The sequence below is a fragment of the Dasypus novemcinctus genome, chromosome 10 (assembly GCF_030445035.2).
Source record: "Dasypus novemcinctus isolate mDasNov1 chromosome 10, mDasNov1.1.hap2, whole genome shotgun sequence".
In the NCBI taxonomy this organism is placed as follows: domain Eukaryota; kingdom Metazoa; phylum Chordata; class Mammalia; order Cingulata; family Dasypodidae; genus Dasypus; species Dasypus novemcinctus.
In genome coordinates this window covers 42,405,589-42,477,677 of record NC_080682.1, presented here as the reverse complement: position 1 = coordinate 42,477,677, position 72,089 = coordinate 42,405,589, and the positions used below count along the sequence as shown (strand labels likewise).

At 38.2% G+C, this 72,089-nt stretch overlaps 2 protein-coding genes and 2 pseudogenes across 2 annotated transcripts; 1 reads left to right on the top strand and 3 right to left on the bottom strand.

The window, feature by feature from the left end:
• Window positions 1-6,631: 6,631 nt before the first annotated feature.
• Window positions 6,632-7,540, top strand: LOC101420060 (olfactory receptor 4C3). Its single transcript, XM_012524887.3, has one exon. The coding sequence runs from the start codon at window positions 6,632-6,634 to the stop codon at window positions 7,538-7,540; it is 909 nt and encodes a 302-aa protein (XP_012380341.2).
• Window positions 7,541-11,281: 3,741 nt separating this feature from the next.
• LOC101420490 (olfactory receptor 4C45-like) lies at window positions 11,282-12,242 on the bottom strand (annotated as a pseudogene).
• An 18,689-nt stretch (window positions 12,243-30,931) lies between these two features.
• On the bottom strand, window positions 30,932-31,855 carry LOC101446061 (olfactory receptor 4C5-like). Its single transcript, XM_004457985.2, has one exon. The coding sequence runs from the start codon at window positions 31,853-31,855 to the stop codon at window positions 30,932-30,934; it is 924 nt and encodes a 307-aa protein (XP_004458042.2).
• An 18,845-nt stretch (window positions 31,856-50,700) lies between these two features.
• On the bottom strand, window positions 50,701-51,651 carry LOC131280290 (olfactory receptor 4C5-like; annotated as a pseudogene).
• Window positions 51,652-72,089: the final 20,438 nt, after the last annotated feature.

Below are 72,089 nucleotides of genomic sequence, written 5' to 3'. Positions count from 1 at the left end.
TTTGATGTGCCATTAACCTCCTGTGTGACTCACTTGCGCAGGGCACTGACTCACCACGTGGGCACTCTTGTGGGCACTGGCTTGCCATATGGGCATGCTTTCTTTTCTTTTTTCACCAGGAGGCCCCAGGGATTGAACCCAGATCCTCCCATATGGTCGGTGGAAGCTCTAACACTTAGGCCATATTTGCTTCCCTTTAATAAAGATTTTTAAAGTCATATGATTTTTTCTTAAAATAATTTTTAAATTTAATTGCCTTTTAAAAAAAGATACATAGATCACAAAAAATGTTACATTAAAAAATATAAGAGATTCCCATATATCCCACACCCCAGCCCACCCCACTCCTCCCACATCAACAACCTCTTTCATGATTGTGGCACATTCATTCCATTTGGTGAATACATTTTGGAGCACTGCTGCACTGCATGGACTATAGTTTACATTGTAGTTCACACTCTCCCCCAGCACATTCAGTGAGTTATGAAAGGATATATAATGTCCAGCATCTGTCTCTGCAATATCATTTAGGATAACTTCAAGCCCTGAAAATGCCCTCACATCACACCTCTTCTTTCCTTTCCTTGCCCTCAGCAACTACACTTTCTCCACATCAACGCTACCCTTTTTTCCATTGCTAGTCACAATAGTTCTAGAGTAGAATATCAGTGAGTCCACTCTAATCCATATTTTATTCCTCCATCCTGTGGACCCTGAGATGGTGATGTCCATTCCATGTCTAGATTAAGAGGGAGATTAGATCCCACATGGTTGATGGATGAAATTCTCCTGCTTGCAGTTGTAGGCACTCTTGGTTCTCTGGTGTGGTGGTAGACCATCTTCACCTCCCTGTTAGCTGACCTGGGTAAGTTCAATGAACTGATGAGTACGAGTTGGAACTCTGCTGAGGCTCAGGGCCCAGCTGGCACATGGCCAGTCCAGAGATTCAAGTCTCCTGAGTATACACCAACTTCAGCACCAACTACAGGTTCAGTAAAAGTGACAAAAGTGGCATGTGTAGAAAGGCCACATCTGAGTCCAACTCCATCACACTCAGGAACACAAATTCCAAAGTAGGCCCCAATGACAAGGCACTGAACTCCAGAGCCATCTGCCATGACTGTAGAACCTGTGTGTCTCTGTAAGCCCTCAGGATCACCAGTACCTGGGGTTGTATCTACTTAGACTGTGTCTGGAACACTGCTGAGACATGCATAAATGCGACTCCTCTGATGATCTCCTGACTCTTTTTTGAAGACTCTTAGGCATATAAACTCATTTGTCTTTACCATTTCCCCCTTTTATTCAAGGTCTTTTTCTAGTTGCATCACCAGCTAGTGATTGGTAGTAATCCCTTGGCACCAGGGAGACTCATCCGTGGGTGTCATGTCCCACACTGGGGGAAGGTAATGCATTTACATGCTTAGTTTGGTTTAGAGAGTGGCCACATTTGAGCAACATGGAGGCTGTAAGGAGGTAACTCTTAAGTACCCTTCAGCTCTAGGCCTAAATGAAATTTCAGGCATACAGGCTCATAAGCATAGTCATCAGTATCAAGGGCTCATCATTGGACCATCCTTTTTCACTGGTCTTTGCCCTTGCACTTGGGGGATTGTTGATGTTTCATTGGGGAATCCCATCAACAGATGAATGGATAAACAAAATGTGGTTCCTACATGCAATGGAATACTATTCAGCTGTAAGAATGAATACAGTACTAACACATGGGATAACATGGATGACTCTTGAGGACCTTATGTTGAGTGAAGCAGGCCAGGCATTGAAAGACAAATACTACATGACCTCGCTGATATGAAATAAGCAAACCAAGCTGTGTCAGAGAGCTAGAGACTGGATGATAGGCTTACAAGAAATTGGGGGGGGGGGGTGCGGAGAGGAAGGTTGTGAGCTGAAGCCTACATGGGTGAAATCTATGAAAAAGTAGAGGTAAGTGGTTGTAAAGGGAAGGGATAAGACGGGGGCATAGGGACACTATTGGGTGGGGCTTTGCAGGATTGAGGGGGTTAGGGTTGGGGGATGGGTCAGATGGGCCAAGGAATTGGAGGGAGGGTGGAGGAACAGATGAACATAGGAGATTATTGGGTATGTGGTTGAAACTATAATGTCGACAAAACTCTTCAGAAAATATAATAAGGGAGGGTTAATTGTTTAAGGTGCTTCATGGGATCATTTGGCACATGGGAAGGCTTCTTGGGAGTGTGTGAGTGCTCATCTTGTCATAGTGTTATATCATGGGTGGGAAGGTGTACCCCATCCTGGGGAGGCCTCATTTTCTCAAACATAGGTCATATGATCTTGGCATTGTGAATGGAACTGGGTATTACAATTTAATAATACTAAAAGCTACCTATTGTTATCTTGATAATGTGCCAGTCACTGCATTTGCATTCTCCTCTGCAGATTTCCACAAGAGACCTGCAAAGTAGGTTTAGTGAAATCATTCTGTGGCAACCTGCAAGTGGAACAGGACAATTTTTAATCGTGCAACCAGAACCCTGGAACTCTTATTCCCTGAGTAGCACAGGTTTTCCTCATCTGTTTCATTCATTTTAATCATCTGAGTAGTTTGAACTTCACTTATCATTTGAATCAGTTTTTTTCTGTATTATTATCATCATTTTATAGAAGAGATGGTTGAAGCCCAGAGAGGTTAAGTAGCTTACTCAAGTAAACTCTCACTCTTGCTCCACTCCAAGCCATTCTTCTCATAAGAGCTAGTGTGCTCCCTTAAAACATATATTTGAGTGATGGCATGCTTTTCCTTGATGGTTTCCAACTGTACTTAAAATAAAATCCAACTTACTGTGTTCTCCAAGGCCCAGCACAATCTGGTTCCTGTTCTTGATGATCCCTTAACATCACCGTATGTTACTGTCCCACTTTCCCACAGTGCTCCAACCATCATGACCTGGTTTCAGTTCCTACAAGACACTCTTTTCTGCTTTGGGCATTGGCACATGCAGTTCCCACCCCTTTCCATTCTCCATAAGACTCAATCTTTCTCATTCTTTAGGTCTCAGCTCACATGTCACCTTCTCAAAGGTTTCCTTGACTCCCTACCTAAAGAAGGTCTACCCTACAATCTGCTCTATGGTCATCCTTCTCAGCTGGTTGTTTGCTTCTCTAATATCATTTCATATCATATATTTGATGTTGTAATTATTCTATTTATTTATTTTTCCCTCTGCTTAGTTCTGGAAATGGCTATTGCCCCTTTTAGAGAATAAATTCCATACTACCAGGGAATATATCTGACTTATAGACTATCGTGTTCTATGCATTTAGAAAAATGTTGGCTTTTATTAAATATGGCTTGAATAAATACTTACTGAATGATTAAATGGGGGAAATGTCACTGCAATTCTGTTTCTTCTGAATCTAGTTACCTTGGTCTTCGAGCAGTCCACACAGATGAGGTATGGTGAATGGATAGTGATAATTCTCTCTCAGCTTGTAGAGGCCATGAAGGAGATAATACATGTGAATGGGTCCCCTGCCTGGTACATAGAATGTGGTCCAAAAAAGCTGTTGATTTTTCTTGTTGTTAAATTAGTAAATTCCCTATAGGCCCTGACCCTCCAATATCAATTCCTAAAATTCATTAACTAACTCCCTTTTCTTCCTGATAATTTGTAGACTCTCTCTAGATGCTAGAAGGACACTGGACACTTCTGGGATGCAGACTAGAAATTGTTTCCTTGTGAGATCAAAACTGTATTCAAAGGGACTAATTAGATGATGGCAGCAATCTTGTCCTCACCTGTGAACAAGGCAGAAGCTAGTGCTTCAGCAAGTGGTCCTGTGAGGGGAGAATTAGTTTCCTCAGAGAGGCAGAAAACATACAGCACTGATAATCCCCATGCTATCACTCCCACCTTACTAATAACATTTTTCAGGGGAAGGAGAAAGGTTTTCTCTGCGACTGAGTGAATGAGTTTTCTGCTAAGAATTTAGTGAATGCAGAGCCAATAAGCCACAGCCCCTTCCATGAGGCTTCTCTTCCTATTGTTAGCAGTAGTTGCTTTTCTTTGGTGGGCTAACACCAGAGGAAGTAGATAGTGAAAGGTGCTGGTTATACCCAAAAGGCTGGAGCAATGGAGGTTCTAGCTGTGTCTCTGCCATGAATCACCAGGTGACTGGACCAGATGCAGCTAATCTTTTGGAGTCTCAAATTCACCATCTTTAAAATGGGAGCAGTTGGAAAAGATAATTTAAAATTTGATAGGATTCTTCAGCAAAGAAAAGGGAAATGGATCATACAAAAATTTCTCAGTTGCTTGTAAATGAACTGAAATATCTTTCAGCTCATGAATTTCTGTTATCAGTAGCAACTTGCCCAATACATGTTTTTCTTCAATGTAAGAAACAATTAGAATCTCATTCAGTAGTTTAATCATGTGAAACAGTCAAATCTGGGATGGAGGCTTGGAGTTGGTTTAGATGATCCTTTAGGAAGCCTTCCAGTTCCACCATTCTGTAACATTAGGATAGAAAAAACAGAAACAATGTCCTGGTGATCTGTCTGTGTCCTCATATCCTGTCAATGTAAGTTTTCAATATTCAATTTGTTTTTAGTTGAATAAGATTAAAGTACAACTCAAATAAAATGCCATGCAATAGGTTTCCTAAGTTTCTCATATATTTCCACAAAATCATTTTTTTCTTATGGGTAACTCAAACATGAGACTTCCTTTCTTTGCCAATTTTTTACAATCAATTTAATTTTTATTCCCACAAATTTGAATCACAGAGATAAATCAATTTAGCATTTTTATTTTGGAGCATAAAATTCATTGGCTACATTGTAAAACCTTCATGCAGGATTATATTTTCTCCAGCCATTTGTGGTCTGCAAAAGGATAAGTATTACAATATTTTTCTTATTTATAATAAAATTGTATCAATACATACTTCTGAACTCACAAGTAGCTCCTTAAGCCACATGAAGAATTTCTTGCTGTGGTGTTGATGATGATGATGATTAGAGATGGCAATTATTGAATGTTTATCACTGTAAAGCTCTGACCAAACACTTGACATGCAAATTTCATTTACTTCTCTTTGCAACCTCAGAGTGCAGCAGTGCTCTTATATTCATGTTAGAGATAAGGAAATTGAAGATTTGAGAGGTTGTCGATAGTTACACTGTGAATTAGTGGCAGAGAAAAGACTTGGCTCTCTGTAAGTGTAGTGTTGTGTTGTGTAGTGTGTGTCGGTGAAGTGGGGTATAGTGTGATGTAGTGGGGTATAGTAGGGTGTAGTGGGGAAACATACAGGCTCTGAAGCCAGACTGTCTGGATTCAAGCCCCAGCTCTGAAACTTAATAGCTGGGTGATAGGTAAGTGTATGTCTCTTTCTTTTATCATGCAAAATGGGGAAAAACCAGTAATCTACCTCATGGGGATGATGTGAGGATTAAACAAGCTGGTCTACTTAAAGGAGTTAGGACAGCTCTCAGCAAAGATTAAGTGCTACATAGAGGGGTATTTTCGGCGGTTGGAGTTGTCCTGGGTGGTACTGCAGGGACAGTTACCAGACATTGTATGTCCTCCCATGGCTCACTGGGTGGACTGTGGGAGAGTGTGGGCTATGATGTGGACCATTGACCATGAGGTGCAGCGGTGCTCAGAGATGTATTCACCAAATGCAATAAATGTCTCATGATGATGGAAGAGGTTGTTGTTATGGGGGGAGGAGTGGGGTGAGTGGGGTGAGGGATATATGGGGACCTCATATTTTTTTAATGTAATATTAAAAAAATAAAGACAAAAAATTTAAAAAAAGTGCTGCATAGGCATTTACTCTTATTACTGCAGTGTGTGCTTTTGACCATTATGTTATATTCTGAAAAATTGTCATTGCAGAAGCTCTATTTGCCTTCTTGCAGAAAAGCTTGGAGAGAAGACAAGGAGGGAGCTTCCTGATCAACACTGGAGTCTTCTCTCCTGCACTTTTTACATCTGGGTGTCTTTTTTTCTCTTGACATTTAATGGTTCTCCTTTAATTCTTATCACACAGATCTTCAGCAATTTGGAAGATTTAGCTACTTTAAGAAGACCTATGTTTCTAAGAAAAGAGTGACTTTAGGAGTAGGTGACAGGTTTTAGTTTAACCAAAACCAAGAAGATAGGCACAGATGTTTCCTTATTATCTCCTGGAGAATAAAGGGGGAGTAGGACTATTTTGCCAGGTAATATTTTGCCAGATTAGATTAAGAAAGGGGATCTGTTTTCTACCCAACCCCAGAAGTCTCTCTTATGTACAAAATAGGCAGATAGTCATTTAATAGAATCTTTCACTGATGCTATGAACCATTTATTTTCTTTGAATCTTCTCTGTAGACTACAGAGGGACTAGCAGCCTTTCAATAGAAGTGTTTCAGCAAGCCCCAGGAAAAAAGAGAAACGTGGTTAACAGAATAAACTGATGTAAAAATTTTGGAACACAAGATTGAGAAGGACAAGGGTCCAGAAAGGAAAGTAGGTGTTGCCAAACAAAACCGGGCAACGTGCCCCACCCCCAACACACAAACTAGTTCTGTTATTATTATATTTCTTTCTTGGTTTATAGATAAAACTGTATCTTCACATTCCCAGTGTCCTTGAAATCTATGGAACTACCACACAATATCTCAGAATTTTTCATTCTGGGACTCTCACAGAATCCAGAGGTACAGAGGTTTCTCTTTGTGGTCTTTTTGGTCATCTATGTGCTCACAGTTTGTGGCAACATGCTCATTGTGGTCACTATCACTTCCAGCCCCACCCTGGACTCCCCCATGTATTTCTTTTTGGCCAACCTGTCCTTTATTGACACGTGCTATTCTTCCTGTATGGCTCCTAAACTTATTGTTGACTCCTTGTATGAGGGGAGAACCATCTCTTATGAAGGATGCATGACTCAGCTCTTTGGAGCCCATTTTTTGGGAGGCGTTGAAATCATCCTGCTCACGGTGATGGCCTATGACCGCTACGTGGCCATCTGCAGGCCCCTGCACTACACGACCATCATGACCAGGCATCTCTGTGCCCTGCTGGTGGGGGTGGCTTGGCTGGGGGGCTTCTTGCATTCATTGACTCAGCTCCTCCTTGTCCTTCAGTTGCCCTTCTGTGGGCCCAACATGATCAATCACTTTGTCTGTGACTTGTACCCTCTGCTGGAGCTCGCCTGCACCAACACATACGTCATTGGCCTTCTGGTGGTGGCCAACAGTGGTGTGATCTGTCTGTTGAACTTCTTCATGTTGGCTGCCTCCTACATTGTCATCCTGCGCACCTTGAGGTCCCACAGCGCAGAGGGCAGACGCAAAGCCCTCTCCACCTGTGGGGCCCACTTCACTGTTGTTGCCTTGTTCTTTATACCCTGTATATTTATTTACATGCGGCCATCATCTACTTTATCTATAGACAAAAACATGACAGTGTTTTATGGTATTCTAACACCCATGTTGAATCCATTCATTTATACTCTGAGAAATGAAGAGGTGAAAATTGCCATGAGAAACTTCTTCACACAATAAGAAATTTTGGGAAGATAACGAATGATAAAAGTAGAAAATAAATGACATATGTCTACATAGAACAATCCAATGCTTGTTTTTATTACCATAAATCATTTTTCTCCATACATTCATCTCCTTAGACTTTTATTTCATCTTTTCACATGAATTGCATAGTTCGATTATCAAACAACTCTAAACATAGCTATGACATGAGTGATTACTGCTCTTATCTTACAAATGAGGAAGGTGGGCCTCCTGATGTGGTTAATTGATTAAGATTATCTAGCTTCGAAATGCCTAAACAAAACTCAGAATCAGTTATTTTTTGAGCTCTTGCCCTCATCTTTAAAAAGAAATCCATGTTAATATCATTTGCATTTGTATGATAGTTAATTCAATTGTAGAAATGTAAAATAAAAGTCAATGTAAGGCAAATAGCTTCATTCTTAGCCGTATATATGGTAGCCCTGAGTGCCTCCAGGCCTCTATTTCTTCTCATCTTCTTGTATGGCATCAGTGTAGCTGCTACACTGTCGCAGAGAGGCTAAGTGTTCTGGCTTACAGACAAGGCAACCTGAGTTGGAATTTTATTTCCAAATATTTTGTTCCCCAAAATACTAAGATGACATAAATTTAAGCAAGTGTTCAAACCTCTGGAACCCTCCAATGCCTGTGTTTAAAGGAAGGATAAAGATAATACATATTTCAAAGTGTCATAAGAATTACATTAGATATCTATGTAAATTTTTTCTCTAGTTTCTGACACATAGTAAACACCTAGCATATTTTAACTTATTTTATTATATCTTTCCTATCATTCCAAAAAAGAGCTTCTATGACTTCTTTTGCTTTTCTGTCTCTGCTGGATTTGAAATATGTGCTGCCCTTAGAGTAGACCAGTTTATTTTTTTGGCCACTGATGTAAAGTGGTATTTCTTTTCATTTTTCCTAGTTCTTTCTGCTTCAGTTTCCAAAGGATTCTAGTGCTCTGGATTCTGACATATATGTCCATGTTCTTTCTATCCTTTTCATTGTTTTACAAACTCTGACCATATACTTTCCCTGGCTTTTCCTTTCAACAGTATAAGCTTGCATAATTTATAATAATATTATCTTTTGAATAGGAAAAGGATGGGAGACATAGAAAGTGGTTATAACAAGGAAAAACATGTACACCTGATAGGATTTTGGGCTCAGTCTTACAAGAAAATGTGAAGCCATCTGAGGGTTTTAAAATAAAATTAGATTCCTAAAATACTAAGTGCAAAAATTCCTTTTTAAAAATCATTGGGAGATGATATTTGTGAATATATTCATAGCCTAAGCTTTCTGAAATGAGACATAAAGAACAAAATGGATTGACAAATATGACTATTTACTAAATAAAGCACTTTTAAATGACAAGAAGGAAGCATGAACAAACTCAAAGGAACAGTTGCTGCATAGGAGAAGATATTTACAAATATATATAAATCAAATAATCAGAATATACAAAACACTCTTGAAAATAAGAAGAAAGTTAAATAACCAGTAGGTGAATAGACAGATATTTGAACAAGAAACTTACAGTTATATGAGTATTTAAAAAATGCCCGACCACAGTAGTAATCGGGAAAATGCCAATTATAGTAACAATGAGGTGCTATTTTTACACAGTAGCTTGGCAAAGACAAAAACTATTGACAATATCAAGTGTTGCCAAAGATGAGAAATAGTAGGTATGGTTAAAACACTGCTGGAAGCAGCATAGCTATCCTGGAAAGCTACTTGGTCGCATTTATTAACCATAAGAAAAAAACCCATTTCATTTGCTTTAAGGTATCCACTTAGAGAAATCTTCATGCATGTGTACATGGAGTCATGTACAAAGATATTCACTGTACAATTGTTTATGATAAAAATAGGAAGCAATCAGATATATACCGTTGGGCAATGCTGAAATGTATAGTGGCTGACATGATGGATTATGGTATAGCAGTTAAATGACCTGGAGAACTTTATAAATAGAGATGTAGCTTGAAATCAACTGTTGAGTATACAATTAAGCTGCACAATATGCACCTAGTATGACAAAATTAGTAGTAAAATAAACCACAAGAAAAAAAGTGTGTGAGTATGTTTTTCTGTACGGGAAGTCAAGTGATGTTATTTTAATAAAGGATTGGAAGAATACTACTAAATTTGCAATAGGGGTTCCTGGCAGGATACTAAAAGAGGGGAAGAGTCTTTTATTTTTATTTTTGTATTCTAATATATTTATAAGTGATGTTGTATAATTAAAAAGGAAAGATGAACAGAGTAAGAGACAGGAAGCTTATGTGCTAAACCTAAGAATAGTTGCTTATTGGTAGTAAGAACATGGTGCTTGCTTTTTTTCTGCTTTGTATTAAGTATTTTTAAATTTAAAGTGAAACAGTTTTGAAGTCTTCTTTAGAGTTACTCTAAACAAATATTCTAACAATACTCCCTCCTGGCCCCCGAAATTCCCTACACCTTTATGCATTTTGGTTGTAGAGGAAGAAGTGGAAATTATAAGAGAGAGATAATTGATAGCATAAAGAGTTCCTGAAGGCAACGTGATGAGGGGGAGCGGGGGGACAACCGTAGGAAACAATGGAAAACTGCCCTGGAAGAGGAGAGTAAATCAAATGAAGTGTTCTGCCGATGTCTCAGAAGGGTGTACAGAGTTTGAGCAGCTTCCATTATTTTTCAGCTGAGTCCTTTTTCCAACTTAAATCATTTACTTCTCACCATTTAAGGAAGTAAGGAATGTTATTTCTATTTTAGATGAAGAAACAGGTAGAGAGAGAGATACATAAAGCAACTTGCTTACAAGGCTAATTAATGCCAGAGACAAGTTGACATATCAGGTCCATTTGATTCAAAGCTCTTAATTTCTGGCTCAAAGCATCTGACTGTTTCTAAATCTCTTAGTATTTCATTATATTTCTGGTAGGGACGCTTTTATGTGATTCAGATTTGTTGAGTATTGTCTAGTTCCATGACACAAACTAATTCTTACATCACTGGTAATTTCCTATAACAATTTCAACGTACAGATATTTTCTGCCTTAACTCTACAGATCTAACAATTGTATTTCTTTTGCTCTAGCCAATTCTGCTTCCAATACTTTTTGTAGACAATTGTATACTACAGGGAATGTGAGATAAAATTTATAAAAAGTACCTTTGCATGCAAATGCTCTCTTCTTGGGATTCCAATATGTAAAAAGATTTTATTGCTATGGTGGGAGAACACTTAAAACTTCGGAAAATTAGGCAGGTAAAAGGAAAAAAGTATATTTTGATGAAAGTACTTGAATTTCTTTCCCTATTATTCTAAACCTATTTCATATAAAACTATTTCTCTTTTAAAATTAAATTCCACTTCACCTATAGTTTTGGATATGAAAACTGTTCAAAACATTTCTATTGATCTGTTTTATATCACTTCAGGCTGCATTATAGCATTTGTGGACCCTAAGTAATTTTTCTTTATGGGTCTGATTCCTTCATAGAATACATTAAAAATTTTATTTTATTTTAAAATAAATTAAAACATTTCATGGACCCTTGAAAATATTATGGGCTATAGGCACTATGCCTATTGTGTGTAATGGATGTCAGCCCTGTCCACCACATGTGAGTTCCTAAAAAAATTGATCCAGATAGGGTCAAGACGGTCCCATGTTTAATCAGGGAATACATTTCTATAAAATACTACTAAAATTGTTTACCTAACTACTTCAACCACAAGATTTATTGATCACCAGTTTTCATTATTTGATCCCAGAGTTTCTTCATGACATTTTTCATTTCTGCATTTCTGAGGGTGTAGATTAAAGGATTCAACATAAGAGTTATTAGGGTACAAACCACAGTCACAACTTTGTCAGTGGGGAAGGAAGTCATGGGTCTGAGATACAGGAGTGAACAGGGTGCAAAGAATAAGATGACAACAGTGATGTGAGAGGCACAGGTAGAGAGGGCTTTGCGACGCCCTTCTGAGCTATGAGCCCTCAGGGAGTGCAAGATGATGACATAGGACACCATTAGTATACAAAAAAATGAGCAAACAAAGCGGCCCACTATTGGCAACAATCAGGGGCCCCAAAATGTGTGTGTCCATGCAGGCCAGCTCCAGGAGAGGTATCAAATCACACATAAAATGGTAAATGACTTTGGGGCCACAGAAAGATAATTGAATCGAACAAAATCTGGATTTCTCTATGAAGAAACCCCAAACTTCCAACTATTCCCACCAGAAAACTACATACAAGCCGGCTCATGATAGTCATGTAGTGCAAAGGCTTACAGATGGCCACATAGCAGTCATAGGCCATCACAATTAACAAGATGACCTCAGTTCCAGCAAAGAAATGCTCAACAAAGAGCTGGATCATGCAACCACTGTAGGAGATGGTGTTTTTCTAAGAGATCAGGTCAAAGATCATTCTAGGTGCTATGTAAAAGAATATAAACCATCTATAATAGACAAATAGGACTGAAAGAAGTACATGGGAGAACCCAGAGCTGGGGTAATGAAGATAGTGACTGAGATGAGCAGGTTACCTGCCTCTGTGATCAAATAGGTGATTAAAAACAGAGCAAATATGAGTTTCTGCAGTTCTGGCTTCTGGGTCAAGCCTAGCACGATGAATTGTGTCACATTGTTTATTCTTTCTCTTGATTCAGCTTGGATTGTAGGCAAGTGGTCCATCTGATAAGATCACAATATTCCTGAATGATGATATTTTTAATTCAATATCAAAATATCCCATCATCTCTTTTGTCCTGGTCTCTGGGATTGATCGAGCTACACTTTCTCCTTACCTCTGACATTTTGCATGTAGTCTTAAGAATGAGATGAGGTTAAATTTCTCATAATTCTTATTAATTGGCAGTGCTAAGACCTTACAAAAGTAAGGCAATCTGTTGATTTATGGTTGGCTTCCAAACTCTCTCTAAAAGTCTCCAGATTTTAGTCATTGCTTTCTTTCACTTTTTGGTGCAAATTTCATCAATACTAATTATTTTAGTTATACTTTCTATTGGTATGAATATTTATAGGTATATGAACAAGATGTTCTTTTAAAAGTCAACTGTGTATCAGATATTAAAGTGCCAAATCTTACTTTACGTCAGCAGTGCTCTATGATCTAATATTCGGATGGATCTATTTTTCTTCAAAAGGCCAAGAAACTAAATAACATCTCATTTTTTGAGCACCAGCTGCTTAACAACTCTGGAAGTAGTATCTGACTCAACAGTACCCCTTTCTTTCATGCTCACTCTTTCCAGCAATTCATCTATGGACATGGATATATAACTGATGAAAAAAATCCCGAAAAGCTCACAATAATTTTTAAATGAATTTTGTATGTAATTGGTCTTCTTCATATATAGAATAATGCTCCAGGTTAGATATATTTCCTACTCTTTTTCTACAAATGGAATTAAATGAGGCACGAAGCTTCTCTCAATTTCCTCTTTAGAGGACAGATTTTAGGGTCACTTAAAGTAATACCATTTCCCTTTTTATATAACTTTAATCAGTTTAGATGAATTTTAAGTTTCAAATTTCTAACTAGTGGAATTATTGTATATATAAAAAGAATGCATTATTTTTGAATGATCTGTAATTTGGTTTTCCTTTTTTAAATTTTAATGTGTTTTATTTATTTCTCTCCCCCTCACCCCCATTCTCTGCACTCTGTGTCCATTCCCTGTGTGTTCTTCTGCATCTGTGTGCATTCTTGTCATCTGGCACCCAGAAACTGTGTCGAGTTATCTTGCTGCATAAGCTCCATGTGTGTGTGATGCCACTCCTGGGCAGGCTGTGCTTTTTTTCATGCAGGGTGGCTCTCCTTGTGGGGTGCACTCCCTGAGTGTGGGGTGCCCCTATGCAAGGGACACCCCTGAGTGGCATGACATTCCTTGCCTATAGCAGCACTGTGCATTGGCCTGCTCACCACATGGGTCAGGTGGTCCTGGGTATCGAACTCTGGACCCTTCATATGATAGGCAGACACTCTATCAGTTGAGCCACAACCACTTCCCTGTAAATTGATTTTCAAGAGTGAATACATGCTGTTGTTACAAAGAAATAAGATATTTTATTCTTTTTTTTCCTTCCTCAACCTCTGCCAAAAAATTAAATCACATTTTTTTTTTCTCATAAATTTCTGGACATAAAAAGCCAGGCCTCTGAGCTTCAATAAAGGCCAGGAAAAAACTCTTTTGTTTTCAGGAAAGCTCAGTCCCTGAGTTGTTTTCCCTCTACCCAAGTGAATAGTGTAGATATTTGTAAATGGTGATTTACACTTGTAGATGGTGACTATGTGGCTAATCTGAATAGCATTAATTCACAAATTCTAACTTCAATTTGGAAATATGGGAATCATGACAAAGGGAAAGAAAATTCAAACATTATGAACAGAAATTTACAGAATCAGTCTTTTTTGGTGAGACATAAATGCTAACCATAATGTTAAAAGGCGATTGCAGTCATTCTTGACAGTGATTAGACTGTAACCTTGAAGATAGGGTTTATTGACATTTTCATGTTATTCTGTCAGAGAATCTAGCTACAAAGCTGTATCAATGAAAATAAGTTGTCTAAATTAAGTTAACTTGCTTGTAATTTGGTGAACACATAGTTTATTTATCACTGACCTGGGTTTAGTTTATTGTGGATTACTCCATTTTTAGAATGAGTCCAGTTACTGCTTTCTTTTTCACAGGGCACATACAACCGCCACAAATAGATGCCATGAGCTTGAAATAAAAGTATTTCTAGGAAGGAATTCCAAACTAAAAGCTAACAAGTGGGACACTGGAATTATCTCTCTAGATATCTCTCCCAGTGTAGGACATTTTAGTTTAGATTTTGGGTCCCATTGTTAACCTTAATTTACTCAGAAAATAAGTTATTTTAGGTAGGAAACTTTAAAAACAATGCGAACAACATAAAGTTCTTCTTATTAGGAAAATCTAGTATTAGAACTAATTGAAGTGTAAGTTAATCAAATCCACTTAACTGCACATTGCTTTCTCAAATCAACTCCTCCAAGTTTTTTTCTCAAAAAAATCCTATGAACACTGTGGAGAGGTTTCCTTTTTTTCCTGATTCATGCCCTCTTTCCGACTCTGTTTCCCTAGAAATCCTCTGGACTAGGGAGCATCGTCTCCCAAACAAATCCTCAGGTCTTGCCAGTATGTGGCTCTGAAGCAGTCATTTATTCACAGGCTCTTCTTTGCAATTTTTTCTTTATTGACTCTACAGAGAAGCTTAAATAGACTCTGACAAAGAGCAGGGTTTGGTAATGCAATGACCTTTCAAGTCCTCAGAGGATTAGTAATTGACCCTGTTGGAATCTTTACCGAAGTATCAGCCAATATTTGTCACTTGCTTTTACTTGGCATTTGCAAACATCATTAGTGGTCAGTCTGAAAAGTGTAATTGAGCTTGGGTTAAAGATATGTCTTTGGCTCTGGCTTAGAATGAAGCTTGGATGAGATAACGAAAACCTTCATCACAGGGGTTTGTTGCTCATTGCGGCATTGTTAGTTTTAGGCATATGTCAGTGTTCAGAGAAGAGATTTCTCTTTGAACACATGAGTTACCTAAATGATATAGTTGTTCTGAAGATGGAAATGTCAGTCTTTAAGGTTAGATACCTACTACCTTGAGAGACTGAGTCCCTTTTATTAGTAACTGTCTGAGGGGACTTAGATGGCACGATTCCCAGATACAAAGATTGGGTGATTTAAAAGTCATGATTATATTAACTTCCTCCAGGATGAGTGCCTAAATGACAGGCTCTCATGATGTATTTGGGTGAATACAGTCATTTTCTCTACCCCTCAGAGAGAGAATCATGGGGACTATGAGCCCTGTGCCATTCAGCAGCCAGAGAGAAAATCACACTCAGCCAAGCACGCAGGTATAAAGACACCCGGGAAGGAGGGATAGAAACACCATAGAAAGCAGGCTCTTTCTTTCAGTTTCCGAGATAATGAAGAGCTTGCTGCACCCTTGCAGGGTATCACTTTCTTTGTCATACCTTTACACCAAACTAATACATCCTGAAGCCCAGGACCAGAAAAGGGGAACAGCAGTTTCAGCTCTAATCTTTTTTTTTTTTTTAAATTATTTATTTATTATTTTTTAAAAATTACATTAAAAAAAATATGAGGTCCCATTCAACCCCACGGCCCCCGCCCCCCACTTCCCCCACAGCAACACTCTCTCCCATCATCATGACACATCCATTGCACCTGGTAAGTTCATCTCTGAGCATCACTGCACCCCATAGTCAATGGTCCACATCATAGCCCAGACTCTCTCACGTTCCATCCAGTGGGCCCTGGGGGGATCTACAGTGTCCCGTAATTGTCCGTGAAGCACTATCCAGGACAACTCCACGTCCCTGTTGACAATTTTACTCTTTTGTTTACTGCCCACCTCATTGATAGTCTGTCCCTCTCCCTTGTATTTTGAGTCCAGCCTGTGACTTTCTCTAAGTGGATGATTAGAAGTAGGGATGGACACTTACACCTCATCTTCAGAAAATGTGCCATGAAAATAATTACTTTGAACAAGGAATAAGAATCTTTAGTGGTCCATTGAATCATGTCTTCACTTAGGTAGTATAGGCTTTACCAATCTGTATAGTTGGAATTCTGCCCACATAAGAAGTGCTGAAAGGACATCTGCTTACACATGAGAGGGAGGAGTCATCAAAAACTCTGGTAGTTTATCTCAATCAGACAGCAAAGGAACTAGACAAATGAAAGCTCCTTTTACCAAATGAGTAACATTCTCCTTCCTCTTCTTTTCTACTGGAGCCAGCACCTTAGTGAGGCTTCCCAGGATAAGTAGACAGTCTGAGTACAGCTCTGTTACCATCTCAAGATGGTAATTTAGGAAGCAGCTCCAAGCAGCAAACAGACAATGCTGGAAAGGGAAACAATATAATAAAAGGAAGCTTGGGGTAAGAGGTACAGACTGAGTGAGGATGGTAGAAATTGAGTAACAGAGAACAACGCTGAAGGTATTGTTTCCCTTTTCTAGTCCTGGAATTTAGGTCTGTGTCAGTTTGGCTTAAAGGTAAATGTTGATAAGAAAAACAAAAGTGAAAATGATGAAGTAAGGTTTCTGATAATAAGTAAAGGTGTCATAATTAAACAGGAACATTTCTATCTGTTTCAATGGGATGAGTCTGAGAAAGAAATGGAATGGTCTTATAGATAAAATTGTGGGTAGGAGGCAGGAGGTTAAGGGAATGATTTTGAGATTGCTTGTATTTTCCTGTGAGGTAGGTGGCATACCAGAACCTGGAAAGGAGGGAAGATTATGGGATGGGGGGCTTTAGAAAGAAGGGAGAAATTGGAGTATTTCATGAGAAGAACTGGTAGAAAGAGGAGGTAAGTACAGTCAGGCAAGCATTGATGAGTGTAGAAGCATTCATGCCATAGCTCTAATAAGAACCCACAAATTTCTAGGGGCATGTAAATGTATAATTGTATAATGCTTCTCATTTGTGGGAAAAAGAGAAGGTGGATATAACAACCATTATCTGTGCCCTGTCCACATTTCTTCGGCTTTTCTGATTTAGTGAGCACAGACTGACTTCCAGTAGCAGAATTTGTATGAAAGCTTTCTGTAAAGTCCTACCAAGGCAGATGCAAAAGGACAAATACTGTATGATCGTGTTACTCTGAACCAAATATATTAGGTGAAATATTGTATGATTAAAAAAAACTTATATGTATCCAGTACATTTAATTGAAAAAAAAAATCCTTCCAGTCAGCTCTGCTTGCACTTACTGCAGGGCAGAAGTTCTGAAGATTAACACCTTCCTAGCAGCCCTCACCAAAGCTTGACAGGAATTGGTGTAGAACACCATAGCCAGAGGTAGAACAATTCTGATAAGTGTGTCTCAATTTGAGTTTATCCTATTTGGAGTTTGTTGAATTTTCCTGCTGTGTGTATTTGTGTCTTTCATCAAATTTGGGAAGAGTTTGACCATTATACCTACAAATATTTTTTTCTGCCCCATACTCTCTTCTTCTTGGACTCCCATAATACATATGTTCATGCATTATGTTTCATGGTGTCCTACAGGTCCTTATGCTCTGGCCACTTTTTTCTTTTTTCTTTTTCTTCTTTATTTTCTTTTAAATGTTACATTAAAAAAATATGAGGTCCCCATGTACCCCGCCCCCCTCAAACCACTCCTCCCACATCAACCTTCATCATGGCACATTCACTGCACCTGGTGAATACATTTTGGAGCACTGCTGCACTACATGGACAGTGGTCTACATTGTAGTTTATACTCTCCCCCAGTCCACCCAGTGGGCCAAAGCAGGACACATAATGTCCAGCTTCTGTCCCTGCAGCACCACCCAGGACAACCCCAAATCCTGAAAATGCCCCCACATCATATCTCTTCTTCCCTCTCCCTACCATCAGCAGCTACCATGGCCACTTTCTCCACATCAATGCTACAATTCCTTCCATTACTAATCACACTAGTTTCACAGCAGAACACCAGTAAGTCCACTCTAATCCACACTCTATTCCTCCATCCTGTGGACCCTGGGATGGTTATGTCCAGTCCCTCTCTACATCAAGAGGGGTTTAGATTCCACATGGATGATGGATGCAATTCTCCGACTTGCAGTTGTAGGCACTCTTGGCTCCCTGGTGTGGTGGTTGACCTTCTTCACCTCCCTGTTAGCTGGCCAGGGTAAGTCCAATAAACTGGAGGGTAGGAGTTGCAAGTCTGCTGAGGCTCAGGGCCTGGCTGGCACATGGACAGTCCAGAGATTCAGGTCTCCTGAGAATACACCAACCCCAATGCCAACCACAGGTCCAGTAAAAGTAACAGAAGAGGCATGTATAGAAAGGTCATATCTAAGTCCAACTCCATCACACTCAGGAACACAAACTCCAAAGTAGGGCCAACTGACTTGGCATTGAATTTCAGAGTCATCTGCCATGAACATAGACCCTGTGGGTCTCTGTCGCCCTCAGGAGAATCAATACCTGGGTTTCTATCTACTTTGGCTGTCTCTGGTACCCTGGGTACCCTGCTGAGGCATACATAAGCGTGACCCCTCTGATGACCTCCCAACTCTTTTTTTGGAGACTCATAGTCATATAAATTCATTTGTCCTTGCTATTTCCCCCTTTTATCCAAAGTCAAAAAGCAGTTTTTAACAACTGATATTACATGTAGGCTGAGATATTCTGCTGGTCTGAGTTGACCCTTTTATTCAAGGTCTTTTTCTAGTTACATCATCAGCTGGTGCTTGGTAGTAATCCCTTGGCGCCAGGGAGTATCATTCTTGGGAGGAAGGTAATGAATTTACATGCTGAGTTCGGCTTAGAGAGCAACCACATTTGAGCAACATGGAGGCTCTCAGGAGGTAACTCTTAGGCACCCCGCAGCTATAGGTTTAGTTCATATTTCAGGTGCACACGCTCATAATCGTAGCCATCAGTATCAAAGGCTCATCGTGGACCATCCGTCTTTATTGTTCTTTGCCATTGCACTTGAGGGATTGTTGCTGTTCTAATGGGGAATGTGATAGAGCTCCCCTGTCTAGGAACTCAGCACTCCCTCACTTGTCATTTTTAACTGAAACCACTATGAAAATATACAAACATTTTTATGTACCCTGTATACATGCCCTGGAGAACTCCCTCCCAACCATGTGCACCCTATCAAAAACATCCCACACCAGTGTTCCTCCCCTGCCATAGTTGAACCTCTCTGTGGTCCAAAACTTCTTTAAAAATGAAGCTTAATATATTGCCAAGTTCCATTAATAGTAAAATGGAATATAGTGATGGGTTTAAAGGTTAGATATAGAATACATACTAATTTAGAAAAATTAAATAAAGGAAAAATAGATTGGGGTATCAAAAATGAAAAAATGTAAACTCTTTGTTTCTGAAGTTTTGCCTTCATCACTGGTATAGGTGTTGCCCTGTATGTGCAGTGGCAAGGCAATTTCTGTCATTTCTTCCTCAGTGTTTACATCCTTTCTTTTTTCTTTTTTTCTGATTATTAAGTTTGTCTTCACAAAAGTCTTAGATCACAGTAATTCACATATACAATATAGGGAACTCCCACATACCCAACATCAAACACTGTTTTCCTTCCCCAGCAATGATCTTTTTACATGTTCATATTATATTTGCTGCAGCTGATGTACAGATATTGAAACAATAGCTTTCAAACATGGTTCCAGTGGGTTTACATTAGGTTTATATTTTAGATTATACAATTTAGATTATACAATTTTCTAAATTTTTAGTTATCTTATGTTTTACATTATGATTTAGCCTATAGACTTTTATACATTTTTTGTGTAATTTAACAAGTCCTGTATCCATCATTGCATGATCTTGTGGACACTTCCATTGCCCCACATTTACACTGATTCCATCTATTCAATCCCTTCCCCCCTTCCCTCAGGGCCTACCATGACAATCAATCTCCATTACTTTAAGGACCATATTCAGAGATACTTGCAATAACATTGAGGGCTTGACATACTTGACTGCTCTAACCCATTGGGAGCCACCAATTCTCCTGAGAGACACAATTCCCTCTATTTGAGAACATCAGTCCTCCCCAGGATGTGGGGGTACCTTCACTCTCATTGTATGGGTCTCCACCCAATGATATAACCTACTATGAAAAAATGAGCACTCACACACTCCCTAGAAGCTTGCCCTGTGTCAGATGCCTCTCCCACCTTAAGCATCTTAAACAGGTAACCTTCTTTATTATATTTTCTGAAGAGTTTTCTCTACATTATAATTTCAACCACATACCTGACAATCTCTTATGTTCAAATGTTCCCCTCACTCTCCCCCCAATTTCTTGGGCCATATGACCCATCCTCCCATCCCTAGCCCCTCTCAAGCCCACAAAGCCCCCTCAAAGGTATCCACATGCCCCCATTTTATCCCTTTCCAGTATAAAAATACTTACCTCCAGCGTATCATAGATTTCACCCATGTCGGTGTCAGCTCGCAAACTTCCTCTACCCCTAACTTCCTATAAGCCTATCATCCAGTCTCAAGCTCTCTGAGACTGCTTGGTTTACTTATTTCATATCAGAGATGTCATGTAGTATTTGTCCTTCAATGCCTGGGTTGCTTCACTCAACATAAGGTTCTCATTTCATCCATGTTATCACATATGTTTGTTCTGTATTTGTTCTTATAGCTGAGTAGTATTCCATTGTATGAATATGCCACATTTTATTTATCCATTCATCTGTTGATGGACATTTGGGTTGATCCCACCTTTTGGCAATAGTGAATAGTGCTTCTATGAACATTGGTGTGCATATATCATTTTGTGTCATTGTTTTCAGTTCTACTGGGTATATATGCAGCAGTGGAATTGCTGGGTCATATGGCAAGCCTATAGCTAGTTTTTTGAGAAATTGCCAAACCTTCCTCCAGAATGGCTGGATCCTTCTGCATTCCCACCAGCAGTAGATGAGTGTTCCTATTCCTCCACATCGTCTCCAGCACTTGTAGTCTTCTGATTTTTGATAGTTGCCAGTCTTATGGGAGTAAGATGGTATCTCATTGTTGTTTTGATTTACATTTCCCTAATAGCTAGTGATTTTTAGTATTTTTCATGTGTTTTTTAGCCATTTGTATATCTTCTTTGGAGAAGTGCCTGTCAAATATTTTTCCCATTTTTTTAAATGGGCTCTTTTTCTTCTCTCTCTCTCTTTTTTTTTTTTTTGAGATATAGGAGTTGTTTATATATGCAAGATATAAGTCTCCTATCAGATATATGGTTACCAAATATTTTCTCCCATTGTGTGGGCTTTCTTTTCACTTTCTTGACAAACTCCTTTGAGGTGCAGAAGGCTTTAATTCTGAGGCAGTCCCATTTATCTATTTGTCCTTTTGCTGCTCGTGCTTTTGGTGTGACGTTCATGAAGCCATTTCCTATTACAAGGTCCTATAGATGCTTCCCTACCTTGCTTTCCAAGGTCTTTATGGTCTTGGCTCTTATATTTGGGTCTTTGATCCATCTTGAGTTGATTTTTCTGTAAGGTATGAGTTGGTAATCCTCTTTCTTTCTTTTACATATGGATATCCAGTTCTCCAGGCAGCATTTGTTGAAGAGGCTATTCTTTTCCAGTTGAGAGTGTTCTTGGGCTTATTGAATACCACATGACTGGATATATGAGGATCTATATCAGAACTCTCAGTTTGGCTCCATTGGTCAGTGTGTCTATCCTTGTGCCAATACCATGCCATTTTCACTACTGTAGCTTTGTAATATGTTTTGAAGTCAGCTGGTGTGATTCCTCCAATTGCATTTTTCTTTTTCAATATGTCTTTGGCTATTTGGGGCCTTTTCCTTTTCAAATAAATTTCATAGTTAGTTTCTCTAGTTCATTAAAGAATGCTGTGTTGATTTTTATTGGGATTACATTAAATCTGTAGATTGGTTTTGGCAGGATAGACATCTTAATAATATTTAGTCTTCCTATCCATGAACAGGGAATATTCTTCCATTTATTTAGGTGTTCTTTGATTTCCTTGAACAGTGTTATGTAGTTTTCTGTGTATAAGTCTTTTACAGCTTTAGTTAAATTTATTTAACTAAATAAATTTATAGGTATTTGATTTTTTATTTACTATTGTAAATGGTACTTGTTTCTTGATTTCCTCCTTAGATTGCTCGTTATGGGCACACAGATTTGCTACCAATTTTTGCGCATTGATCTTGTAACCTGCAACTTTACTGAACTCATTTATAAGTTCTAGAAGCTTTGTTGTAGACCTCTCAGGGTTTTCTATGTATAGGATCATGTCATCTGCAAATAGTGAAATTTTGACTTCTTTGTTTCCAGTTTGGATGCCTTTTATGTCTGGTTCTTGCCTCAGTGCTTGAGCTAGTACTTCTAAGACTATATTAAAAAGAAGGGGTGATAGTGGGCATCCTTGTCTTGTTCTTGATCTTAGAGGGAAAGATTTTAGGATTTCACCATTGTAAATGTTGTTAGCTGTGGGTTTTTCATATATACTCTTTATCATGTTCAGAAAGTTTCTTTCTATTCTGATCTTTTGCAGTGATTTTATCAAGAAAGGGTGCTGTATTTTGTCTAATGCTTTTTCAGCATCTGTAGATATGATCATGTGATTTTTTCCCTTCAATCTGTTTATGTGGTGTATTACATTAATTGATTTTCTTTTGATGAACCATCCTTGTATACCAGGAATCAATCCCACTTGGTCATGGTGTGTAATTCATTTAATGTACTACTGAATACAGTTGCAAGTATTTTGTTGAGGATTTTCATGTCTAGGTTCATTAGAGAGATTGGTCTGTAATTTTCCTTATTATGGTGTCTTTGTTTGACTTTGGTACTAAAGTAATATTGGCATCATAGAGTGATTAGGCAATCTTCCCTCTGTTTCGATTTTTTTGGAAGGGTTTAAGCAAGATTGGTGTTAGTTCTTTCTGGAATGTTTTGTAGAATTCACCCTTGAAGCCATCTGGCCCAGGGCTCTTCTTAGATGGGAGGTTTTTAATAACTGATTCTATCTCTTTACTTGTGATTGGTTTGTTGAGATTGTAAATTTCTTCTTTCTTTAATGTAGGCTGCTTATGTGTTTCTAGGATTTTGTCCATTTCCTGTAAGTTGTCTGTCTTGTTGGAATATAGTTTTTGAAAATATCCTCTTATGATAGTTTTTATTTCTGTGGGACTAGTGGTGATGTCCCCTTTCTCATTTGTTATTTCAGGTATTTGCATCTTCTCTCTTCTTTTCTTTGTTAGTCTAGCTAAGGGTTTGTCAATTTTATTGATCTTCTCAAAGAACCAGCTCTTGATTTTATTTTTTCAAGTGCTTTCTTATTTTCTATTTCATTTAGTTCTGCTCTGATCTTTGTTATTTCTTTCTTTTCTTCCTTTGGGTTTAGTTTGATTTTTTTTTTTTTTTTTACTAATACCTCCAAGTATGCAGTTAGTTCTTCAATTTTAACTCTTTCTTCTTTTTTGATGTATGAATTTATGGCTGTAAATTTCCCTCTCAGTACTGCTTTTGCTGCATCCTGTAAGTATGGATATGTTGTGTTATCATTTTCATTAGTTTCAAGGTAGTTATGAATCTCTTTTGAGATTTCCCCCTTGACCCACTGTTTTTCTAAGAGTGTGTTGTTTAACTTCCAAATCTTGGTGCCAAATTTGCGTCTCTGGCCCTTGCAGATTTCCAGCTTCATTCCACTATGGTCAGAGAAATTATTTTGTATGATTTCAATTTTTCTGAATTCATTGAGATTTTTTCTGTGGCCTACCATGTGGTCTATCTTGGAGAATGATCCATGTGCACTTGAGAAGAATGTATATATTGCTATATTTGGGTGTAATGTTTTGTTTATGTCTATTGGGTCCAGCTCCTCTAATATGTTCTTCAAAATCTTTGTTTCTTTATTGATTCTCTTTTGAGGTGTTTGTCCAAAAGTTGACTAGTGGTGTATTAAAGTCCCCCACTATAATTGTAGAGGCATCTATTTCTTCACTTAGTTTTTCCAGTGTTTGCTCATGTATGTGGAGGCACCCTTGTTAGGGGCATAAATGTTTATGATTGTTCTTTCTTCTTGAAAGATTATCCCTTTCGCTAATATGTAGTGTCCATCTTTGTCTCTCAAAATTGTTTTGCACTTAAAGTCTTTTTGTTCTATATTAATATAGCTACTCCTGACCTTTTTGGTTATTGTTTGCTTGTAAGATTGTTTTCCAGCCATTCACTTTCAACCTCCTTGAATCTCTGGGTCTAAGATGCATTTCTTGTAGACAGCATATAGATGGTTCATATTTCCTTATCCAATCTTCCAGTCTGAGTCTCTTAACAGGGCGTTTAATCCATTGACATTCAGTGTTATTTCACCGAAAATGTCCTTCACTTTCAAGGAATTATTTTTATTAGCCATATTTTCTTTGGATTCGTTTTTGTCATATAATGTTTGATTTTTTTTGGTGTGTTTTTGCCTTTTAGTTGCTCTTACATTCTTCTCCAACTCTGTTTCTCTTGTTTTTTGCTTTCTTCCTGTAGAACTCCCTTTAGTATTTCTTGAAGGGCAGGATTCTTATTGGCATATTCTCTTAGTTTCTGTTTATCTGTGGATATTTTGAACTCTCCATCATTTTTGAATGCTAACTTTGCTGGATAGAGTATTCTTGGTGGGAAATTTTTTTCTTTTAGTACCTTGACTATATCATACCACTTCCTTCTTGCTTCTGTGGTTTCAGATGAGAAACCAGCACTTAATCTTATGGAGCCTCTCTTGTATGTGCTCTTTTCTCTTGCTGCTTTTAGAATTTTCTCTTGGTCTTGAGCATTGGATAATTTGACAAGTATATGTCTTGGGGTAGGCCTGTTGGGATTTGTGCTATTTGGGGTCCATTGTTCTTCCTGGATATGTAAATCCATCTCCCTCAATACGTTTGGGAAGTTTTCAACCATTATTTCCTCCAACACTCCTTCTGTTCCCTTTCCCTTCTCTTCTTCTGGGATGCCTATAATGCGTATGTTTGTGCATTTTGCACTGTCATTCAGGTCCCTAAGTCCCTGATGGATTTTTTCTATCTTTTTATCAACCAGTTCTACTATCTGTTTGATTTCAGATGTACTGTCTTCCACATCACTAATTCTTTCCTCTGCCTCTTTGAATCTGCTGTTATTTGTTGTGAGTGTATTTTTGATTTCTTGAATTGTGCTGCTCATCACCATCATATCTGTTATCTTTTTTTGTATGATTACAATTTCTTCTGTGTTTCTCAAAAACCTATCAATAGATTTGCCTTATGACCCAACAATTCCAGAAGAAGTTGCCTTGCCAATTTGCACACAGGGCAGCACTTATTGCAGTGATGGAAGGTAAATCATCAAAAACGAAGCTTTTTCATTTTTAAATTTTTTGATACCCCAATTAATTTTTACCTTAATTTTTCAAAATTAATATGTATTCTTTATCTAACCTTTAAACTCATTGCTATATTCCATTTTACTATTAATGGAACCTGGCATTACATTGGGTTTAATTTTTGAAGAAGTTTTGGATTACAGAGAAGTTCAACAATGGCAGTGGAGGAATACTGGTGTGGGATATTATTGACAGGGGACACATGGTTGGCAGGGAGTTGTCCAGGGCATATATCCAGGGTACATAAAAATGTTCGGATATTTTATAGTGCTTACAGTTAAAAACAACAACTGAGGGAGTTCTGTGTTCCTAGCCAGGGGAGCTCTATGACAGTCCATAAAGGAACAGCACAATCCCCCAAGTGCAACAGCAAAGACAAAAAAAGAAGGAAGGTCTAACAATGAGCTCTTGATACTAATGACTATGCCTGTAAGCCTGTGCAGCTGAAATAAAAACAAGGCCTAGAGCTGCAGGGTGCCTAAGAGTTACCTCCTGAGAGCCTCCATGTTGCTCAAATGTTGCCAGTCTCAAAGCCAAACTCAGCATGTAATTGTGTTGCCTTCCCCGCAGCATGGGACATGACTCCTTGAGATGAGCCTCCCTGGTGCTGAGGGATTACTACCCAGTACCAGCTGATGATGTAACTAGAAAATGACCTTGAATAAAAGGGTCAACTCGGACCAGCAGAATATCTCAGTCTACATATAATACCAGGGGTTAAAATGCTTTTTGACCTGAATAAAAGAGGGAAATGGAAAGGACAAATGAGTTTATATGGCTATGAGTCTCCAAAAAGAGCTGGGAGGTTATCAGAGGGGTTGCTCTTATGCATACCTCAGCAGAGTCCCAGAGACAGATAAAGTAGATACAACCCCAGGTATTGGTTTTACTGAGGACTACAGAGACCCACAGGTTCTATGGTCATGGCAGATGGAGTTCAGTGCCAGTCAGTTGGCCCTACTTTGGAGTTTGTGTTTCTGTGTGATGGAGCTGGACTCAGAAGTGTTCTTTGTTCACAAGCCTCTCCTGTTAATTTTACCAGAACTGTAGTTGGTGCTGGGGTTTAATGTATACCCAGGGGACCTGAATCTCTGGACTGACCATGTGATAGCCAGGCCTTGAGCCTCAACAGACTTGCAATTCCTACACTCTGGTTTATTGGACTTACCCCACTCAGCTAACATGGAGGTGAAGAAGGTCAACTACCACACCAGGGAGCCTAGAGTGTCTACAACTGAAAGCAGGAGAATTGTTTCCAGCATCCATGTAGAATCAAAACTCCCTCTTGATATAGATGTGGAGTGGACACACGTCTAAGTTCCACAGGATGGAGGAAGAGAGTATGGATTAGGGTGGACTTACTGATATTCTATTCATGAACTATTGTGATTAGTAGTAATCAAAGAAAATGTGGCATTGGTGTGGAGAAAGTGGACATGGCGGTTGCTGGGGGTAGGGAGTGGGAGGAAGAGATGTGATGTGGGGGCATTTTTGGGGGTTAGAGTTGTCCTGGGTGGTGCTGCAGGGACAGTTACCGGACATTGTATGTCTTCCCATGGCCCACTGTGTGGACTGTGGGAGAGGGTGTGCTATTGTGTGGACCATTGACCATGAGGTGCAGGGGTGCTCAGAGATGTATTCACCAAATGCAATGAATATCTCATGGTGATGGAGGAGGTTGTTGAAATGGGGGAGGAGTGAGGTGAGGGAGGTGGGGGGTATATGGGGACCTCATATTTTTGAATGTAACATGAAAAAAAATAAAGACAAAAAATGGTAAAAAAAATAAAGTTAGCCCAGTGCTTGCTTGACTAAACAACTGGGCACAATTACCTGGCCAAATTGACACAATATCCTAACCATCACATCCCCCTTTCCTAGGATTTCTTGTTGTTCTTTTTTTCCTTATTGATTAAAATTGTAATAGTTTATTTTTTCAGAGATTTTTCCAACTATTTATGCAAACTTTGTATTCTTCGATGTCCCTCTTGTTCCTATAGTTTGCATTCAGCTAGTGTTGAATGCTAGGAGCTAACAATAACAACAAAAGTACAGGAAAACACACCACTGAGTCTTTGTATATTGGTTCTGATCTAGGTGTCTCCTTCAATGTTCATCCAGCCTTGCAATGAGACTAAAAATCAGTCCAAGGTGGAAGTTTGGGGTTTTCCTTGGGGTCTTTCTGAGCATATATCTTGCTCTGGAGATGAGTATGGACCTATAAAGTCCCCCTGTATCCATGGACTCTCCATGAACTAATACATATAAAATTTCATTAAAAAAACAAGAGGCTACTAGACCTAATAAATGAATTCTGCAAACTTGTAGATTATTAGATCAACATTCAAAAATCTGTTGTGTTTCTATCCAAAAGTGATAAACATAAATAAAATAAAGTAATTCTATTTACAATATCATCTAAAATAATAAAACATCTAGGAATAAACTTAGCCAAGAGAGAGAAGGAGTTGTAAACAGAAATCTACAAAACAATGGCAAAAGAAATTTATGAAAATCTTAATAAATGGATAGATGCACCATGTTCATAGATTGGAAGACTAATATTGTGAAGATGTCAATACTACTCACAGTGATCTACAAATTCAGTGCATACCAATCAAAATTCCAGAAGCCTTCTTTTGCAGAAATGGAAAATAAGATCCTCACATACATGTGGATTTATAAGAGGTTCCAAATAGCCCAAGCAATGTTGAAAAAGAAGAACAAAGTAGAAGGAATCCCACTCTGGCATTCAAACTTACTATGAAGCGACAATAATCAAAACAGTATCATAGCAGTATAAGGCGGACGTATAGACCAATGGAATAGAATCAAGAATCAGAGGAAATCTCTGACATTTAAGGCCAAGAAATTTTTGACAAAAATGCAAAGTTCATTCAATGGGGTTAAGAATAATTTCTTCTTCTTCTTCAAAAAAAGGGTATGTAGACATCTGATTATTCACATGCGAAAGAATGAAATTTGAACCCCACCACATATCATATATAAAAATTAACTCAGAATGGATCAGTGATCTAAATATAAAGCTAAATCTATGAAACTCTATGGTTTTAGGAGAAAATATTGGGGAAAATCTTCAGGATCTTTTATTTAGCAATGAATTCTTATGTATGATCTTTATTATGAGTAAAAAAGAAAAAATAGATCATTGGACACCATCCATATTAAAAACTTTTGTACATCATGGGACATTATCAAGAGAGTGAAAAGTTAACCTGTGTAAGGCAGAACGTATTTGAAAATTATGCATGTGATAATGATTTATATAACTGATACCCTTCCAATCTATTAACACAGGACATCTTTCCATTTATTAATCATATAGCTGATTATGATAAAGCTATATAAAGAACTGCTACAACTCAAAAAGAAAAAAATAACTCAATTAAAAAGTGGAAAATGGGGAAGTGGATTTGGCTCAACTGATAGTGTCCACCTACCACATAGGAAGTCCAGGGTTCAAATCCAGGGCCTCCTGGCCCATGCGGTGAGCTGGCCTGTGTGCAGTGCTGATGCATGCAAGGAGTGCTGTGCCACGCAGGAGTGTCCCCTGCACAGGGGAGCCCCAAGTACAAGGAGTGCACCCCTCAAGGAGAGCCGCCCTGTGTGAAAAGACCTCAGCCTGCCCAGGAGTGGCACCACACATAGGGAGAGATGATGCAGCAAGATGATGCAACAAAAAGAGACATAGACTCACGGTGCTGCTGACAAGAATGCAAGCAGACACAGAAAAACACACAGAGAATGGACACAGAGAGCAGACAATGGGGCAGGGATGAGGGAGAAATAAATAAAAATCTTAAAAAAAAAGTGGACTATGAGCTTGAACAGACAATTCTTCAAAAAGGTATATAGATGTCCAATAAACACATAAAATAATGCTCACTGTCATTAGCCAGTAGTGAACTGCAAATCAAAACCACAATGAGATTCCTTTTCACACCAACTAGAATGATGATTATTAGAAAAAGGAAAATAATTGAATATGTGGAAAAATTGGAATCCCTGGGCAATGCAGGTAGGAATTTTCAATGTTGAAGCCACTGTGGAAAACAGCTTGGTGGTTGCTCAGAAAGTTAAACACAGAATTACCACATGACCTGGAAATTTCATTCTTAGATATATACAAAAATATGGAAAGTAGGGACTCAGATATGTGTGCACCAATGTTCATAGCAACATTATTCACAATAGGCATCAGGTGGAAATCACCCAAGTGCCCATCAATAGATCAAGAGATAAACAAAATGTGGTAAATATATACAATGGGGTATTATTCAACATAAAAAGAATGAAGTTCAGATATATGCAACAACAGAGATGTATATTGAAAACATTATGCTAAGTGAAGTAAGGCAGACATGAAAGGTCAAATATTCTATAATTCTAGTTACATGAAATACCTAGAACAAGAGAAATCGTTGAGACAAAAAGTAGATTAGAGGTTTCCAGGGGCTGGGGGGATGGGAAATGTGGAATTATTGTTTAATGGGCACAGGGTTTCTGTTTTAGGCTTTGAAAAACTTTTGGTAATGGATGGTGGTGACAGTAACATTGCATTGTAATTAATGTCACTGAATGGTATGATTAAAAATTGTTAAAATGGCAAATATATGTTAAGCATATGTTTCAACAATAAAAATGTTTGTTTCTGGCCAGCCTTTTGAATTAGACTGGGATGCGTCAAATCTGACAGCCAACTTAAGTTCTGATGATAATAGCTTACTTATCTTTGGCTGGGTTTAAGTCTTATTATGTTCAAAGGACATAGGTTCCCTTTGAGAATATTATTCATCTACGTGCTGAGGTTGTTTTGGGTATGGTTTGGTTATGTATACCTATATACCCTAAGAGGGAGTGACATTTTCAATAATGATTAATTTAAAGAATTTCAGAGACAGAATTCCAATCCCTCTTTACCCTCCAGTTGAGTGATTTAAAAGGTATGTATGGAATGTGTTTAATAAGTCTATCCTGACACTTGCAGTTGGGTATGCATTTTTGACAAACTACTTAGCTACCATACCTTTTGTTTAAATGCTTTTAACTATTCTCTATTGGTTATATAGTGTACACCTGAAGTATTGCTGAGAATCGTTCCACAAATACATAGTCATGGACTTTTCAAACAGCGAGACATTTTAAAATGTGGACTAGTAGTTTCCAATTAATTAATAATTTGTAATGTCAATAAATCCCTAAATGGAAGAGATTTTAGTCATCATTTAATCAAATATTGTTATTTTTTGAAAGAGGAAACATTCAAGATTCCAGATTGCAAGGGGAACAATGCATACTAAAGCCAACATATGCTGAATGAATGATCATTATTCTTTGCATTCACCATACTTGTTCGTAAAATATGAATAGATTTTTAAAATCTTGTCAGTTTATGTGAATTTTAACCTAAGATCACTCTTTGGCTCCAGAACTTCCTCATTGCATTTTTCACATCTGCATTTCTGAGCGTATAAATTAAAGGGTTTAACATGGGTGTTACTATGGTATAAAATATGGTTACTTCTTTATCAATGGGGAAAGTGATCATGGGACAAAGATACTCAAAAATACAGGGCACAAAGAATAAGATAACCACAGTAACATGGGAGGCACAGGTAGAGAGAGCCTTCCGCCGTCCTTCAGAGCTGTGAGTTTTGAGGGAGCAAAAGATGAGGACATAGGAGGTGATTAGAATAGAAAAAATGAGCAGACACATAAACCCACTATTGGCAGCAATAAAGAGGCCAAAGATGTGAGTGTCGGTGCAGGAGAGCTTCAGCAGAGGGTAAAGATCACAGATGAAATGGTCAATGACATTAGGGCCACAGAAGGGCAACCAGAGCACAAAAAGGATTTGGATCAGAGCATGAAGAAATCCCCCAGCCCAGGACACGAACACCAGGAGGCCACACACCCGCTGATTCATTGTGACCATGTAGTGCAGGGGCCTGCAGATGGCCACGTAGTGGTCAAAGGCCATCACCGTGAGCAGGATTATCTCAACTCCCACAAAAAAATGCTCTGCAAAGAGCTGAGTCATGCACCCACCAAAGGAGATAGTTTTCTTCTCAGCAAGTAAGTCAAATATCATTTTGGGAGCCATAGTAGAAGAAGAACAGCCATCTAGAAAGGATAAAAAAGACAGAAAAAAATACATGGGGGTGCCCAGGGCTGGGCTGGTGGCAATGATCGCTACAATGAGGAGGTTGCCTGCCAGGGTAAGAAAGTAGATGAGTGCAAACACGACGAACAAGAGTTTCTGCACATCTGAGTTCTGTGTCAGGCCAAGCAGGATGAATTCTGTCACGTTGTTTCCTTGCTCCATGAATCCAGTTTGACAGTTAGATAACACATGTACCTACAATTAGTGTAGGGTTTGTAATGGTGACAGAGAAATTTTGATCAAAAAGTAATATATGTCACGTTGTTTCCTGTAGGATTGATGGAAAATATGAGCAGATGAATTCCAGAGTTAATGGTTATGCATATTATTAGAAAGAAAGCTAAAAAATATAACATGGGTCTGTATAAAATAGTGAAATCTCATGTAAAATATGAACATAGGTAATATTGCATATATGACACATTTTACAAAATATAAATACAATAAACTAGAGAGATAGAAACAGAATAGCAGCTATGGATAGCAGGGGAAGCATAGAGAGATTGAGGGGTGGTGAGCTTTTTTGTTTGCTTATTATTAATATCATTATTATTATATAGGAATAATGAAAATGCTCTAAGATGATTTACGTGATGAATGCTCAACTGTGTGATTATACCAAATACCACTGATTGTACACTTTTGATGGATTTACACTTTATTAATATGTATCAGTAAAACTAATTTGTTAAGAAAAAGGTTGGCCCATATTTTTAGTGACATATTGAGCACATAGCCCTCTTCTAATGATATACACAAACATAACTAGACACACACATGTGCAGGCACATACACGCAAAAGGTTCTACTACTTTTGTTATGCCAGGTACCTTCCTTGCAACCATACATGGTGAATTCTTTCCCTATTACTGCCATTACATAATCTTCCATGGAAAACAGATATAAAAAACAACTGCATTGAGGAATAGAATTCATGAGAGCCTATTCTCCTGTGTTTCTTCTGTAGTCACTCATGCTGATGAGGCTAAATTGAAGTTTGTTTTCTATGATATTTTAAACTTGTTACAAGTTGAATGTAAAACATCAATTTAGTTCAGTTTGAAATGAAGGATTATGTAGTTACATTTCAGAATCAAAGATCTGAGTGAACTTTTTTGAGGCTGCAGTAAGATTCACCCCAGTGGTTAGATTTGGGAACTTTTACTACATAAAAACAAAGTTGTGTAAAAATATCTTAGATTCTTTGTCGAATAAATTGGAAGAAGTTTATCATGTATAGATAAAAGCAGGCAGAATGATGCAATGAAATATTCCCCAAATTTATTCAAAACTCTCGAATTCTCTTATTTGGGGGAATTTCTGTATATTTTGATTTTAAGGAACTTTTGGAAATCAAACTCAGTCTAAGGGACTTATGAAAACATTCTCTTGATCTGTTTAGAGAATCGATGTATCTTGGGCAAGGAAACAAAAGAACCACAATTTATGGACACACATATTTAGAACAGACAATATTTTAGTATTCTCTTTTCACTGACTTGTGGCCCCATGATGCATGTAAGGACTTTAGTTCTACTGAGCCTAAATTTTATTAAAACATAAAAATAATGAAAATAACAACAGGCATAGAGAAAGTGGAGAATATCATTATTACTTTATTGCTTATTCAGAATTTGCTAAAAATATAGTTTTTTCCACACTCTTTCAAATTATTGGCAAAAGAACAAAAGAAAACCACATATCAAAATTTTTATCCTTGAAATATTTGTTTTTATAACATTAAGAGAGAAAATAAATGAACTGAGAGGGAAAATAAATGAATTAAGTGTTCAACTCAAGAAACAGCTAATTTTATTAGGAAAAGAGTTTGAACCACAGATCAGTGTAACAGACAAAAAATTACTAAAGGATAAATAAATTCAAAAGCATATTGGATTTAAAAATACTAATAAAAGCGATGAACATTGATAAGTTCATTAAGAAGTGAGTATAGTCAATTTACTAAAAGATCTTAATTTAAAATTATTTTGATATTAGGAATTATTCAATGGGAGTAACAAAAGATTTAAAGTTAATGATAGGAATTTTTTCCAAACAAAGGTAAATCTTTTCATGCCAATCCTCAGAAGAAAAAAAAAACGTAAAAAGAATGATATATATTAAAATGTTAAAATAAATCATAAATCTACTCAAAAACAAAAAAGATAATGAGGTAAATATGTATTTGATTTCTCAATTTAGAAGAACATGTTAAGCAAAAATCAATATGGTATAAATGGACAAAAATGATGGCTTCAACTACATGAAGTCATGGAACACAGAGGAAAAATAATTGTAACAGCTGTGATTCACAACCATTTTTATAGAAATTGTTTTAAAAATAAAGAAATAACTTTATTCACAGCTTTTAAAAAAGTGAAAAATTAATGAAAAGCTAAATCTCAAGAAAAAAACTAGCCATCTCAAAAATCTTGTATTTCATAAGTCATCAGATAAATACAATTCAATAAAAATACAAATTTCATAATTTAAAAAAAAACAGTGAAAAAGGGAAGGCAACCCAAATGTCTGTATAAGGGGGTACAGATAAATGAATTAGGATGTATAGTTATGAAAGGTCAGGTAGCTGTTAAAGACATTTGTAAGAAGATTAATGATGTAGAAAGCTGCTTTCAATATAATTCTGAGTAGAAAATGCAAGTTATAATATGGCTGTATGTTATGATGCCACGTGTCTAAAAAGACATATGTATATAGAAAATTACCCAAAGAACTATATACTAAAGACTAGTAGTGCTTATTTTATTTATGGGATTAAGGACAATTTTTTTTCTTCTTTTATCAATTTTTTATCCAATTTTCCATAAAGAGAATACTTTGCTTTTATAATTAGTAGAATAATTTAATATTTTACTTTTTTCAGGTCAAGGTCAATAATATCTCAAGTGACTGCTATCCTGAATAGACTGTGTATGGTGGTCATTATTCATAAAAATCAGTGATAGACACATGTTTAAATGTAACTTACCTGTACATTGTACCCTAATGTCACTTTGAAAGAAAAATACTAATAAAGTAGTACTTACCTCTCTGTATATTTTTGGGGAAGAAGTAACAAATTCATTGTGTCACTGAAAGAAAAATACTATAAAAGTAGTACCTACCTGTCTGAATGCATTTGGGGAAGACGTAACAAGTTCATTCTATGAAAAGTCATCTTATTTGTAGAGAATATTTTGTTGCCAGGAATCATTGTCCCATCACAACCTATTGCTTTGCAAGTTCAACCATTTTCACCTTGAGATTAGTGTTCCTTTCCCCCAATTAGTGACTTGAAAATGATGCTAACGGAGACTTCCTAAGTAAATCTCGGTTTGTGGAGTGTGTTTATCTTTACTCTATAGGCTTACACCAGCCTGTGACTGTGGGTCACAAGCATTCCAGATAAGGTAAAAATTTCTTTATTCAGAACTTCTAAATCTTCAGGTTTCAAAAGAACTTGATGGGATGAAACCTAACCATTGAAGGACATCTCTTCCCAAGCCTCCCTGTTGCACATTTGCCAGTCTCGCTTTCTTGGTGCATTAGTAAGCCAAAGGGGTGCTGATGCAAAATACCAGAAATTGGTTGGTTTTTATACAGGGTATTTATTTGGGGTAGGAACTTACAAATACCAGGCCATAAAGCATAAGTTACTTCCTTCACCAAAGTCTATTTTCACATGTTGAAGCAAGACGGCGGCTGATGTCTTGAGGGTTCCGGCTTCCTGGGTTCCTCCTTTCCAGGATTTTGCTTCTCTCTGGGCTCAAGGTTCCTTTCTTCCTGGGGCTTGCTTCTCTTTCCTCTGTGTGCTTACTTCCTGGGGTACCAGTTTAAGACTTCAGCATCAAACACCAACATCAAAACTCCAACATTAAGAATCCTCAACTCTGTCCTTTGCCAAACATTTTATCTGTGAGTTCCCACTCACCAAGGCATGGGGACTCAGTGCCCTAATGACGAGGCCCAATCAAAGCCCCAATCATAACTCAATCATGCTCAGGAAGGGACCAGATTACAAACATAATCCAATATCTATTTTTGGAATTCATAACCATGTCAAACTGCTACACTGGGTGACCAGATAAAGTATATTATGAAAGTCTTTTGGTATTTGCTCTAACCTGATTTAAACTAAACACAACAAACTATGTTAAAGCAGAATAATTAGGGATTACAAGTACCATGAACTCAGCAACAAATGTAAGTTGCCCTAGAGTAGCAAGATCTGATGTCAGCTCATTGAAGTATTTTTTTTAGAAATCTTGTACTAAGACTGGTGATATGCCTTTGATCCCCCAGAGTCTGGCTGCAAATGGATTGGCAATTTGGAAACAACAAGCATCTGTAAATGTGGCTGGTTATGTTTATGTGGTGTTCGAAGCTCAGGAATCCCCAGAGTCTGTCCTAATTATAATTTTCATGTATCACTACAGGTAAATATTTAAACAAAATACTGCCATGACAAAAGGAAGTGAAAGATACCCTGAACTTTTAGGTCCCAGAGGGTTAGAATTAGCAGCTTTAGCCAAGATGGCAGCCCGGCCAGTTCCTCCTGCTGTCTCTTGGGGCTGTGGAAGAAATTGTAGTATTGATGTGGAGAAAGTGGCCACGGTAGCTGCTGAGGGTAGGAAGAGGGAAGAAGAGATATGATGTGGGGGCATTTTCAGGACTTTTAGTTGTCCTGGGTGGTACAGCAGGGACAGATGCTGGACATTGTATGTCCTGCCATGGGCCACTGGGTGGACTGGAGGAGAGTGTAAAGTACAATGTAAACCATTATCCATGTGGTGCAGCAGTGCTCCAAAATGTATTCACCAAATGCAATGAATGTCCCATGATGATGAAAGGTTGTTGATGTGGGAGGAGTGGGATGAGGGGGGTAGAGGAAATATGGGGACCTCTTATGTTTTTTGAATGTAACATTTGGAAAAAAAAAAAGAGTGGGCAGAAGGGAGCCAAGGTGCCTCAGGCGATTAGATGTTTATCTCCCACATCGGAGGTCTGAATTTGGTTCTGGTGCCTCCTGAAAAAGAAGACCAGCACACATTGAGCAGACACAGCAAATGCAAACAATGAGGGAGTAGGGAGAAATAAATAAATAAAATAAACCTTTGCCAAAAAAAAAAAAAAAAGAGTGGGCAGAGAACAGGTCAAGGAAGGTTAGCAGCATCTTATGCCTGTGACTGGGAAGTGATCTTAGAATTTGGGATGTAGGGTACAGAATGTTCTAGTCATGTGGAAATGGGTGCACGAGCTTATCAGAATATATATTAATTAAACAACCCTAATAATACCTGATAGGGAGGATTGAGCAGGATAAAATGAGAAACATCTAGGTCAGTGACCCATGCTATACTATTGTTGATCCTCTGACGATAGACACATACAGGCTAGAGAACCTGTTACTTAGTATTAAAATTGTGATTTGCATAAGAGGAAGTGCTTTGGAGTACAATATATAGCACTTCCGAGGGCTGGCTCTTTTCCTTACTATGTGACCCTGCAAAGTTTCTTGGCTTCTTTTTGCCTTATATCTCCCATCTGAACAAAGGGGATTAGGAAGAAGATATCTCACAAGACCGTGGTGGAATTATATGAGATAATGCATGTAGCACTTAGAATGTTGCCTGGCATAGTGTAAACACTTTGTTGTCTATTGCCTTCTTCTGTATGGGTCATAAGAGGTCATGATGTGACCATACCCAGGTTCAGTCAGTAATTTTTCAATTCATTTGTGTAGCTGGCCTTTATTTCTCTAAGGGTTGGTTGGATTATGGGAAAATATAGAAATAAGCAGAAAAGAAAGCCCAAGATTTGAAGTATTTAATACAGATTCATGAGTCCCTATTATTCCAAAATTTTTTATGCATGTTTGATCTTTCCACTAAAAATTCTGACAGTGAAGTTGGATTCCCTGAAAAAGTTAGGAGATAAAGGAAATGTGAATACCATGAGAACTGACAAATAATGAACCCCTTTATATATCAGTCAATTTTAAGTATAATATATCATCTGAATCTCATATAATCCCCTGGAGGAATATATTATTATTCTCATTTTATATATAAAGAAATTTGGCCACAATTAAAACCCAATAATTAGTAGCACTTGCCTGTATGTGCAGATTCCAGTTCTGAGCTCTAATCATTATGTCATTGTCCCTCAACAGTCATTGTTACTGTGACGTGACTTATAAACTCGGTGTGATGGGAGAGGAAGTGCTGACTCAGCCAACTCTGAATTGCTTAAGAGCTTTGGTTCTTCCATCAAGGGCAGGTTCAGCTTTTTCCTCAGGCAGATCTGATGTGCAGTAGCTGAAAAGGAAAGAGAAGTTGGAGAAAAGAACATCTCCTGACTTCTTATTCTACCTTTGAAATGTATCTTGGTGACCCTATCTAAGCCTAATTTGGACATCCTTTAAAAAAATTTCTTTTTTTTTTCCTGCATGAATAATAATTTTATTTTATTTATATATATGTTTTTTGTCTTTATTTTTTTAATATTACATTAAAAAATATGAGGTCCCAATATACCCCCCATCCCCCTCACCCCACTCCTCCCCCCATAACAACAATCTCCTCCATCATCATGAGACATTCATTGCATTTGGTGAATACATCTCTGAGCACCCCTGCACCTCATGGTCAATGGTCCACATCATAGCCCACACTCTACCACATTTCACCCAGTGAGCCATGGGAGGACATAAAATGTCTGGTAACTGTCCCTGCAACACCACCCAGGACAACTCCAAGTCCTCAAAATGCCCCCACATCTCATCTCTTCCTCCCATTCCCTACCCTCAGCAGCCACCATGGCCACTTTCTCCACACCAATGCCACATTTTCTTCTATTACTAATCACAATAGTACATGAATAGAATATCAGTAAGTCTACTCTAATCCATACTCTATTCCTCCATTCTGTGGACCTTGGAATGGTTGTGTCCACTCCACATCTATATCAAAAGGGTTTAGATTCTAATGGATGCTGGATGCAATTCTCCTGCTTTCAGTTGTAGGCACTCTTGGCTCCCTGGTGTGGTGGTTGACCTTCACTTCCATGTTAGCTGAGTGGGGTAAGTGCAATAAATCAGAGAGCTGAAGTCTGTTGAGGCTCAGGGCCTGGCTATCACATGGTCAGTCCAGAGATTCAGGTCCCCTGGGTATATACTAAACCGCAGCACCAACTACAGTTCTGGTAAAAGTAACAGGAGAGGCTTGCAGACAAAGATCACATCTGAGTCCAGCTCCATCACACAGAAACACAAACTCCAAAGTAGGGCCAAATGACATGGCACTGAACTCCATCTGCCACAACCATAGAACCTGTGGGTCTCTGTAGCCCTCAGAAGAGCCAATACCCAGGGTTGTATCTACTTTATCTGTCTCTGGGACTTTGCTGAGGTGTGCATAAGGGCAACCCCTCTGATAACCTCCCAGCTCTTTTTGGAGACTCATAGACATATAAACTCATTTGTCCTTTCCATTTCCCCCTTTGATTCTGGTCAAAAAGCATTTTTAACTCCTGGTATTATATGTAGATTGAGATATTCTGCAGGTCCGAGTTGACCCTTTTATTCAAGGTCATTTTCTAGTTACATCATCAGCTGATATTTGGTAGTAATCCCTCGGCACCAGAGAGGCTCATCCCCGGGAGTCATGTCTGACGCTGGGGAGAAGGCAACACATTTACATGCTGAGTTTGGCTTTGAGACTGGCCACATTTGAACAACATGGAGGCTCTCCGGAGGTAATTCTTAGGCACCCTACAGCTCTAGGCCTTGTTCTTATTTCAGGTGCACAGGCTCATAAGCACAGCCATTAGTATCAAGGGCTCATTGTTGGACCTTCATTCTTTTTTGATCTTTGCTGTTGCACTTGGGGATTTGTTGCTGTTCATTTAGGGACTGTGATAGAGCTCCCCTGGCTAGTAATTCAGCACTCACTCAGTTGTTGTTTTTAATTGTAACCACTATGAAACTATCCAAACATTTTTATGTACCCTGGATATATGCCCTAGAGAGCTCCCTCCCAACCATGTGTCCCCTGTCAATAACATCCCACATCAGTATTCCTCTGCTGCTATTGTTGAACCTCTCTGTGATCCAAAACTTCCTGAAAAGTGAAGCCCAATATATTGTTAAGTTCCATTAATAGTAAAATGGAATATAGTGATGAGTTTAAAGTTCAGATATAGAATACATATTAATTTAGAAAAATTAAGGTAAAAATAAATTGGGGAATCAAAAAATAAAAAATGCAAAAGCTTTGTTTTTGATGTTATGCCTTTCATCACTGCAATAAGTGTTGTCCTGTATGCAACTTGGCAAGGCAACTACTTCAGTCTTTTCCTCAGTGTCTATGTCCTATCTTTTTCTTTTTTCTAATTATTAAGCTTAACTTCACAAGAGTTTTAGATCACAGTAATTCATATATACAATACACAGTACTCCCACGTATCCAACATAAAACCTTTTCCCTTCCACAGCAATAATCTTTTTACATATTCATACTATATTTACTGAAACTGATGTACAGATATTGAGACAATAGCTTTCAAACAAGGTAACATTTTGCGGTCACCCCTCGGGCTGAAGTGTGGTTTGCTGGCCTGGTGGGGGAGCTGCTGTGGTAGGCCTAATTCCAAGCCGCTGCCCCCATAATAGGGTGGCTGGTCGGACTCACCGCCACCCCTGAAGGGAGCTCGGCATGGGCGCAGAGTGCCCTCAGGTCTCCCCTTCTCGGCAGCCATGCTTCCGCGGCCACCCCTTCTCCTGGATGGCGCCACACGATGCCTGTGGGGTGGCACCCTTCTTCTTCTTTCTCCCTGCGCAGGCGCAGGGCGGAAAATTCCAGTCTGCCCTTTTCCCCTCCCCCGACAGCAGCAACAGCCAGGCGTGGGTGGGAAACTCAAGTCTGCCCTCTACCCCAGCAACAGCAGCCACCAATCACTAAGCCCTGCCACTTCCCCCAGCAACAGCAACAGCCAATCCCTAGTCACCACCCCTCCCCCGTCCAGTACTGCCCACTGACCTTTCTCTGGCAACCAATCAGAACAGGGCGTGGCTTCGACCAATCAGCCTTCCCCAGCCCCTATAAAACTGTTGCCTCTCCCTCAATAAAGTGGACTTGCGTGTTTACCTTGTCTCCGCGGTAGTTCTTCTGCCATGCGCCCTCCAGTCCTGAGAGCCCCCGACAAGGGCCTGGCCTCCCTTGTCCCCAATTCGTTGCCTGCTTCTCCGGGCGACCCCTTCGTCGCCGGCTTCGCCGGGCGACCCCATCAGCCGAACCGCGCAACCCCTGTGAGACCGACCCCTCGTCTGCTGCCGGACCGACCGCTCGTCCCAAGTGGGACCGACCCCTCGTCCCAAGTGGGACCGACCCCTCGTCCTAAGCTGGACCGACCCCTCGTCCGCAGCCAGACCCCACCTCTACCGACCAAGCAAGCCGCCGCAGGTGGGTGTGAGACCAGCTGGACTGGATTAACAGCTTCTCTATGGCTGGTGGTTTGGAAGTAATCTTGGGGTTAGAAAATAAGGCATAGAATGTTCAGAACCTATAAAGCAACCTTAATAATACCTATCTCAAAGAGTTGTAGAGAGGACTAGGCAAGTGAAAAAACCTAGAACAATGCAAAACTACTATTCTATTGATGCCCTGAGGGTAGACAGGTGCAGGCTAGACAAACTGTTAATATTAAAAATCTGAGTCATTCCTAAGAGTAAGAGCTTTAGGTTACGACAATCCTTACTCCTAATGATGTTATTTTTATTACCTATGTATGTGACCTCTGGCAGTTTCTCAGCCTCTTTAGACCACTTTTTCCCATATGTACAAAGGGGTGATTACAGTACCTAATTTATTGGACTGCTGTGGGGTTATTAGTGACAATGCGTGCATTGTGCTTAGAATGTGCCTGGCAAAGAGTAAACTCATTGCGTATTGTCATGTTCTGTAGCTGAAAGCAGAGTTCATGTGTGATCAGCCAAGGTTTCTAGCACAAATGATCTGAACTCATATATGTAGCCTGTCTTATTTTCTCTTATGTTTGTAAGGAATTTGGCTAAATACAGAAATTAGAAATGCTTAGGTTTTCACAAGGGGCAAATGATGCAGAAGTCATTATAATTATAAAGTTTTTCCATGAATCTTTGATATCATCGATTAAATATCCTACAGTGAAGTTGAAATTCTCTGAAAAGTTTGTTAGGAGATAGAGGCAATGTGAATGCAAAGAGAACTAATCAATAATGAACACTTTCCATGTAACAGTTACCCTGCTAAGGGTAATATGTCATCTGATTTTCACACAATCTTCTAAGGAAGATATTGATATTTCTGTTTATATGTATGGGAAACTGATGCTCATTTTGAGTATGAATTGTTCAAATCAAAAAGCTGATAATTGGTAGTGCTCAGAATTAAATCTAGACTGATCTGATTTCTAAACCTGAGCTCTTATCACTAAGTTATTTTACCTCATAGACACTAGTGCTGTGATGTGTCTTATCCACTAGATGTGATGGGAGGGTAAGTTCTGCTCTGATGTGATGGAAACCATTGTGCTTTTGGATGGGGATCTTTTTGACTGTTGCATCTAAAAAAGTATTCACCATTGAAATGGCCTTGCCTGCTTGTTATAGGATTTTATGTGAAACTGCTTTTATTATTGACGGACATAATATTATTTTGAGAGTGAATGTACCAGTACATCCTGGTTTATATCATAATCATTCCAGCATGTAGGGAAATGAACATTAGAATATTCCCTCATTAAATGGAATTGATAAATCAAGTATATTTGAAAGGGGGAATCCATTGCATAGTCAAACAGGTGGTGGCAGTTCATTTGTGCTGTACTTTAGATTTCCCTGAGGAGTTATCTAACCCTTAGTTGAATGGGCACCTCTGCATGATCACTTATTGGAGTATGTCTAACAAGCAGTATGGCTTACAGAGGTTAGTTAATAAGTACAGGGTCAGCACTCAATCTGGAATGTAGGAGCAGAGAGACCAGTGGTCTTCAGAGGGAAGAGGCATTACATTCAAAGGGCTGAATTAAGAACAATATTCCACATGGCATCAGAGGAACTGGATGAAAGCAGCACTGATATGGTGTAAATCTTGCCCATCCTTGAGCTGTAGTCAATGGATTGCCAAAATGGTTTGGGTAAAGGTCTTTAGATGACAGATAAAAGGAACCCTGGGTGAAGGATCCAGTGAAGGCTCTGTGTGAATATTAATTCACATGGAAAGAAGGAGAAGTAACTGCTTATAAAAGAAGCCAGTAAATGAATAACATAATAGAAAAGGCAACATTATTTTGGTGCCCCATGAAAGAGTAAGAGCTAGAGAAAAATGTTATTATAGATATATTTACAGACATCCTTAGGAGTAAAACTTATCCTACTGAAGCCCTGTCTCCTTCATTCTTTTGCAGGTGAAGTTTCAGGATTGGCCCTCTTGGATTTAAAATGCATACTTTCCAATGAACTGGAGAGTAGGTACAGCAACACATGGATATGAGGACTGACAACCACCCCACCAAGGAACTGAGAGAGTCTACAGATGTGGGCACGAGAGTCCCATCCACCAGCTGTGTGGGATTGAAGCCCCCTCTCAATTGAGAGGTAGAATGGGCATCACCTTCCCAGAGTCCTCAGGATGGAGGAATAAAATAACAGATTTGAGCAGACTTACTGTTATTCTACTATAGAATGATTGTGACTCTAGCAATGGAAGAAATTATATCATTCATGTGGAGACAGTGGCCATGGGAGATGCTGAAGGGAGGGAGAGGGAAAAGGAGCTGTGATATGGGGGCATTTTTGGGACTTGGAATTGTCCTGAATGATGTTGTGGGGACAGAAGCAGGACATTGTATATCCCGTCATAACCCACTGAATGGACTGGGAGAGAGTATAAACCACAGTGTAAACTATAATCCATGCTTTGTAGCAGTGCTGCAAAATGTATTCATGAAATGCAATGAATGTACCACACTAATGAAAGAAGTTGTTGATGTGGGAAAAGTGTCGGGTGTGGGGAATGGAGCATAAGGGAATCTATATTTTTTAATGTAACATTTTGTGTGATATATGTATCTTTTAAAAATAAATAAAATATATATTTTAAAAAACATCTTAAAAAGATACATACTTTCTGGATTCATCTATGGATTGTATAACAATGAATTTAACAAGAACTTGTGCATGAAGTCTTGGAGGAATTCTAATTTTTCTTTGTCATTTAGGTTTTCATTTTACAGTTTACTTCTATTTCAGAAGATCTCTTTTAGGAAAGAACATGTGAGAATTACTGTGTCCTGGATATGCAAAGAACTTTATTCAATAGCAAAGTTCCAGGTCAATGTGCAATTATTAACCTAGGAGATGGCCTGTTGAACAAATGACCCAGATTCTATGGATATAAACTATTAGCTGCATTTCTGACTTTTCATATTATTATGTGCTGATTAATCATATATTTTTTAGAAATTGAGTGCTATAACCAAAGTAAAGAATACATGGAATGAGAAACCAACCTCATTTTAGGAATGATTTTTGTGGGCTTATGCACTTAGCTCCAATGCCTGCTTGGGATGCCTATGGAGAGCTTTTTAGCACACTCGAAATAAGTACATCTCATGTTGAACAATACCCACGTGACATTTTCTTGGGAAATTCAATTCAACATTTTGTTCCCCAAGATAGGTACTTCAACTTTCCTTTAACAATACATGTTCAGAGACAACATGTTTTATGAATAAATTATCACTGGCCAAAACACCCAAAAATAGTCCTGGTAATATTTAACACAGATCTAGGAGTTCATGCAAAATTTTGCTTTTCCGAGGAGAAGCATACTAAAGAAAACGACTTATAAAACATTATTGGCTAGTAGAAGGGATACTCTTTTTTGGGAGTAAGTGAGAGTATGGCAAACAACCTGGATAGGTATGATAGCTGTAGAAAAATGGATAAAACACTCTCAAAAAAATATATACAGCATACCAAGAAACAAAGATGGAAAGTTCATGCACATTGATCTAAGAGAAGCTGTGAAGTACGCTCCTTAAATGGTTTCATAGGTAGTTCAAAGGCAATGGCCTGACTTCTTGGCAGGAGAAGCACAGGAATAGATTTGTGGGAATCTTTTGGTCCCCAGAGCTTAGGGGAATACATGAAGCGATGTGAACTGCTAAGGTGTTCTCTAACTGTGAAGGCCCCACCATCCACCATACACCAGATGTACCCAATAGAGCAGTTAGTCAGAACTGGAAATCTTTTAAATTTGACTAGGAATTTACTGGCTGGTGGCTGGTGGAAGATGGTCATTACTTAATGGTAAGCCTAATTAAGGATTCCATAATTGCATAGCCTTTTACTTTGAAACTGTCCTTGTGTCTATGCCACCAAGAAACTCAGATCCAGAATTAACTGATACTTGGACTTTGATTCATACTCTAATCTAATTTGGTAGACGGGCAAAGGCCAGTTTTGTGGGTAAGTCAAGAAAATGCTATTGCAATTCTAAAGGATTTATTTTGTAGTGATCTTAATGTGATAAAAAATGTAACTGCTCTTTGGTTAATACTGTTATTATAAGACTCATTTGACTGACTTCAGCAAATGTGTGATAATACTGATATTGATGACCAAATGTATTGGGAAATTGAATTAAAACCTCCACATGATGCTTGTCTAATGAAATCTGAATGTTCATAGGAGGAATGAGTGTTAGTTATCAATTAATTGTTACATTAAATCAATATATTCATATATTTCACAAGGTTAAATTTTAACAAAGTTAAAATTTCAGTGGTGAGAAGAGGCAAAAGAGTTGTCAAACGTGTGCATAATTAGGAACAAACTTGTGCTGGAATATTTGGCAAGTTGAAATGTGTCTTTAAAGCAATACCCACACCTTATTTAATGTTACAAATTATTAGCATTTTGATTGTTACCCATTTGATTTCTTTAGTTTGATAAATCATACAAAATATTCAGAAGAATGATTGTTAGTGATTTAAAATATAAAAAAGGCTTGACCACAGCTCAGGAGTGGTGCCCGCCAGTGAGCCTTACCTTGGAATTTTTGCTCCCCAGTGTGACAGAGTTGGACTTATTTGTGGTTTCCCTACACATGGCTCTTCTGCCCCTTCTATTTCTACCTATACTTGATACTATACTTGTACTATACTATATCAAGTACTATACTTGATAGGTGATAAGTGTATGTCCAAGAGATTTAAATCTTTGGTCTGTCCATGTGCCAGTTGGGCCCTGAATCTCAACAGAATTGTAGCACCTATTCTCCAGTTCATTGGATTCACCCAGGACAACTAACAAGGGGATGATGATAACAACGCCCATCCCAAGGAACAAGAGAATCTGCAACTGCAAGCAAGAGAGTTCCATCTACCTGCCCCATGGGATGTAGGCTGCACTCCCCCCCCTCCCAATTAGAGGCAGGGTGGGCATCACCATCCCTAAATCCTCAAGACTGGGGAATGAACAACAGACTAAAGTAGACTTACTATCATTCTACTATAGACTTATTGTGATTCTAGCAATGGAAGAACTTTTATCATTGATGTGGAGGCAGTGGCGACCAGAGGTTCTGAGGGAAGGGAAAGGGAAAAATAGGTATAATATGGGGGCATATTCAGGACATTGGAATTGTCCTGCATGACACTGCAATGTTAAATACAGGCCATTATATATTTGTTATAACTTACGAAATTGCACGGGTCAGACTGTAAACTATAATGTAAACTGTAATCCATGGTTAGTGGCAGTGCTTCAGTGAAGGATGTTTTTAATGTGGGAAAGTATGGGAAAGGATAGGAGTATGGCATATGGGAATCCCCTATATTTTTAATGTAACATTCATGTTATCTAAATTTTCTTTAAAAAACAACAACAATACCTTACCTGAGTATGGTATATGGAGCCTTGTCCTTTCAAATATTCAAACTCATGAAATCTTTGCAGATGATACTCCATTGGAAATATTATCAAATCATTGGAATAAAATGAGGAGGTGAAGTAGTCTGGAATTACACAACTTTATGCCACCTAATAGAGTGTTTTGTTTGCATTGCCTGATCCGGTGAGCACCAGCATGGGATTAAATGTATGTGTACCCATGAAAAGTGGTACTGATGCCCCAAACACGATATCCATGCAATTAAATTTGACAGTACATATTCTTAAGATACTTTTGGTGGGCCATAAATTTACTTCATGTAGCACATTTAAGGAAGATCATGAATGTGGTTCATGCACCATATTGCAAGAACAATTCTTAGATTTTTTCCTACCAAATCGTATGATATTTGTCTGAACCAGATTCCATGAAATGCATTGGCTTTAACCATGGGAATTTATTATTATATTTAACAATGGGAATTTATTAGCTTCCATACTTACAGTTTTGAGGCCATGAAAATGTCCTCAAAGTCAAGGCATCATTCAGGTGATGCTTTCTTCCTGCAGACCAGCTGCCAACAATCCTAGACTCCTCTGTCACATGGCAAGGAACATGGCAGTGCCTGCTGGTCTCTCCCTTCTTTTCATGGTTTCGTTGCTTTCAGCTTATTGCTTCTGTGGCTTTGCTTCTTTCCCTCTCTCTCTCTGGATTTATTTCATTTATAAAGGAATCCAGTAAGAAGACTAAGACCCACCCTTGGCCATGCCTTAATGGAAGTAACCTCATGAAAACCTACTTACAATATCTCTACACCCACAGGAATGGATTAACTTTAAGAACATGCTTATCTGGGATACATGCAGTTTCAAACCACCACAAAGTGAATCTGAAGATAAATGTTAATATTTTTTTCTTATTCTTATATCCAGCTTTGTGGGTAAATAGTATGTTTGATATATAAATTCTGATGATGGGGAGAATGTTATGAGTCAAAGGTAGCAATAAATGGAAATAGTGGATATTACAGCAAAGAGAAAGACACTCATATGTGGGTGATGATATCAAGAAGGAATGCATTGATGCCATTTCCATTTCCACTTTAGAATAAGAGATGGTACTCTTAGCTCTTTTTCTCAGATACAGTGCTGATTAAAGATTGACTCAAAAAATAACCTGCACATCTGTTTACTCCAGAAAAGGGGAATTGGACCCTTGTTGATTTTCTAGCTCTGCCTTAAGTCTCCACCTTGCTATTCGGAGAAAAGAGATGTAGTGCCTAGATGACTCAATTATGGGTAGACAGCTGTAGTTTTAGTTGGGTTTAGGGTTTATGGAGTATGTTTTATTTTTCAGATGACTGTGATAGCCACCAGAAAAATCATACAGGGCATAGAATGTTGAAAAGCAGAGCTTCTGTGTTGCCACAAATCCATATGATATGCTGCTAAGCTGTCTGTATAATGGGAAGCAGATGACTACTAACTGCCAGATATGTGGAGCTTCATTTGCACTTTTGAATATACCATATGTGAAAGTAGAGGGAATGTATTTAAAGAAAGTAGAAATAGAATCAAAAGATAACGTTGAGGTAGATTGATTAGGGAGTGATTTAGTTTCCCAATATAATTGATATTTCCCTTCTGGACATAAACAATAGCCATTTATTATCAGTGTTATGGCATACCTAGATGGAACTGTATTCGGGACAGAAAATCTTCAGTCATCATGTTTATGGGATATTCAATATTTTGGGGTGAAAGTTTTCCCTTAAATTGCACAAACCAAAAGATCCAACTGCCACAAAACATCTGGTGGCTTAATCAGCATTGACCCCACCTTGCTAGACATCCTGCAGAGATTTTTAGATGTTGAGCATGGCATACTGAGAGAATCCAAAATGATGATCCAGGAGAGGCTTATCCAATTGAAAAGACTTGCTCTCCCAACCAGGAGCTCTAGAGGGGTAGGGAGATTTGCCTAAGATGCATGGAACAGGGATCCGAAGTAGCTCAAGCAGTTGAGTGCCTGCCTCCCTCATGGGAGGTCCTGGGTTCGGCCTCCTGAAGAAGACAAATAAACAGAGAGCAGACAACCAGCAGACATTGAGCAAAAACAATGAACAGACAACAAGCAGACAATAAGCAAAAACAATAAGCAAAAACAATAGGCAAGTCAATGAGCAAACAATGAACAGACAATGAACAAAAACAACGAGCAAACAGATGAGGATGCCATCTTGGGGGAACAAAACTTAATAAATAAATAATTTAAAAATGGACTTATTTAAAAAAAGATGCATTGGACAGTTAGCTTATACTGGAGTTCATAATTTGTGGTTGGCACCCTCTAGTGTAAGACTGTATAATTTTCTTCTGTATTCCCTTTCATCTTATGCAAAGGGGAATAAAGAGGTATATAAATTTATTATTTAAATACTCCAGTTAATTAATGTATTACATTGAAGCAGGAAAAAACCTTAATGTAACCTGATTGGCAAGGATTGTTATTTATCCATGTACACAAAAACCTAGAGATTTGCAAATGTAATGCAGATATTTCCTTTTATAGTATTTGTAAATCTTTGTATTGACGAAGTTAGTCAATGCATTAGTTAGAATAAACTATTTTGTTGTTGTAAAAATGAATCTTGAAATATCTGAGGTTTAACATACACAAATTTATTTTATTTTCAGTCAAAATCCACTGAGGTTTGGGGGATCATGTAGGACATTTTTCAGTGATTCAGGTGGCTTGGTCTGTATAGTCCTATCATCATAATGCATTTCTTCTAAGCCTGATGCAGGAGGGAAGATGGAAGCTGGGTAGTAGTACACTGGCTCCTAAATGTTTCAGCCTGAGTACGACATGTCACTTTTGCAAGCAAGTCATATGGCCCTTCTTAAACAAAAGGGAGCTGAAAATAAGGTTGGAGCACATGGGTTGATGGATCAAAGTAGAAAAAATGTGATTGCCAATTCAGAATGAATTGTTTATTAACTTTGAATATGAATTTATATATCATGAGATATGCGAATAGCAATGGAGTAATTTGGGTCAATTCAGTCCTTAGGAAGACAGAAATGAAATATCAACATTTGGTAGGACATGTGCCTTGGACAATCCGGATTCTTTTCTTTTACCCAGGCTTGCTCTCTTAGAGTTGCACTTAAGTGACAACATCTCAAATGAGTATTTTGTTGCTATTGCAATTGATCTGAATTTCCTGTTCAAATTTGAATTTGACTTTCTCCCTTTATGACTCAGATATCATAAACTCCCTCTTTTGTACCAGCTCTTTTTATTCCTATTAGCTGAGGCTCTAATCCATTCAATAAAAGTTATTTTGAAAGTGATGTTCTGTGTGGATGTTTCTGAAAGAAAAATTGCTCAACATATATATTTTATATGGGAATATCACGGGTAAGTTTGCTTTATGGCTTAACCTGGAATAATATAATATCTCTTGTTGGCTTTAGGCAGAGAAAAGAATTTATCAGGAATCAGGGCAGGGTCTATATTACTATGTAATTGGTGCTCGGTGGGTTGTGCAGCACAAAACCATTACTTTTGGATGTGACTTTTTCTGGAATGACTTCTACCTTAATGCCTTTCTCTTCTTCGTCCAAACACATTGATTTTGGTTGATGTCCCAGAAAAACTAGTCTACACTGACATCAGCAGTTGGATTAATACAATGCATTTTTACAGAAACTAACCATAAAACTTTTAAATATATTTAATACTTGGGTTATGGGTTCTTTAAGGTATACCTGAAGATTTGCAGATAACTTTTGTATAGAATATGGAAACCCATGGGCTTTCCAAACATTGTGACAATTTCAAGTCAATTAATCAATACCATTAATTAACAACCTGCATATGCAAAGAAGTTTCTAATTGGAATGGATTTTGGTCACCATTTATGAAAGAGGAAATATTTAGGATTCCAGACAAGGGCGTAATATATTCTTAATCCACATATTCTGACTGTAAGACCATACTTTTTACCTTAGGCACAATTTTTCTTAAAATATGAATGGATTTTGTGTTTTATCTTATCTATTTATCTTAATTGTTACCCAAGAGAACACTTTGGCTCCAGAGCTTCCTCATGGCATTTTTCACCTCTGCATTTCTGAGGGTGTAGATTAAAGGGTTTAACATGGGTGTTATCATAGTGTAAAACACAGCCACTGCTTTATCAATGGGGAAGGTGCTCATGGGCTGAAGGTATACAAATACACAAGGCACAAAGAATAAGGTGACCACAGTAATATGGGAGGCACAGGTGGAGAGAGCCTTTCGCTGTCCTTCAGAACTGTGGAATCTTAGGGAGCAAAGGATTAGGACATAGGAGGTGATAAGAATAGAAAAAGTGAGCATACATATGAACCCTCTGTTGGCAGCAACAAAGAGTCCAAGGATGTGAGTATCAGTGCAGGAGAGTTTTAGTAGAGGGAAAAAATCACAGAAAAAATGGTCAATGACATTGGGCCCACAAAGGGTACCCACACCATAAAAAGCATTTGAATCAGAGCATGAAGAAATCCCCCAGCCCAGGGCATGGCCACCAGGAGACCACATACCCGTTGGTTCATTGTGATCATGTAGTGCAGGGGCCTGCAGATGGCCACGTAGCGGTCATAGGGCATCACTGTGAGTAGGATGATCTCAGCTCCTCCGATGACATGCTCCACAAATAGCTGAGTGATGCAACCACTGAAGGATATAGTTTTCTTCTTAGCAAGTAAGTCAAATATCATTTTGGAGGCTGTGATAGAAGAGAAAGTGCCATCTAGAAAGGACAAGAAAGATAGAAAAAAATGCATGGGAGATCTCAGGGCTGGGCTGGTGGTGATGGTCACTACAATGAGTAGATTCCCTGCCAGAGAGATTAAATAGATGACTGTAAACACACCGAACAAGAGTTTCTGCATGCTTGGGTTCTGTGTCAGGCCAAACAGGATGAATCCTGTCACGTTGTTCATTGCACCAAGAATTTAATTTTGCATTTGGATAATTGATTTATCTGTAAAAGTGCACAGGGACTGCAATGGCATTAGATCAGTTTTGACCAAGAAAATATTATAATTGTCAGACAAAATGTTTCCTTTATGATTTATGGAAAAGCTGAGCAGAGAAATCTTAATCTTATTGTTAGGTAAATTTTGAGTCACTTATTGAATTAATAGACCACTTCTACACTCTTACTGTCTCTCTCTCTCTTTCTCTCACACACACACACACACACACATACATACATGGTTTTATGAATGTTAACATGCCAGGCAGCTTTCCTGAAATCATACACGGCAGGATTCTCTCTCAGTCACTATCAGAGTATGTTCTCCCATGGAAAACAAGAATGTGAAAGGAGCTGGAGTAATAGAGTCTTGAATTCATAAAAGTGTATTTTCTGATGTTTCTTCTCTAGTCACTCATGCTCCTTAGGTTAAGTTGCAGAGTTTTTCATCTGTGATCATTTTTACTTGTTTCAGGATAAATATAAAACATCATGTGAGTATAATTTGAAATTATGGATGATGTGGTCATATTTCTGAAACAACAGAACTAAGTGAGTGTTTGAAGCTGCAGGAAGATGCACCCTGGTAGATTTCTGAGCTTATGCTACATTGAATCAAAATTGTATAAGAATATCATAGATTCTTTATTGACAACCTCTGGGAGTACCCTATCAGGAAGAGGATAAAACAAGGTAGCATGATGTAATGCAATATTTCCTAAAGTTATTTGAAACCCTGGATATCACTATTTGGGTAACTTCTGTCATATTTGGATTTCAGGGTCCTTTTGCAAATCAAAACTCTTAAGGAACTTATGAAGCATTCTCTGGATCTATTACTAAAAAAGTTGTATCTAAGGTGAGGAAAGAAAAGCACAATGATTTATCTTGTTTTCAGTGACTTACTACTAGCCATGTCATTTTGTGATCCTTTTTTTCTAAATGTATAATAAAGGAAACAGAACAAAGGACATAGAACGAATTGAAGAATATTATTATGTCAAATTTTGTACACTAAAATTTAAAAAATATAGCTTTTCTTATACTTCCAAATTATTGGTAGAAAAACAAAAGGAGAAATCATATATCAATATTTTTATCCTTGAAAGGTTTGCTTTTATAACATTAGTTAAATAAATCAACTGAGAGAGGAAATAAATAAACTAAGTACTCAATTTAAGAAGTTAGGCAAACAACAAATTATATTAAGAAAAAAACTTTGAATCAGAAATCAGTACAATAGACAGAAAAATATTAGATGATAATTTACAAAACATATTGGCTAAAAATACTTAATGAATCTGACAAACACAGGCAAGGTCAATAAAGGCAAGCATGCTCAAATCCTCAAAAGACTCTAATTTAAAAAGTATTTAAAAGAATATGACATGGAGGTAATAAAGTTTTTTCAATAACTGAGGCATCTTTCAAAGCAAAGTAAGTCTCATGTCAGCTTGAAACATTAAATAAAGTAAATTAAAGAATCACATGCAGTAAAATGTTAAAATAAACTATAAAGATGTACAGAAACAAAAATAGAGATAAAAATGAATCTGATCTCTCAATGGAGTAGAACACATTAAGCAAAAATAAAGTGGCATAAAAGGACAAAAATGATGGATTCAACTTCATGAAGTTAGGTAACACACTGGAAAAATAATTGCAGCAAATAATTGCAATAATAATTGTAACCATTATTACAGAAATAAGTTAAAAATAAAGAAAAGGCAAAATTAATGAAAAGGTAATCTTTAGGAAAAAATTAGTTATCTAAAATATCCTGCATTTCATAAGTCCTAATAAATACATGAAATTTAAAAACTAGTGAATTTACTTAAGTGGCAAATTAATAAACATTGATGGGAGCTTTATTATCCACTGCTCGTTAGTTCATATTTAGAATTTACTTGAGCCAAAGAATTTGAGCAAAATTTTGCATGCAGTTTGCATTTCACATTCTTATAAACATAACAGGGGAAAAATGAAGACAACCCAAATATCTACATAGCAGGTAAAATTAAATGCATTGTGAAATATGGTTATGCAATATCAGGTGTACATCAAAATGATTTGTAAGACTATTAATGACGTGGAAAGTTGTTTTCAATTAAATACTGAGTAGAAAATGCAAGTTATTATATGGCTATATGTTATGGACTCAATTGCCTAAAAGACAAATGTACATAGAAAAGAACCATACACTGCGGCGGCTTGCTCGGTCGGTAGAGGTGGGGTCTGGCTGCGGACGAGGGGTCGGTCCAGCTCTGGACGAGGGGTCGGTCCCGCTTGGGACCAGGGGTCAGTCCGGCAGCAGACGAGGGATCGGTCTCACAAGGGATTGCGCGGTTCGGCTGACGGGGTCGCCCGGCGAAGCCGGCGACGAAGGGGTCGCCCAGAGAAGCAGGCGACGAAGGGGTCGCCCGGCGAAGCCGGCGACGAAGGGGTCGCCTGGAGAAGCAGGCGACGAACTGGGGACAAGGGAGGCCAGGCCCTTGTCGGGGGCTCTCAGGACTGGAGGGCGCACGGCAGAAGAACTACCGCGGAGACAAGGTAAACACGCAAGTCCACTTTACTGAGGGAGAGGCAACAGTTTTATAGGGGCTGGGGAAGGCTGATTGGTCGAAGCCACGCCCTGTTCTGATTGGTTGCCGGCAAAAGGTCAGTGGGCGGTACTGGACGGGGGAGGGGTGGTGGTTAGGGATTGGCTGTCGCTGTTGCTGGGGGAAGGGGCAGGGTTTAGGGATTGGTGGCTGCTGTTGCTGGGGTGGAGGGCAGACTTGAGTTTCCCGCCCACGCCTGGCTGTTGCTGCTGTCGGGGGAAGGGAAAAGGGCGGGCTGGATTTTTCTGCCCACACCTGGCTGTTGCTGCTGTCGGGGGAGGGGAAAAGGGCAGACTGGAATTTTCTGCCCTGCGCCTGCGCAGGGAGAAAGAAGGCATCGTGTGGCGCCATCTGGGAGGAGGGGCGGCCGCGGAAGCATGGCTGCCGAGAAGGGGAGACCCGAGGGCACTCTGCGCCCATGCCGAGCTTCCTTCAGGGGTGGCGGTGAGTTCGACCAGCCACCCTATTATGGGGGCAGCGGCTTGGCCTACCGCGGCCGCTCCCCCGCCAGGCCAGCAAACCACGCTTCAGCCCGAGGGGTGACCGCAATACACTAAAGACTAATAGTGTTTATCTTGATTATATGGCATGAGGATTGTTGTTTTCTTCTTTTTCTCTAAAGAGAATATATTGCCTTTATAATCAGCAAGATGATTTGATAAAAGAAGTTTTATTTTCTTATTTCAGGTATGGGTTCATAGTATCTCAAGTGAACGCTATTCTGAGTAGCCAATCATTATTCATAAAAAACTCTGACAGTAGAAATCATGTTTAAATGTACCTTACCTGTAAACTGAACCTTAGTGTCACCTTGAGAGAAAAATACTAATTAAGAAATCCCTGTTTGTACCTTCCTCTCTGAATGCATTTGGGGAAGAAGTAACAAGTTCATTCCGTATTTGCAGAGAACACTTCTTTGGAGTTAGTGATCACTGACCCATCTCTAACTGCTGCTTTGCAAGTTCATCCATTTTTACTTTAGTGTTTCTTTAACTCAATCAGTGACTTGACAATGCTTCTTAAGGGAGACTTCCTAAGTAAATTTTAGTTTCTGGTATGTGTTTATTTTTGTTTTATATGTTCACACCATCCTGTGAATGTGGGCCGCAAGCATCCCAGCTCAGATAAGAATTTCTTTGAAGCAACGCAGGCATTGAAGGACAAATACTACATGACCTCAACGATATGAAATAAGTAAACCAAACTGCCTCAGAGAGCTAGAGACTGGATGATAGGCTTACAGGAGCTCTGGGGGGTAGAGGAAGGATGTAAGCTGACACCTACATGGGTGAAATCTATGATAAACTGGAGGTCAGTATTTGTACAAGGAAGGGATAAAATGGGGGCATAGGGTAACCTTTGGGTGGGGCTAGGAATAGGAGGATGGGTAATATTGCCCAAGAAATTGGGGGGAGGGTGGGGCAACATATGAACATAGGAGATTGTCAGGGATTTGGTTGAGAGTATAATGCTGAGAAAACCTTTTCAAAAATATAATAAGGAAAGTTCCCTGTTTAAGATGCTTAAAGGGGATAATCTGATGCAGGACAGGCTCCTAGGGAATATGTGAAAGCTCATTTTGCCATAGTGGGTTATATCATTGGATAGAGACTCATATAATGAGAGTGAAGGTATATCCACATCCTGGGGAGGACTGATGCCATCAAATAGAGGGAACTGTATCTCACAAGAGAAATGGTGGCTCCCAGGGCATTAGGACAGTTGAGCATGTCAAGCCCTCAACATTGTTGCAAGTATCTCTGAACATGGCCCTTCAAGCAATGAAGATTGACTGTCACTGTGGGCCTTAAAGGGAGGGGGAAAGAGGTATTGAATAGATGGAACCAATGTAACTGAGAGGGCAATAGAAGTGTTTCACAAGAGTACGCAAGGATGGATATAAGACATGTAAAATTACACCAATAATATATAGGGGCTGATAGGCTAAAATGTAATTCATAATGTAAAACATAAGATAACTAAAAATTTAGAAAATTGTATAGTCTAAAATATAAACCACAATGTAAACCCAAATGTTATCTTGTTTGAAAGCTATTGTCTCAATATCTGTACATCAGTTTCAGTAAATATAGTATGAATACGTAAAAAGATTATTGCTGTGGAAGGGAAAAGGTTTTATGTTGGATATGTGGGAGTACTGTATATTGTATATATGAATTACTGTGACCTAAGACTCTTGTGAAGATAAGCTTAATAATTAGAAAAAAGAAAAGAAAAGGATGTAGACACTAAGGAAAAGTCGTAAGTAGTTGCCTTGCCAAGTTGCATACAGGGCAACACTTATTGCAGTGATGGAAGGCAAAACATCAAAAACAAAGCTTTCGCATTTTTAAATTTTTTGATACTCCAATTTATTTTTACCTTAATTTTTCTAAATTAATATGCATTCTATATCTAAACTTTAAACTCATCACTATATTCCATTTTACTAATAATGGAACCTGGCAATATATTGGGCTTCACTTTTCAAGAAGTTTTGGATCACAGAGAGGTTCAACAATGGCAGGGGAGGAATACTGGTGTGGGATGTTATTGACAGGGGACACATGGTTGGCAGGGAGTTCTATAGGACATATATCCAGGGTACATAAAAATGTTTGGATAGTTTCATAGTGGTTAGAGTTAAAAACAACAACTGAGTGAGTGCTGAATTCCTAGCCAGGAGAGCTCTATCACAGTCCCTAAAGGAATTGGAATACAGACTGCATACTTTATATAAATGTTAAATTTCTTGAACTAGATAATTGCACTTAAGGTGGTTACATAAGTGAATATCCATATTCTTGGGAAATGCACATGACAGTAATAAGTATTCAAAGAGCATGATGTAAGCAACTTACAAGCATTCAGGAAATTGTTAAATGGATAGATAGAATGATGTGGCAAATGTGACAAAATGTTAAAATTGGTGGGTTGGGTACCTGCGCGTGGAGGCAGAAGTATGTTGGAGTTCTCTGTATGGGTTTTGTATTATTCTTGTAACTGTCCTGTAATTTTGAAAGTATTTCAAAATAAAAGGTTTAACATTAAAAAAAAAAGAATTTCTTTATTCAGAACTTTGAAAACTTAGGCTTCAGGAAAACTTGATTGGGAGTAACCTAACCACTGTTGGACATCTTTTCCCAAGCCTCCCTGCTGCACAAATGCCAGTTATACTTTCCTGATCACCAGAAAAGAATATTATGAACGTCTTGAACTTTTACTCCAACCTGAAAACAGCATGCTATGTTAAAGCAGAATAATTAAGGATTACAAGTACCATGAACTCAACAACAAATGAAAGTTGCTCTGGCGTAGCAGGTCTCGCAAGTCAGCTTTTTAAACTGTTTCTTTATGAAATTCTGTGCTAAGACTTGAGATGGCTTTTTTGGTCACTCATTCTGAATACAAATGAGTTGGCAATTTAGAACACAATAGCATCTGTGATCTGTGGTTGACTATGTTTATGTGCTTAAATTGAGTTTATGTTCCAGACTCAGGAATTCCCAGAGTCTGTCTTATTAGCATTTTCATGTATGATTATGGGTAAATATTTAAAAGGCTATTGCTAAGCACAAGAAGGAATTAGGGATGATGCTCTGAATTTTCCCCATTCCCAGAGGGTTAGAATGAACAGCTTCATCCAAGTTGGCAGCCAAATGGGTTTATCCTGTCCTCTTCTTGTGGCTTGGCTTCTGTGACCTAGGGTGGGCAGCAGCATCTTATGCCTGTGGATGGGAAGTGATCCTGGATCCTTGGATGTAGGACAACTATTAATCTATTCACAGGAGAATGGTTGCAAGAGCTTATTGGAGTAGACAAAACAATCATAACAAAACTGGTCTCACAGAGTTATAGGGAGGATTGAACAAGATTAAATGTGAAAACATCAGATCAGTGAAAACTACTGTTGATGCCCTGAAGATAGACACATGCAGGCTAGAGAACCTGGTCTCCAATACCAAAATTCTGACATTCTTAAGAGGAAGAGCTTTGGAGTACAGTCTATACCTCCTAGGGCTGGCTCTTCTACTTATTACTATGTGACATGGGCAAATTTCTCAGACTCTTTATGCCTAATTTTCTACACTTATACAAAGGGGATGAGAAGGAAACTATCTCATAAAACTGTTGTGGGATTATAAGAGAAAACGCATATAATACTTAGAATGGCATTTGGCATAGAGTAAACTTTGTTGTCCCTTGTCATCTTTGGCAGAGGAACAGAGAGCTCATGGTGTAATGGTACCCATGTAACAAAAATGTTCCAAACTCCTATGTGCAGCTTGTATTCATTTCTCTTGTGGTGGTAGGATTGTGGACTAATGCTGAAATTAGGCAAAAAGAAAGCCAAATTTAGAAGTATTCAATAATTATTCACAAGTAATTTTCATTCTGAAATCTTTCTAGTAGTGTTTGAACTTTCTGCTAAAATATCTAATGGTGGACTTGAGAGTCCCAGGAAAGGTTGCAGGGGATAAAGAAAATGTGACAACTGTGAGAACCAATACATAAGGAGCATTTTCGTGTATCAATTTTCTAAGTAGGGTATCTTATCTGAGTCTCATATAATCCCCATGATGAAGTTATTAGGATTTCCATATTATATAACATCAAATTTGTCAGTGGTCAAAAACTAATTACTAATACTCAGACTTAAGTCTAGAGTGATCTGATTTCTAATCCTGTGCCCTATTCATGATGCTATTGTAGTGCATCAGAAGCTGGTGCTGTGAGGTGACCACAATGGATGGGAGAGAAACTGCTGACTCGGACCAGGTCTGGATTGTTTAGGAGCTTTGGTTCTGTTGCCAGAGAAAAGCAGGGTTTCTTCCTCAGACAGATCTAATCTTCAGCAACTGAACAGAAAAGAGGGTGGAGAGAAGAGATCATTCCCTACATCCTCCAATCCTTGGTACCTATCTTGGCAACCTGCCTAAGCATAATTTAGGCATCTTTTTTTCTTTCTTATTTATTCCCTTCACCCGCTCCTCCATTGTCTACTCTCTGTGTCCATTCATTGTGTGTTCTTCTGTGTCTGTTGTATTCTCATTAGGCAGTTTTGGGAATCCATCCCGGGACCTTCCAGTGTGGAAGAGAGGTGATTATTCTCTTGCTCCACCTCAGCTCCCTAGTTTGCTGTGCCTCTTCTCTGTGTCTCTTTTTTGTTGCGTCATCTTGCTGCATCAACTCTCTGTGTGGGCAGCACCACTCCTGGGCAGTCTGCTCTCCTGTGAGGGGCTGCTCCTTGCACAGAGGGCACCCCTGTGCAGGGTGACACTCCTTATGTATGGCAGCTCTCCACATGGACCAGCTTGCCACATGGGACAGGAGGTCCTGGGTGTCAAACCATGGACCTCCTATAGGTAGGCGGAAGCTCTATCCGTTGAGCCATATCTGCTTCCCTAATTTAGGCATCTTTGATTTTGGAATTTCTTGGTGGTAGAAGGGAAGTCTAAGCAGATTAGACTTCTGAACAGAACATACTGTATACGAAGGGCCATGCTGTTATCTCAGATGAATTATACCTAGAAGATGTGATTCCCAATTCTTCCACTTATAACCATATGACCTGGCCTGTTAAATAGCCTTAAATAAAATAATGTTATTGGGAGAGATACAAAAGATTGCACATGGAAACTTCAAGCTAGTTTATTTGCATAGAAAATGTTTGGAATATATTTTCTGAATTTAATTGAGGCAAATGTTGGTATGGCTGACATACCTATTAGTATAACCCTGTTAGTTGTCATATTTTGAGTTCTGGCCAACCAGAGTTGTCATCTTAGGCAAATTTCCCAACTTCTCTGTACTTCAATTTCCTCTTCTGAAGAATAGAAAGTTGCAAAACATGTGGTTGTACTGGGGAAGACGATAAGAATGACGTCATTCTTCATGTCACAACCAATGCAAGTGAGGAAATAGTGGACACCATTTGAAAGAGAAATTTGTGAAAGAAAAAAATTGTCAAGCTGTGATATATAAACAACAAGAATATCTTTCAAAAAACAAAGAGAAACTAAAGATGGTACCATGCATTAAAAAACTAAGAGAATTCACCATCAGCACACTGGCAGCACACCTCCCCACACCTCCCACCCTTATTTAATAAAAAATGCCCAAGACCAGCCACAACAGATCCTAAAGAACCATATAGTATTGAATTCCGTGCATAGGGAAGGTTTTCAACATCTAAAATCCCTAGAAGTTTAAAGGGCTTCCCTTTCCCGGGCTCCCCGGGCTCCCCGGGCTCCGAGCCAGCGGCCATGGGTTCCCAGAGCGAAGCCAGGACCCCGCCCGCCCCGCTTCTGGCCCGCCCCGCTTCTGGCCCGCCCCGCTTCTGGCCCGCCCCGCTTCTGGCCCGCCCCACTTCTGGCCCGCCCGCCTGTGCGGCGCCCGCCAGCTTAGGCCGCTCCCCGCTCTGCAGCCGCTCCACGAGGCGGGGAGGGGGGAGTGGGCCGCCGCCTCCCCCGTCCTTGGGGGCGGGCCAGAAATGTTTAATTTTGAGGCAGTCCCATTTATCTATTTTTTTCCTCTTTCTGCTCATGCTTTGGGAGCAAGGTCCAAGAAACCTCCAAGAATCACAGGATCTTGAAGATGGTTCCCTATATTTTCTTCTAGGAGTTTTATGGTGATAGTTTTTGTATTTAGGTTCTTGATCCATTTTGAATTAATTTTTATATAAAAAGTGTGAGTTAGGGGTCCTTTTTCTTTCTTTTAGATATGGATATCCAATTTTCCAAACACTAGTTGTTAGAAAAGCTATTCAGACCCAGTTGAGTGGGTTTGATAACCTTGTCAAAAGTCAGTTGACTGTGGATGTGAGGGTCTGCTTATGAACTCTCAGTTCTACCCCATTGGTCAATCTACCTTTGTGCTAGTACTTCGCTGTTTTTACCACTGTAGCTAAGTAATGTTCTGTCTTCTATTTCATTTATTCATCTTCTAACATTTCAAATCTCCTGTTATATTTTTAATCTCACCCATTATGTCTTTTATTCCCAAAATTCTGTTATTTTTTTTTGGCAGTCTTTCAAATTGTTCTTTATGCTCATGTAATGTCATCTTAATATCTTTATCTCTTTAGTCATATTTTCCTTCATCTCTTTAAATTGATTAAGGAGAATTGTTTGAACATCATTGATTAGTTTTCTATATTCTGTGTCTTGTCTGGATTCTTGTTTTTTTCCTTTGACTTGCCATGACTTCCTGTTTCTTAGTATAGCTGTTACCTTTTGTCATGATCTAGGCATCTGATTATTGATTGGTTGAAGATTTTGCTCTTTTGATCAATTTCTCTTGCCTAGTGGTTTTATTTCACAGCTCCTCTGGTTTTTACTTTAATTTTTTCCTAAAACTTTAAGATTACCCCATTAAAGCAATCAAAACAGGTCCAGGGAGCTGCTATTGGGGCAGAGACCAGATTTAAGGTGGCTGGGAAAGAAATGGGAGGGACAAGACTGTATTTCTTCACTTTCCTGACTGGCTAGGATATGGCAATCTTTGGCAAACCTTTCCACAGAGAGGAATCCTTCAATTTCCACTGCCTGGATCTTTTGATTGGGTGGGAGACAGTGTAAACTACAATGTAAACTTTAATCCATGCTTAGTGGCAATGCTCCAAAATGTATACATCAATTGCAATGAATGTTCCTCACTAATAAAGGGTGTTATTAATGTGGAAAAATGTGGGAGGTGTGGGAGCGGGGCATATGGGAATCCCCCATTTTTTATGTGACATTTGTGTAATCTAAGTATCTTTAAAAAATAATGAAAAGAATTAATCTAAAAAAATTAAGAGAGAAACGACTTAAGGAAAAAAAGACAGGTTTGAACTGCTTTCATAGTAGAATGGGTAGCAAAATAAGCCTTTTGTCTGCACTACTCTGTCAAAAAGACAGTTGCTACACATTCTGATTCCTGCTTAGTATTCCAGAGTCATTTGGCTTATGCTTATTCCCACATCTAATCCTCTGTGTACCTTCAGAGATCCTTCTAATGTGTTTCCTTTGTATTATGTTTTCAGAGTAAATATATTCAGGAACCCTGATCAATAAAGATTTCTCATTAAGAAACACAAAAGCAAAACAACAAAAACACTGGGTTATGTTGCTTAAACTTGCTGAAGAGAAACAACACTCAGTCTTCCTCTGGACCATCCATCTTCCCAGCGAGGTATATGTCCTTTTCCCTTTCTTTTGGGTGCTCACCCACAGGTTTTACCAAGGCTATTTGCTTTGAGTGTGGGGGATAGGCAGTGTTCCCAGCTGCAGGGGTGTGGACTCCAGGTTTTCCCTGTGGCCTCTCTGTCTCTGTCCCCAGTACCTTCTGAAAGATGCATGCAGAACTCTCCTGGTCTATCTTTAATGCAGTCTTTCATGCCTGGTGAAGCAGGGTAAAAGATAACTGGATAGGAGCATGTTGACTCCTTAATATTCACATGGAATGAGGCACACATCGCTTCTGAGACTAAGGACATGATCTTAAACAAAACTGGGCTGAAAAAATATGATGGGAAATTAGGATATTTGGTGTTAAGCAATCGGGCTAGCCATGATTGAGAAATCTGATTTCTCATTTAGAATAAATTGTTTACTAACTCTTGACTATTAATCTGTTTGTAATATATATTCAACATAAGATTTGGAATGGCTATGGGAAAGTATATGTTAATTTATTTTGTAAGAGATAATTAGGGTCACTAAGTTTGGCAGACTTCTGTCTTGGCTTTGATCTGGATCCTCTTCTTTAGCTGAATACATTCTCTTTGAGTTGCAGTGTAAGTGTCTACACCTCAAGGGTTCCCCATTTCATTGGTCTGCAACTGGTTAGCATTTTGTTTTAAAATTTGAAAGTACAGACTCTCTGTCTTGATTACTGAGATATGATAAATTCTTTCTTTTGTACCAGCTACTTTTATTCTTTCATAATCTACTTCTGGTCCTATTAGTTAAGGCACAAATCCATCTAATAATATTTTTATTAATTTTTGAGGTGAAGTGCTGTGTAGGTGTTTTTGAAAGAAAACGTGAAGTGGGAATCTATTAAGGAGTGTGTAACAATTCATCTGCTGAATTAAAGAAAAAAGGAAAGAAAACGTGCTCCACATGTATATTATATCTGGGGATATCATGTGCAAGTTTACTCTATGGCTGTAAATGGAATAATTTTATTTCCCTCTTTGGCTTTAGCCAGAGATAATAATTTATTTATGGAAAATCCTTCCCAGATGGAAATGGTGCTCCTCAAGTCATGCAACACAGTAATATTAAGTTTGGATGAGTCCTGCCTTAGGACTTTCTCTCATCTTCATATGCATTCATTTTTGATTGGTCCTTATGTCTTATAATAATAAGTCCATCACGACTTTAGCAGTTGGCATTAAAACCGTGAATTTTAAACAAAGTAGTTATCTATCAGACAATTTTGTTTAAATATTTTCTTAAGTACTAGACCTATTGCTTATTTAGTTTATTAATATTATTACAAAAGATCACCTTTTGTTTCCAGAGCTTCCTCATGGCATTTTTCTGAGGGTATAGATTAAGGGTTAACATGGGTGTTATCATAGTGTAAAATACAACCACTGCTTTATCAATAGGGAAGGTGGTCATGGGCTGAATGTGCTCAGAAATACAAAGTACAAAGGGTAAAATAACCACAGTAATATGGGAGGCACAGGTGGACAGGGCCTTCTGCTGTCCTTCAGAGCTGTGAGTTCTGAGGGAGCAAAGGATGAGGACATAGGAGGTGAGAAGAATAGAAAAACTGAGCATACAAAGTAGCCCACTATTGGCAACAACAAAGAGTCCAAAGATGTGAGTGTCAGTACAGGCTAGCTTCAGCAGAAGGTAAAGATCACAGATGAAATGGTCAATGACATTGAGGTCACAGAAGGGCAACCACACAATGAAAAAGATTTGAATAAGACCATGAAGAAATCTCCCCGCCCAGGACACAACCACTTGGGGGCCACAAACCCACCAGTTCATTGTGATCATATAGTGCAGGGGCCTGTAGATGGCCATGTAGCAGTCATAGGCCATTGCCATAAGCAGGATGATCTCAACTCCCATAAAGAAATGCTCTGCAAAAACCTGAGTCATGCATCCACTGAAGGAGATAAATTTTTTCTCAGCAAGTAAGTCAAATATCATTTTGGGAGCCATGGTAGATGAAGAATAGACATCTATGAAAGATAAGAAAGACAGAAAGAAATACATGGGGCATCTCAAGGCTGGGCTGGTGGTCATTGTCTCTACAATAAGTAGGTTGCCTGCCAGGGTAATTAAATATTTAACTGTAAAAACACAACAAACAAGAGTTTTTGCACCTTTGGTTTCTGTGTCAGGCGAAGCAGGATTAATTCTGTCACATTGTTCATTACTTTATGAATCCAATTTGTCATTTGGATGAAAGATTTAACTGCAAATAATACAGGAATTCCAATGGTGATAGAAAAATTTTGGTCAAGCAAATAATATATCTATCATGATTATTTGCTCCTGTAAGATTATTGGGAGTCCTAAGCTGATAAATTGGTCCATATTAGTTATTACATTTTGAATACAAAGTCCTCTTCTGAACACAAATGCACAAAGCAGATTTTTATGTCTGTTGTAGTGCCAGACACATCTCCTGCAATATTAAATGGATGGATCCTTTTTGATCACTGCCATAAAAAACAAAACAAAATGAAACAAAACAAGGATAGAAAGAAGGAGCAGCAGAGACTTGAATTATCGGGTCTACTTCCCTCTGTTTCTTTCTCATCACACCAGCTGAGGCTAAGCTGCAGATTTGGTTAGCCTTGGTAATTTTCCCTTGTTTCAGGGTGAACAGAAAACATCGAGTGATTTCAAGGTGAAATTAGAGATGAGGTAGTAATTTTAGAATTAACAGAAATGACTGGATATCTGAGGCTGCAGTAAGATACACCCTGACAGTTAGGTTTGTGAGCTCCTGCTACATTGAAAGAGAAATGGGTAAAAATACCACAGATTCTTTTTCAAAATACCTTTCAAGGCATGATATCCTGTAGACAATAAAACAGACAGTGTGATGCAATGTAGAGATCCCTAACACGTTTGAAACTTCTGAGTTCCCTATTGTGGAACTTCAGTTATATTTATATTTCAGAGGTAGTTTGCAAATCAACACTCATTTTGAGGAAGATTACAAAATGTTCTCTGAATATGTTCTGAAAACAGATACTTTAAATTGAGGGAACAAAAGCACCATCATTTGTTCCATGGAGCATATTATTTAGAATAGATAGACTATTTTTGTATTCTGTTTTCAGTGATGAGTAGCCATGTGAAGTTTGTATAGGCCTGTGTACTACTGAGCCTAAACTTTTTCATGTATTATGTAGGAATAATAACAATGGGCACAGAAGAATTGAAAAACATTGCTATATTTATGTCAAAATTTTCAACCTCCAGTAACCCTTCCTTATTATATTTTCTAAAGAGATTTCTCAACATTATAGTTGGAGCCACATACCTGACACTTACTTTCCCCCTGCAACTCTTCCCCCAATTTCTTGGACCATCTGACCAATCTTCCCAACCCTAGCTGCCCTCAAGCCTGCAAAGCCTAATCCAATAGTATCTCCACGCCCCTATCTTTTCCCTTCACTTCACAATTGCCATCCCATAGTCCTCAGGATGGAGGAATAAAATATGGATTAGAGTGGACTTACTGGTATTCTACTTAGAATTATTGTGACTCTAGCAATGGAAGAAATTATATCATTGATGTGGAGATAGTGGCCACAGGACTTGCTAAAGTCAGGGAGAAGGAAAAAGAGGTGTGATATGGGGGCATTTACAGGATTTGATGTTGTCCTGAATGATATTGCAAGGACAGATGCTGGACGTTATATATCCTGCCATAACCCACTGAATGGACTGGGAGAGAGTGTAAGCTACAACATACACTACAATCCATGCTGTGTAAAATGCTCCAAAAAGCACTCATTAAATGCAATGAATGCACCATCCTAATGAAAGAAGTTGTCGATATTGGAGGAGTGGGGGGTGTGGAGAGTGGGGTATATGGGAGCCTCATATTTTTTAATGTAACATTTTGTGTGATCTATGTATCTTTTAAAAAAGAAGGTAAAAAATGAAAAAAAAAATTGCAACCTAAAGGTAAAAACATCCTCCAAATAATAAAAGAAAAAATATATACATTAATATCCTTTTTGAATATTTCCTTAATGAACATCAAGAGGAAAAATAAATGAAATAAGAAAGACTATAAATGACCTAATCTCACCACAAGAAATTAGAAATACTACCAGTTATAGTAAGATAAAGTTTGAATGCAGAAATTGATACGTTGGAAAATAGAAAAATATTAGATTTGAGAAATAAATTCAGATGTTTATTGCTATTTAAAAATATACTACTAAAAGAGATGAACACATATAAAGTGAATAAGAATCAAGTATTGTCAATTCCTAAAAAAGCATCAATTTAAAGAATATTGAAAATAATATAACTATAGCATTGGGGGTTATAAAAGTTTCAGTAATTCATAGACATTTTCAAAGCAACATAAGCCTTTTCCTCATATTATCACCAAAAAATGGGGAAAAAAAGAAAAAAGATCATGTGCATTTAACCCTTAAATAAAAGCATAAATCTGCTCAAAATTAGAAAAGAATGAGATAAACATGTGTCTGGTGTCCTAAAGGGGAAGAAATTGTTAAGCAAAAATGTATAAAACATAGAACAAATATGATACCTTCAGCTACAATAGACATTGAACACACTTGAAAATAATTGCAGAAAGTATAACCAACAACTATTTGTATAAAAATAGTATTTCCAAAAAAAATTGGCTCATGCATTTACTAAAAATGTCAATTCTAATGAAGATGTAATTTCAGGAAAATAAAGAGGCATTAAGGATCTCTATTTCTTAAAATAGCAAAAAATACAATTCAAAATGTGAAATATTTTATCTGGCAAATTATCAAGGATATATGGGAGCTATATAATCTATGGCTTGTAATGTATGATGTTTTAGAATGTACCGCAAATGAATTTCACTTTATGTAATAAGGGATTTATAATTGTTCATGTCCCTTAACTGAATATTCCTTACTCCAAGAATTTATTCTAGGTATTAAAAGATGGGCAAAAGTTATGCAGGTAGTTTGTATTTCATAATATTTTCATAATACTATAAAGGTGCAGACAACTCAAATGTCTACTCAAAGGTAACTATTAAACGAATTGGGATATGGAATTATAAGTATCAGAAGATAATTCTTATCAAGTGTAAGAAGAATTAATGATGTGGAAAAGTACTTTCAATATAGTATGGAGTGAAAAATGTAAAATATAATGTCATATATAATAGGCTATCAATTCTATAAAATGGAATATGTACATAGAAAGGTATCTAAAGCATTTATTAAGATAAATAGTGCTATCTGAATTGTGGTATTAATGGCAATTTTCATGGATGACTTTCATAAGTTTTCTGATCTGATTTATTATATAGAGAGAATATATTGCCTTTATAATAAGTACAATCATTTAATTAAAGAAGTTTTATTTTATCTCAGGTCAGTGACCATAACAACTTGAGTGACTTATTTTCTAAGAAATAGATATATTAGTCATTATTCATAAAATTCTGAGATAGTAGAAAAGATGTTTACATACAATTTACCTGTAAATTGAACCCTAGTGTCACCTAGAAAGAAAAATATCAATAAGGAATTCACTTGTAGTACCTACCTCTCTGAATGCATTTGAATAAGTAAGAGGTTCAATCTCTGACAAAGCATCTTAGTTTTAGAGAACATTTTGCATGAACTTAGCAACTCTTTACCCATCATTAACTGCTGCTTTGCAAGTTTGTCCATTAGGTATAGTATATGTTTCCTCAGCTATTCACTAAAAATAATTGTCAAGAGTGACTTCCCAAATAAATATGAATTCATATATTTTGTTTATTTTTGCTTGTCAACATCCTGTGAATGTGAACTGCAAGCATCTCAGATCAGATATGAATTTCTTTATTCCAAACTTCCAAATCTCTAGGTTTCAAAAGAAACTGATGGGGCAAAACTTATCATTGGAGGCCATCGCTCCATATTCTCTTTCCAACACATGTCTCATTTCTGGGTTCTTGGAGACAAGGTGAATTATACTATAGAAGTTACATGATCAATATTAACCTGATTTATAGACCTGAAAATACCAGAATACATTAATGCAGAAAATTTAGGGATTGCAAGTATCATATTTAGCAACAATATAAAGTTACCCTGGAGTTGCATGTCCCTGAATTCAGGCCTTTTAACACTTTCTTCTTAATAACCCAACGTTCATCCTGGAGACAGCTCTTTGGCCTCTGAGTTAGGATCCAAATGGTTTGAAAACTTAGAGCCAAACAGCATCTGTAATCTGTGATTGGTTATGTCAAGTAGCCTCTAGGCTCAGATTCCCCCAAAGTCTATCCTTATCAATATGTTCATGCATGATTATGGGGAAATATTTAAATGGATATTGCTCAAGCCAAGGACTAAGGGATGCTCTGGACTTTCCATTTCTAGAGGATTAGAAGTAGCAGGTTCAGCTGAATGGCAGCCAATCTACTTTGTCCTGTTGTCTCTTCTGGTAGTGGCACCTGTGACAACAATGGTGGGGGTGGAAGGGGGAGAAACAACTGGGGTAGGTAGCAGTCTCTCTATGGCTGTGGTTAGGAGGTGATATTAGAATCTGGGAATAGGGCACAGCATGTCCTAGTCCTGGGAGTAAGGGAGCCTGAGCTTATCAGAACATATGAAACAATCCTAGAAAAGCTGTCTCAGAGAATTATAGGCAGGACTGATCAAGATAAGTGAAACATCTAGTTTAGTGAAAAACTTTTATTGTACTGTTGATGGCCTGAAGATGACACATGTATTCTAGAGAAAACTGCTGTCAAATATTAAGTGTGCATCATGCTTATGAGCAAGAGTTTGGAGTACAATAAACTGCACTTTCTGGGTCTGGCTATTTTACTAACTGTCCAAGTGACCTTGGGAAAGTTTCTCAGCTTCATTTTGACTCCTTTCCCATATATTCAAAGGATATGATAAGAAACTCTTTTTATAGGACCATAGTGGGGCTATTTGAGATAATGCATATAAGGTTAAATGGCATCTGGCATAAAGGAAACTCTTTGTTGTCTATTGTCATCTTTTATACTGGAAAAGAGAGCACATGTTGTAACAGACTCAGGTTCTGACAAGAATTGTGTCAACTCATGTACGGAGCATGTCTTCTTTTATCATAGGAATGTTAGGACTCTGGTCAAATGTAGAACGTAGGAGAAAACAGGTAAGAAGTAGTCAATACAGATTTATAAATCCCTACAGTTCTGAAATATTTTATGTGTGTTTGATCTCTCCACTGAGAAATCTGACACCGAAGTTGAGATTTCCTGAAAAGGTTGTAGGAGATAAAGCGAATGTTAATATTATGAAAACTAATAAATCATAAACACTTCCATAAATTAATCACTCTATTACATAAGGTAAATCATCTGAGTCTCATACAATCCCCATGAGAGAGATATTATTATTATTATCATTCTTTATATATGGCAATTTGGCCAAGAACAAAAGCTAATAATTAGCATTGCTCAGATTTAAACCCAGAGTGATGTGATTTCTAATCCTAAACTCTTTGTTCATGAAATTATTTAGTCTCATCAGACACTCGTGCTCTGATGTGTGTTACCTGCTGGATGTTGTGGGAAAGAAAGTCCTGACAGACCCCAGGCTGTTTAAGAGCTTTGGTTCTACCACCAGGGGGAAATAGGACTAACTCCTCAGACAGATCTTTTTGCAGTTGCTGACCAGGAAAAAGAGGGTAGAGAACTTCTCTTAACTTCCTTTCATATCTTTGGCCCCATCTTGGTGACCTTCATAAGGACATTCCAAACACTTTGATTTTGGAATTTGTTGATGTCTGAAGGGCTGGTGGATAAGCTATGCTGAAATTTAGATTAAGGAACAGGGACATCATCTACATGAATGGGCCATGCTAGCATCTTAGATAATACGCTTAAGACATGAACCTGCATATGTTTCCCAATTCTTTCCCTTACTGATTATATAATTGCTGCATTCAGCTCACAATAGGTTGGCTCGAAGGGAAGTCAATGCAGAAATAAAGGTAGAGACACAAGAGGGGAGACAAACCTGGGACCAGGGGACTCACAGCTCCTGGAACTGAGAGCCTCAACTCTAGTTTTCCCATCGCATTTATTGGGAAACTCCTAAGCAGCTGTTTGCTATCTGAACTGCAACATCATTTACAGTCACAGGGAACAACTGCAACATCTAACAACGGCTACATTTAACAGGTATAACATTTACAATAACAAATAGGTAAGCCAGTTTCCCACAACATATAATTCTATGAATATTACCTAACTTACCTGAGCCAGTAAAAGAGCCTTAAAGAAATAAATAGTTTGTGAAATCATCAAACAAATGTATTATGCATTAATAATGCCTGGAAAACATTGTCTGGGCTAAATTGCAAAAATACTTGCATGGTAGACACACCCATTAATATAGAGGTGTTGGTTATCATTTTTGAATTCTTTGTGATCCTTGGGAAATTAAATAACATCTCTGTGTCTCAGTTTCCTTCTCAGCAAAGAATTTTGCAAAAAATAATTTATACAGGAAGAAGATACAAATGACATTGTTCTTGTGGGAACCAATGCAAGCAAGTAGAAGAACATCTTGTAAAAGAAAAAACTTCTGAAGAAATATGTCAAGCTGTAATTTTATACACAGTAAGAAGTTCTTTCAAAACTAAACCCCAAACACTGGTATTTTCATGCATACAAATGCTAAAAGAATTCATCAGCTTCAGACTTACATTATAAGATATATTAAATGACATCCTTCAGGGGGAAGGACAGTGATTCTAGGTTATAATACAGATCTATATAAATGAATGAAGAGCACCAAACCTGGTAAAAACATGAGTAAATTTATAAGATTTTCCTTGTATTTTTAACTTACTATTCTCTGTAAAATAAAAAATAAATGTCATCTCTTTGTCCTGGGAGAGCGAGCCATTTTAATGAATGATTGACTTCGAGGAGTTAGGAATCAAGTTTCCCAGCAGCTCTCATCTTCTAGTTGAGTAATTTAAAGACATGGATATGCTACAATTTTAATTTTTTGCAAAGGTGCCTAAGAGAAAGTATATCATAACACATTTGGAGGAAGAGAGCCCTTTCTTCTACACTAAGGTTGGAGAATCATGTGGACATAGTGTTAGGGACTATTTTTTCCCCCATTAAATCTAAAATTTATTGATAAATGACATTTTGAATGATAATGTTTTATGCAGAAGTCATTAGGAAGGTCACAAATAACACCTAGCCAAGTCTCATTGTAAAAGCTACCTTTGAGAGAAAGAAGAGAAACTCTGTAGGGCAGAGGGCTCCAATTTTGTTTCTTCTCCCTCAGCCTCTGATGTTATCTCATTGCAAATAAGCCTGGAATCCTCATACTTGGTGTATTTCATTTGGCACCTTGATTTTAGGCTGGTCTAGTACTTCAGTAAATGGTGAAGAATAGGGATTGGCATCCTTCCCACCCACAAAAAAATTCACTACTAGAGAACTTCTTTGAGCAAAAAAAGAGTCCCTGAGGGTCCAGTGAAACTAGTCTTCACTTATTAATTTGTAACTTTAGTCAACCTGTTTTTTTGGCTGGGTTTTCTGTACCTAAAACATTATGTCAGCATTGCCTTCCATTTTACATAATGGGATAAAAGTCTGATGCATAAATTTATGGT

Bases quoted from the DNA above. Each gene is read 5' to 3' on its own strand.
- LOC101420060 (XM_012524887.3), top strand. From the start codon at position 6,632: ATGGAACTACCACACAATATCTCAGAATTTTTCATTCTGGGACTCTCA.
- LOC101446061 (XM_004457985.2), bottom strand. From the start codon at position 31,855: ATGGAGCAAGGAAACAACGTGACAGAATTCATCCTGCTTGGCCTGACA.